The sequence below is a fragment of the Thalia democratica genome, chromosome 1, assembly GCF_965202585.1.
Source record: "Thalia democratica chromosome 1, ktThaDemo2.hap1.1, whole genome shotgun sequence".
In the NCBI taxonomy this organism is placed as follows: domain Eukaryota; kingdom Metazoa; phylum Chordata; class Thaliacea; order Salpida; family Salpidae; genus Thalia; species Thalia democratica.
In genome coordinates, this window is record NC_139165.1 from 21924785 (window position 1) to 21996873 (window position 72089).

Consider the following 72089-nt stretch of genomic DNA (forward strand, 5'->3'; position numbering starts at 1 on the left):
GAACACTAATTATACATGAGAATAAATTTATCACAGAAAACATAACTTTTTTTTGTTAGTTCTTTTTTAAAACAAATGTTATACAAAAAAAAAAGGGTCGTGAACAATGAGGTTGAAACTATTTTAATTTCAGAAGTTTGTTATAAGGTTTCATGATAGGATACAACAAAAACCAATGACTGACTTTATGTTTTTTTAAATCAAACAAAACAACTTTATTAGCTTTGAAAACAAAACACAATACAAACACATCTGATTTTTATTTTTATTCCAACTAAATCCATTGTTCACTGACATTTTTTCCGGTTTATTGCACATGTCCCCACGGCAACAGGTAAGCGTAGCCCTCTCATTCCACATTCGGTGTTTAACCTCCCTGGTCCCAGCCGACTTGCACACTCCAAAATGGTCGCAGCCTCTTTCGTAGCAGGGATGTTTCAGGCAAGTTGTGTGTGAAGCGAACTTGTAAGTGAGACAAAAGTCAACATTTCTCCCGCACGTAGATGTCCTGTATTTCTTCTCGTCGCAGTCTCTAACGTACTTTCCTCCGTTTGTTGTTTCCAGTGTTTCGTCGCACTCCCTACATTCGAGTCCCTCAGTTGGAATCAGAAAACAAGCAAAAGTGAATGCAAGGATCAAAACTTTCATTTTGAATGGAAGAACTTTTAGTTGGGTTTTACTGCCTCTTTGCAATTAAAGTCTTTTATATCTAGCAAGAAAAAACAAAGCTATACAAATGAATTGCTTCCTATGACTTTGTTGATTAAGTTAACTTGCACTAAAGGTCAAAATAGAAATAACATAAGGATTAGTTTTTTTTTAATGAGCTTTGCATTCTGATTAGTTAAATTCTTTTAACTGCCTTTTTAGTTTTTTTACATGTTTACTTGTAGCAGCCTTATTAAAAGACAAAGTTAATTTAATTATAATTAATAGTTTTCTATTACTATGTTGACTACGTGAAGTTTGCTTTTGTCGAAAAACTAATTACTAATACGCAGATAAAACTTACGAGCTATAAACTAACAATCGTAACTAGATCTAAACAAATAATTGTGTTTAACTTTTATTATTTTATTGTTAATGCTATTCGGTTTTATCAAAAAAATGATGAAAAGACGCCCCTTACAGCATCTTACAACATCTGTTTAGATGTTACTAATTTATTTTAATAATAAAAACGGTTTTATCAGAACAAAAAACTTACAAACATTTTTGAGTTGAATAAAACTTAAAATATAGTTCATACTTTATAGCAGGGTTTCCCAAACTCATTTACTAAATCGCCCCCTTTTCAGTAACTTAAAAAAAAATCGCCTCCACGATTTTACAAAGTAGTTTTTCTTTTGAGTACAAACTTTTGAGCTAAAAAAAGTTGTGTTCGAAATGTAATTTAGTCTTGTACTTCTTATGCACGCACTTTTGTGTTCAAAGTAGTTTACTGGGCTTAAGAAAATAATTTACAGTTTTTTTCTTAGAAGCCCAGTAAAGTGTATTAAAATACTTAATTATTAAAAAGCCTTGAGTAATCTGTAATCAATCCTGTTTAAATATGATCTGTTCTGAAACTATTGAAACTTTTAGGTCAGTGGTGGACAACTTTTGTAGTCAGCAATTCATATTTACTAAAAAATATTTTCTATTTTCAACTCGTTAGAAAATGTAATTGCGGGCTGCATGATTTAGAAAAATTACAAATAAGAAAATTAAAAAACTCGAGCAAAATTGTAATAAAATGATTTAGTATTATTGTGATCTAGGAAATACTTTTGTGAACTGAAAACGAAATAAAAGCGTATATCAAAATATTAGATATCAAAAACTAAATTTTATTTATTTTGCAAAAGTAGTTTTCAATTTACTTAGCGGGTCGAAATTCGACTGGATCTGCGACTGGATCTGAGCCGTCACTACCCACCTGAAATCTTAACTTAAACCTGACATTTTAATAATATCTCATATAACAAATTTCGGACAGTTAGAAGTTAATACTAAGTAACTTATTTAAGCCGCACAAAATACTTAAATTACTTTATAAATAGGCTTTTTTAAAGTTCTATACCAGAGATTAAAAAACTATAAAAGAATTAACAGTTTATTTTACACATAATGAAATATATATTAAAATATTTTTTCTGATCTAGTTAAAGGAAGTTTGACCGACTGGTTGATTATCTCACATGAAAAGTGGTTTCATCAACAGCTTCAGTTAATGCAGTAAATTTACTAATTTCAATGCTAAGATATATTGTAAGCAAGTTAGTTGTAAAGTTAAAAATTTAATTTCTAACTTTTTAAACTATTTGTTTTGTAGTAGAATACCATGAAATAGCATTTGACTTGGAATAATCTTTAGGGAACTAAACCTAAATTCTAACGATTTTTTTTCTTTATTTAAATTCGAAAAAAAAAATCAAATGTTTTACAGTGAATTCTGTGAACAGAAAGTAATCAATTAAAAAAAACTTTTAACTAGGTTTAAGTTTTGTTTTGTAACTGTAGCAGTCTTTTTGATGGCTTATTTAATTCTGTTTAAAAAGTTTTTTTTCTAGCTATTAGCCTACAATAATTTAACAGAGGAAAATAGTGAAAAACTAAAAGCTAGTGTTGAAGTATTAAAATAAACTAAGTATATTCTAATTGCTAATAAATATTGAATTCAGATAAAACAAAAAGTTTTATTAATACAAAAAGCTTGTATTAATAGTTTAAAACTCCTTATATTATAATAAACTTTTGAACAATAATAAATCAAGTTAGAAAATAAAATTGTGTTTAAGAAACTTTTAAATGAAAAAGTAGAAGTCATTTCAAATAGAAACCTCAAATTTATACTATTTTAAAACCAAAAAAATCTTTTTAGAAATAAAAACTTTAATGGTTGTCAAAATATTACAATCAGATAATAGTTTTATAGTGATATAAGTTGTACACAGATTAAACTAGTAATAACAAAAACCTGTCAAATAAAGGTCTTTCAAACAAATATTTTAATCACTATGCTATAAAAACTTTTAGTGTAATGTAAAACAACGAACATCAACTACAAAATTAACCAGGTCAAAATAAAATTATTAAAATCTTTAAAACATAAACCATTTAATAAACCGCTTGAGTTCGCACTTTAAAAAAATTATAAGAAATTTATTACCATATTTTATTTTACAAAATGACAAATTTCAATATGTTATACTTAATGATGTTATGAATAAACATGAAATCCACTAAAACATAAAACAAACTTTCATTAAAATGTACAACAAAAAAATCTATATAAGCTATTAAATATTATATATGTTTTGTTTTATTAATATTTCGTTAGTAATAGACTTTACTTTAGTTAAATTTAAGAAAATATAAATTTGCACTTTTTTTTGGGTAAAAAGTGCGAACTCAAGAGGAAGTCTACCGTAAATAATATTTATTAGGCATTATGCAAACCTGTTGTAGAATAAATAGCTTAATAAAGTTGTTATTATAAAAAGACTACTTAAATACAATACAAACCAGGTTAAATAAGAAATAATTCAAAAGATCAAATAAAATTAAAAAACTTTCATAAAATAATGTCTGCTACTGAAGTCTAATATAATGTGAAGGATGAGGAATATGACTGCTTGCAAGTTTTTCTAACCTGATTCTTAATAAGTAAAATAGAGCCTTAAGTCACCTCCTTTATAAATATCTAGAATAGACCTTTTGCTCAAGATGTTGATAACTGAACTGAAAGCTTTCTCAACAACATAGCTAGAAGGAAAAGCTATAAACAACAATCTAAATTCCTCTAAAATGATTGGATACTTTTGCCTTAGTTTTTGTTGAGTCCAAAAGCTTTCATATCGTTTTTTGGAAGAATTTACTTTAAGTTCAAGGTCAGTTTGTAAGTCTGAGAAGGTTTGCTGTAAGTCGTATACTTCAAAAGTATTTACCTCGAAGGGATCCATACTTTTATCTATATGATAGCTTTTATGTGTCAAATCTAAATTTTACTATTTAATATGTTAAAATTGTTAAAGTTTCCAGATTTTTTCCAGGTTTTTTTTGCTTAAATTGTCAAATTCTAGGTTTTTCTAGGTTTCTAGGTAAATTGGCAACCCTGTATAGTTTTATTTCTTAGTCTAACTTAGTGACTTTTCAAAAAGCAACTGGAAATATCATGAGGTGATAGTTAGTAATAAATAACATAGATTTTTACAAACAATTTATAACCCCAAATAACATATATGTCAGGTTATAAAATAGTGAGAGGGATTCCAATCGTCTACGATATATGTAATTGTTAAAAATGGAAATATATAAATGAAAATATAATATTTACTATAAAGTAGGAGTCATAAGCACAAGATTTTTTTTCTTTTTTTTCATAAATAAAATAAACTTTTTTGTTTAAGTTTTACCTCAGGGTCAAATAATTAATAGCAAGCCAAAACCAGTAAAATAGCAAGAAAAAAAGTAAAAATCTTATGACAACCCAAAATTTTAAAATCGCCCCCTTTTCGCCCCCTTACTAGTTATCGCCCACCCTTTCGCCCCCTTACTAATTATCGCCCCCCAAAATACTAAAATCGCCCCCAGGGGGGCGATTTCGCCCACTTTGGGAAACCCTGCTTTATAGTGTCGAGGTGCTTACTTTAAAATTTGCAACTGCTATATTTCGATACAATTATCAGTATCTTAGGCTCAATTTATTAAAAATTATTTTGTAACATACTCAAGAAACTTTTTTTCTTTAATTTTTGTTAAGCTTACAAAACTTTTTAACAACATAGTTAGTTCCTATTTGCAAAATAAAAAAGAAATATGAATAAAATTGTAAGCTTTATACACTAATTAACATAAACAATTAAGATAATATTACGTTTTTAAAGTTAAAAAAAATCTAAGCTTTTTTTCTGCACTTAGTATAATTAAAAATACAGCTAGTTTTAGTATTATAATAAAGGTGAAAGATTGTTCGAAAAAACCCAAACTAGTCCACAGAACCGATAAAAATCGCAATCCCTTTGTTAACAATCAGAATTTGTATCGCATCAAAATAAAAAGCAATTGTCAAAATATGGCGTGTCAGAGCTGTATCCAAAGTATCCTGGGTAGCTAGGAACATCTCAGTTCAAACCCGCACAATTCCCGATTAACTCAATTTCTACCCGAATCAACTCCACTCAATTAATTCAAAGTAAATTGTATGTAAGTGTAAAAAAAAAAGACAAAAAGAGAAAAAGTGATAGAAAAAAAAAAAAAGAAAAAAGTTTTGGTTTGGGTTTAGTCAGGTAGGAATTATGTTTATACTCGATATTCGTACGGATAAGCGTTGTTTGTCATTGAATTCCCTTCGTTTCAGCCCTATTGTTGAGTTTTGCAAATTAATTAACATACAAGTGAATATTAGCACCTTCACTTTAAATGGATTGATGTATTTTTCATTGTTTAAGTGATTTTTCTGTATTTTTCTTTAAATGTCTTTCAGCTAACATTCTATCCTTATGAATTTTAAATTATTCGGAGAACTAAACTAACTGTTCTTGATATAAATCAACTGTTTCCTATTGCTTTGTTTACTTTTTTTATTTGTACTAAAGGTTAAGATTAATGACTTGTTAAAAATTTTAAATGTAACCATCTAACCTCTTGAAAAATTTGAACTATAGTAGATTTACCGCTCAGATAATTAATATAAATTCTAATTTCAAACCTTTAGAGCCAAACACTTTTTTGATTACGTTTTCGATAATTTTTCTTGCTGGCATTTAATAACAAAATTATAAAATAAAAAAAATATTGCACAAAATGCTAAAGGTTGTTTTAAAATTTTTTTTAATCATGGATCGACGAGAAATGATCTGGTTAGAAATGATCTGGTTAGATGTGATCGAGTTAGAAATGATTGGGTTAGAAATGATCCGGTTAGATATGATCGGTTAAGAAATGATCGGCACCAAATTAGAACAAACATACAACCTAACAGTTACATATTAATTTATTCGCTGCCTTAAAAAAATTCTTTTAGAGTTGATAAGACTAATCGGATAACAAACTAGTTTATTCTTAGTATAGACTGATACTCTCTTATTGCTTTTTAATTATTTTAGTTATGATAAAAGTCAAATTTATGACATAACTTAGGCTCACTGTATTAAATGTGATAGCATTCGAAACAAAAAAAAACTGTTTTACTAGTTTTTAACCTTTAGCCTACTTTATTCTATCAAAAATACTAAATCAATAACTTTTTTGCATTTTAACAAATCGATAACAATTGATTTTTCTTATAATGTACGAATTTTAACAGAAATAAGTTCTAAAGCTTAACAAAAAAAAAAGTTGATTTAATTTTTTCCTAAGCTGCTGAGTACATAGAGTGCAATAATAATAACTAACTAAATTGAATTTCGTGTACATAAATTAGTTTCTTTAAATACTTGGTAAGCATACGACTTTTTATCTAGGAGGGTAATTAAAATAATTATTATTAAATTAACTATCATAAAATTTATTATCATAAATAAACAAATTGTAAGGACTTCGCAGCGCACTTAAACGAACGTATATACTTTAAAACGTTTATTTCACAAAACATAACTTTAATTTTTTTTAATTATTCAACACTTAATTTTTCTTTTTGTAAAAAACAAGACATTAGTTTCAATTTTCAACGATACAAGAATTTGAATAACTTCCGATATTTAACTGCTTTTATTATTTTGAACTTTGTGTATAATAAAACAGTTTTGTTGTTAAAATTTATACTCAATTATTGTATCTAAAGTTCTTTTTTGAGAAAAACTATTGGAAACTAATGCTTATGTTTATATATTACTAAACAGTTTTTATTATAAAATACTTACTCTAGACAAGTAAAAAAAAACATTAACTGTAGTAAATAATTATATATTCACGTTTCAGAATAGAGAAATAAAAATCAGCTCTAAATATTTAAAATAACATGACAATTTACTTTTATATTTCATTAGCTTTAGTTTCAGAAAATATAGTACAAAAACAATGCAATAACACAAACTAAGAGTAATAAAGTTAAAATTGTATAACTTTGTAAAGAAAATACAGTTTTAGATTCGAACAACTTGTATGTCTACGTGTGAAAAATTTTTAAACAAAATAGTGAACTTTGTATTTATACACTCAAAAAATTTCTTTCTACTTTATTATACAATTTTTATAACTACTGTTTTAGTGTAAAATTATTTCAAACGCAAAAGATCTTAGTCCTAACTAGAAAAAATATATATTATTTAATTAAATACAAGTATTTATTGATTTTACATGATGTTTGTGAGTTAATAAAACGAAACAGAATTATTTGTTAGTTTAGTTTTAGTTTGAAACTTACTTTTTATATTAATTAAAGCTTTAATTACAAAAACTGTACTAAAAATTGTGTACTTTATCTAATAGATACTCTAACTTAAGTTTTAAAAAGAAAGTTTATTAGTTAAATTTTACTATAAAATCTTACTCAGCTATTCTATTTAGAATTTTATAAATGAAGAAAAAGAATTTTTAAACCATTTCAACAGTTTAAAAAATTTTGAGCTAAATAAGTCTGCACACTTATAATACTTTTTTCTTATAGTTTTTTTTTTAACATTTAATATTCAACTAGAATAAACAGCTCAATACTTAAAATTTATTTCGAACAACTTGATGTTAACATAAAGAAAACTTACATTTTATTTTTAAGTAAAACTCTCAAAAAAATTAATGCTTCTTTAAAAAAATCAAACCAAGATTGTTTTAAAACATTATTTTACTACTTGTTAGTAATTGAAACTTACAAAAATATCCTATGACAGTTTTAATTCTGGTCTTGAAAAATAAAACTAAAAATGTGATATTGCAAAAAAAAAATTGTTATAAGCCCTGTGAGCAAAACATGATACGAACAAATTTGATTTGATAGATTTACTTTGACTTGTTGCCACTTTTCACGGACAATTTTGTCCCGGTCATTGCACATGTCGCCCTGGCAACAGTGGATCATGACCTTCTCATCAGGGTAATTTACTTCATGGGTTCCGTTAGATTTGCACTTGCGGAAAAATCGCAGCCTTTTATGTAGCATTTTGAACCCGTTTGGCATTGACACTCCATTTATTGGGCACTAACCTTCTGCTTCGTACGCGATGCAGTAATCGCCCCAATCTTCATCGCAGCTGGTGAAAAATTTTTGCAGTATTTTGAGACTTTTTTTATTTCGAAAATGTAAACACTGGGTGCGGGGCTGTTCGAATTCGGAAAATTCAAATTCTCGTATTTCAATTTGCAAAAAAAAATTCTAAAGGACAACAACTCATAAAGTAATACATATTTAAAAAATTTGAAAAATCGGTGCGAAGGTATAGTTAATACCTAACGGCACTTATTTTTGAAAAATTTTAAGTTTTTTTGGATATAGGACTAATAATGCTTTTAAAAATACAAACTTTTAAAAAGTTATCTTTCAATAAATGTTAATTAAAAATCACTTTGTTTGTATGTATTAGTTAGACCTAAATACAAATTTGTTATATTTTTATTACAAAAAAATTTTTGATTTGTGGCCATTTAAAAACAACTGATGAACTTGAATTGTCATTTAACCGTAAATACTATTTTTTTTACTCTTAAATTTCCATGTTTTTGGTATTTACGAAATAAGTCCAAATAATACCAAACATGATACCGCTAGATTTTAAACAGCTTCACTTATAGCGCCTCTGTTCTGACTAAAAAAATAATTGGACCCCAAAATTAGGGTCGAAATGGCAACAGTTAATTTTATGGTAGTGTTAATCAAAAACGAACGTGAAAATATTAAAACAGCACCTTATGGTCTTGTTGCTTGTCTGGTCGCAAGCGGACTCTTTCGTCTCGTAATAACCCTCTTTGTAGCTGTAGTTAGGGTCCGATTTTAAGTAAAACATAAATCTCCTAATATTTGCTAAGTCTGCATTTTTTTAATAATTTTTTAAAACCTATTTTTTAGTCCCTCCTTACTCAAATTTTTTTTAAAACTTATACCCTTAACCCCAACCAACCTTACCCAAATTATAAAATACTGCTTAAAAAACAAAATTTTGATGAATTTTTTATGCTCACTCAGCAAATATTTGGGAAAAACGTAGAATTTCTCGTAGTTGTAAGTGCCTATCGTCGCACAACCGGCGTTCGAGCGCGGAGGTGCTGCCAGTCAGAAAAAAAAAACACACAAGCAAGAACGAAGACTGTCATGTCGACTGAATGAAAAGTTTGACGAAATCAATTAATATATACTGTTTTTTTTAAATCTCTTAAAGCTGGAAGCTTTAGTATAAAACAAAGTTAACTGTTCTTTGTAGTTTCTTGTTAAAAAATGGATGGTTTCCTGCAATAATGCACTTTGTTGATTTCATTTAGCTGTGCTAAAAGTCAAAAATTAAACAGCTTTCTTTTTGTAATAGTTTTGTTTACTTACGTCGTAATCAGTTTAAATTTTAACAATTTTAAAAGTTGCTGTAGTTGAACCTATACAGCAAGTTGCACTAGTAGGAATACAAGATTAATTGTTTTTGGTAGTAAACGAATAGTTTCCTGTAATAATGTACTTTATTGATTTATTCGATTGGTTTCTTTCAGCTGTACTAAAAGTTAAACATTAAAAATATTTTTGTTTTTTATCATAAATTTGTAAAATTACCTCATAATCAGTTGAAATTTTAATATTTTGAAAAGCTAATTTTGATGCTAACAAACATAATTAGTATCACTATCTTTAAAAGTATAATAAAATTACAAAACAGTTTAATACAAAATTTACTTTAAAATATATCCATTACCTGGCAGTATAGAGTCTGCAAACCGACTCTGCATGGCAACAATAAATGTTCGTCTGCATGGCAACCGTGAAACAACCAGCACGCGCCTTTATTGCGTCACATTACGCTAATTATGACGTCAGAGAAAAGTTTATCGGCAGTCGCAGCAGCTTTCTTGTCTCCTGGTAAGACAAAACCTCTCTTGTTTTGGAATTTTTGTTTAAAGTTTCTGTTTGTTTTGACGGTGTCAGTTTTGTTTTGTTCAGAAAAAAAAAGTTTCAATTTATAAAAAAACTTTAAAAAAAAGTTTTCAGACAAGCTTAGAATAAATATTTTTAATGTTTTTAAACTGTGTAGCTAAAAAAAATACTGAGTACAGTCAAATCAGCCTTTAGAATTGAGGCTTTGAGAGACAATGTAAGTTTGAATTAATTTTCTGTTTTTAGCAAAGTATCTTAAATTCTTAGGTTTAGCTTTATTACAGGATTTTGTTTAATACATGCTGCTTTATTAGTTTGAGTTTTCGTTATAAATCAAAACTTTAGTTTCGTTTACAGCTTAGCTGGTGTATTGTTGAAATGTTTGAAATAAACATTCAAACTAGGAAAATAGTTATTTAAATAACCAGTTGCTTAGGTACTAGTGCATAACTGTTTAGAAATAATTTTATCAATTAGAAGTAATTTAATCAGTTTTCAGTAATATAAAGTTATTGTTTGACGTTTAAAACAAAAAATTTGCAAAAAGAGTAATACTCGAATTTATTTTGAGTGAAATATTTAACTGTGTAAGTACATATATTTTTTCTACATTTATAAATCAAACAATTTAGTCTATTACAGCTTTATCAAAAAACATTTAATGCAGTTTGTAACAACTAAAAGCAAAGTAGAATTTTTGTAGACACATCAAGATATTTGTTTGGTACTAAACCTGTGTTTAAAAAACAGTAAATAGATATTAAAATTTATTTATTTTTCTAATTACATTTCTTATTTTTCTTACGGTATGGAACGAAGAAGAATAATTAAAATAAGAAAAAAATGCTTATATTTCAACTAAGCAAGAAAGCTTTTCTGTATTTAAAGTTCATTCCGTTGCTTTTTCCAAACTGCATGTGATTTGTGCGACTAGCAAGAAGGCTGCAGCGAACTTATCAATAATTTATCTTAGTGCAAGAGAACTGCTAGCTTCTTTCTACACTGCACTGTAGGTTCAGTTTGTTTTCAGTCGGGCTTTAAAGTCAGCGCTTTTTCGTCTAAAGGTTTTCTATTTTCGTTTCAGCTGAAGTTTTATGGTTTTTTTGTGAAAGTTTTTTTTCATACCTTTTCGCTTGTTTTAAATTTACTGTCAATGTTAGTATTTTCTGAGCTAATCTGCATCAAATGGTTTAAGTTATGTGTTTAGTTGAGCAGTAACGTCTAAATATTTTATTTTAATCTTTTTTTGCTTATATTGTTAGTTAATTTCCACTGCTAACAGTTGATTTTTTTAGTTTGAAAAAATACTTTTAGATGTGCTTTTATGACTTAATATATGTTTAACTGCTTAAACTCATTTTTATTTCGGTCAACACAGTTCAGGTTTGACTTAAAATGTTTGAGTTTGATATTTTTGATTAAAATTAGCTAAATTACTTTTTTACTTAGCTTCAAAATAAAAACAATATTTTCATCTTAAAATTTGAAATATTTTGCTGCTTAAATAAAATGCTTTCTTAAGATATCGTGTAATAAATAAATAGTTCTCAAAAAATTTATTTTGAAATAAAACACATTTTTTGTTGACATTTAAGTATTGAAACAAAACATCCGCTGCAGTCTTTGATCGTCGTTTTTTTCGATGAGAAAGTCACAAAATGCGTACGAAATTGCATTGTGACCTATTTGATTTAAATGTGCATGTTGTTTTAAATTACTGTAACTGTATTTTGTTCAGTATGACCTATTTCTTTAGCTCAGAATGAGTTGTTTGTATGAATGTGTTAGAAAAACAGTTAGACGTTTTGTATTATTTAGTCTTAACACTTTTTTGATGAAAACAGCATCTTTCCAGTTTGTATGTTTTTAGCAGGAAATGTCTGACTTTATGAATAAATATATCTCAATATCAATCTTAGTTGCTTTACATGTCTATATAATTTATTTACTTATTGATGCATTTAAACAATCAATTTATTTAATTTTAAAGATGTAACCTTTAAACAAGACTATGTTATGTTTTTGCTGGTTGTAAAATTGTTGTTGTGTAAAAACGTAATAAAAATTAGAACAAAAACAGTTGAAAAGTTTAATACGCTATGTTATGACTTTGCACTGTAAGTCTAAAACTTTAAACATGAGTGCAAGTTTAATGAGACTAAAAAAAGTTCAACATAAAAGTTTGTAACAACGATGAAACTTTTAAAAAATCAAATATAAAAGTGAGACATAAATAGCTTTTTTGAAACGACAAGTTCTTAAGCCTGATAAAATAAGTTCAAGTGTTAAAGTATATTAAGTAAAGTGATACAAACTCAGCTTGAATTTTGATTTGAATTTTTCTTTGATAATTACATGGTATGGTTAAATTGTTTATAAATTAAAGTTATTCAACTGCAAATATTTGATTAGTTACATTAGTTAAAATAAAAAAAAAGATTATAGTCAAGGAAAAATGCTTTCCTTTTGTTCAAGTGAACTAAAATATATAAAACAGTATTCGAATGAAAAAAGCACTGTGATTTGTTTCAATAACTATTATGATTTGTTAAAGTATTTATAGTGAAACGTTTGTACGAAGCTAATATAAAGCAAACGTATGAAACTTATATAAATAAATTAGTAATATTTTAGTGTTTTAACCTATTAAACGTTAGAAGCTTAAGTTTAATATTAAGTTTAAAGTTATTTTCTTTGTCTTTATATATAGTTCAGAAACAGTTTTTACTTTTTTATATTTCTCAATACTTTCTAAAATGTGATTTATTATAGTTGGAATATATATTCATACTTTACCTATGCACCATATGCTTTTTAGTTGGCTTGATATAATCTATGCTAATGAGATTATTTGAAGCGTATTCCTAAACAAGATTTATAAAAATATTTTAAAACGAAATCAGTTGGTGACAAAAATTGGTTTATAAAAAAAAAATTAAATTAGTAATTTTTTTGTAATAAAATATTTTAAATTAAAAAAGCAGCTTATTTTAAATTTATGATAAACTAACAAGTAAATTAAAAAAATATATATATACTTAAATATTTTAAACTTAACTGAAAAACACTTAAGTGTTTACAAAATTGCTATCAAACTATATTATTTGATAAAAAAGTTTAACTTTTTGTAACAGAAGTAATTGCATTTAAAGTACTGTTAAGTTTATTTTTGTATTGAAAATTTTAAATGTTTTATGTTTTTTATAGTTAATTTATTATATAATTTTGGCAAAGTTTTCTATGTGAAGTATGCAGCTGCAATGTAAGTATTTTTGATAAAATAAATATTTTTACAGACATATTTAATTTTTTACATGTTAAAGTTGTTACGCATATAATTAATTAGTTTTTATTATCAGTTGTAAGAAATAAATGTATGTGCTTGTTCTCTAGGGAATATAATGCACATGATTAAACTTATAAAAGACTTCAATCAAATCGTTAAAATGTGCTGTTTGTTCTTACTGGTTTCTTATTAAAACAACATCTGTTATTTCGTTAAAAATTATTATAATTGTTATATACGTTATTAAAACAACATCTGTTATTTCGTTAAAAATTGTTATAAAGCCTGAAAATTAGGTGCATACTTTTAGTTTTATTTTTAAAATCAGTTTTTTGTGTAAATTTACAAAATCTAACATTAGTTGACTAATAAAAGTAGCGAAGATGATTTATTTACAATTAAACACTTGCTAATAAAATAGTTCTGCATCAAGTACTTAAAAAAATTGCTTAACTGTCCTGGACATGACCTTAAATTGTATCTTGGTGTATGACTCAATAACCAAAAGGTTTTTTCGTACACCAGATCCTTGGACCTAATATTTGATCGTTTTTTTTTCGTTCAATAAACAATAACATAAAACTTTTTTGTTGCCGATAAAACTATTTCGTTAGCTCATTTTGTTGCTTCCCGCCTTATTTTAAGCTCTCTTGATCGCAGCTTAACCTCATACTTGTAAGACTTGCATGTATTACAATACATAAATGTTGTAGTAAAACCACATTTAAATGTCATGAACTTATTTTTTCATTTTGTTTTATAAGTATTAAGCTATATTTAGTCTTATATTTAACTGACCTTTTTTTTTACATATTTGGTAGGTGTGTCATAAATAGTAAGTAAATATAGTTGTAGTTTAAAAAAAGTTATACCTTTTCGTCGTTCTTTTTTTTTGACAAAGTTTTACTAGCTTTGATTTAGTGATAGTCACTTAGTTTGTAGTTTAGGTATTCGATGAAGTTTTTAGTAAATTATTGAGTGATTTATATTGAGTGATGAAGTTTGTTTAAATTTTTGAAAATTTAGTTCAAAAATAATATAAAACTTATATATTGTTAAGCTAATTGTTAAATTAGTTTTTTAGCAAATAACAATTTAAAAGCTTTTTATTGTTTATCAATTGTTTAAAATTATTAAAAAGTATTTGATCAATAGCTTACACAATCATTCTTTAAAAAGACTGCAACTATTATACAACTATAAAGTCTACTTAGAATGTTTTCTGAATGAAACTTATTTAAAGCTGTTTATGTGAGCTCAACTGGTATTTTTGACTTGTAAGTTGGTTTGGCTCATGTACAAATTAGCGGTTTGCAGACTTTAAATAGCTGAAATCAATTTAAACTGCTTAAACGCAGTTAAAATTAGAAGTTTTTAAGACGATTTTCGCTCGTTCATTTTACTGAGCGATCACATAATGTTGCCTTTTAACGATTTTAAACTTGTGGTGCTACTTAAAATATATGTTAAATATAAAACAATTTGTTGGCATTAGAGTTTTCATCATAACTATAATTTCTAACAAAGTTTTGGTTTTTTTACAATTTAATGTGTTTCTAATTTGTTAAAAATTGATATAGTAATTTATTACTTATATATTTTAATAAATTTTATCTTTTCTTTAACTGACGTAGATATATTATATCATCACGCTTTAAGGAACCAAGTTTGATTTTAGTATTTAAACTTATACAATTCAAAGTTCTATGAATTAACATCAACAGCTTTTAAAACTTAACTTTTTAAGAAGTCCATATGCCTGCAAAAAGTAAAAATATGAAGTTGTTAATCAGTTTATTGTTTTATAAATGTATACATTAAACCAATTGGTTTTAAGGACATCCTTTTGTAATTTTACATTCAAATCCTATTAATATCATTTAGCATATAACATACTGCTTAATAGTTTCTTCGTATGTTAAAAATATTTAATATACAAAATCGCTTGTAATCACGCACTGTTCTTATAAGAAACACGTCGCTGACAAATCTCCAACACATTCTATAAAACCGAATAGAAAAAGCGACTGTTTTGAGACTGGTACTTTCAAATGGGCAAAGAATCGATGAAACTCTCGGTGCTCGTTTGAACTCTGCGCCTTCAAGTGGCAAAACTTTACTGGTGACGTTTGTATGACGTCATGAATTATTCATCCGGTTGAGATTTTCGTTTCTGGCAAATTATTTTTCATTGACCTCCCGCGAGACTCGAGCACGATAGAGAAAAAATAGGTCAGCGTTTGATTTTTTTTTTTTTTTGAAATTGATTCCAGGCTAATGCGTTCGCTGGCAGCAAAACTTTGTTTCGAGTTTTCCGTTAAATTTTTGATGCTTGTGCAAGCGAATCGCTGGTGCTGTCTTTTAGTTGAGTTAAGTTTGCGTTTTTCGTTTGCTTATTCAGTTTACGAAGTATATTTTTTGTAAACTTGCAAGCGAGTCGCTGTTGTTCTACTGGTTGAGTTGAGTTCGTGTTTCTTATTTCTTATTCAGTCAAAAAAGTATATAATTTGGAGATCTTGAAGTTTTACTTCAAGTAGAAACCATTTAAAAGTGTTTTTTTTTTCTGATTTCTTTATTGTAAGAATTGTATGTTTCTACAAAATTAGAGTTTAGAGTAAAACTCATCGATGTGGTTTAAACCATTTTTTTTTGATTTAACAGATAAGGGCTAAAGAAAACTGGTGAAACATCAAATAAGTAAAGATGTTATCATTATCAAAAACGTTCAAAACATCTAAAAACTTAATGAAAAATATTTTTTGTTTAATATGTTTCATGTACATTAAAGTAGAAATATCCCGAGATTCAAACTGATTTTAAAATATCGATTTCTTAGTAGTTTTTTATTTTTTAAAGTTTATTGAGCCTGGAAAATATATGTTTAAAAAATTTTTATTTTAAGATTACTTAAACCAATAAAAGTATGATATTGTTACTATTGTAACAACTATCATTTAAGTTTTTATTTTTTAAAAGTTTAAGCTTCACAAATAATTTTTAACATTTATATCAATTGGTATTAGATATACTATTAAATAATAAGTAAAAATTAACACTATTTGTTAAATAACTTATCTATTAAATTATATAAGTTTTTTTCGAACATACTTTATAAAAAACTATTTAGTCTAGCAAACAACTTCAACTTAAAGTAAGATACTTGCTTTTAATTTTCTATTTTAAAACTGAAACTACATTTGAGATGAGTTGTAATTAGTTTTGTTCATTTTGCTTAAAAAATATAAGTATTTTAGTTGGCACTGTATAAAGTTAATTTATAATAGTTAACTTTGTACTATGAGCATTATTTCTCTAGACTACTATAAGTAAATTCCAGCCATGGAGTTGCGAAGAATAGTTATGGTTTTTACTCTGTATCTTGTCGCTGGTGAGTTTTATTTTATTATTAATATTAAACATGATTTTTCGAACTAAAATTTATCTTTATTTAATTGAAATTTTTTTAGTAATTCAGGTTAAGTGTTAAACGAACAATCGGAGACTAGCAAAAGTAAAAAATTAAAACTTGTCTATTATTCAGGCTATTTTAAGGGTACTTTTCACTAAAGGTTTTATAAAAGGAAAACTGTCTTTTTTTAAGTTTACAATAATATTTAGTTTTTCTTATTAAAATTTACTAATTTACAAGATTATTAACACTTAATTGATAAGATTATTTTAAGCATTATACTAGCATTAACTGTTAACAAATTATATAATATTATATAAAAAGAAAAAAAAAGTTCTAAAATAAAAATTAAACCTAAAGTTGATATAAGTTTATTTGTATAACTACTATATAAAAACTAAGCAATTTCAAAGTGTTAAAAAATATTTTGTTTTCGGTCATAATTTCTTGTTTTTATTCATAACATTGTTTACATAGTGACCCAATGAAACTATATGCGTTTTAAATAGAAATTTAATAAAACTTCTACTTAAATACCGTACAAAATTATAAGTGTATAATTTTAAATGAAGCGTTAGAGTATAATCATAAATTTAGATAATTAACTTATAATCATAAGTTGTCCAAACGTTTGTAACTGTTAGACCTTCCTAGTTAAAATATCAATATTATTGTCGGTTCAAACAGGGTTACGAAAAAACCTTCTACAAAACTTTAAACAAGTTCTGATTATTTTTGTAGCTGTTAAACCTACAAGTTAGTATAATTTAAATTTAAAAAGTTTATATTTCTATTTCGAAAGGGACATTCATATGTATTCGCATGTGAACACACTAAAACAAGTATACATATGTATACATTAATAGTTTTAAAAAAGTTCTGGTCGATAGCGCTCGACAAGTTAAGTTGGACCTTAACATTTATTAATTTATATATTTTTTACTTTAGCTTTACTGAGGAGTATACGGGATGTTTTATATCATATAAAAACAGTCGTCTTAATCTGCTTGTTTGCTGTATAGTCTAAAAAATATGTTGAATACATATATGTATACATATATAACTTACTAGGAAAATGCAGTTTTCTAAATATCAGAAAATGAGCTTAATAAAAGCAACAAACAATTAAAATACACAAAACTACAATTAAGTACTATGTAGTACTTTATAATTTAGTGTATTTTAAGAACTATTTTAAGAATATATTTCGTTGTACCGAATAAGTTTTAAATTACCTCATAGTTTTTCAGTTCTAGTTTTGTGAATTTCAATTGTTTAATAAGATGGAAGATAAATTTTTGCATCGAATATTTGTACTGTACAACATTCAGTAATTACGTCATAATGTTTTTTGTTTTTTGTATATATTTAGTATCTTTGTTTACCACAGTGCTATTCATTTTAAATCGAACCAGATGAAGATTAAGGACAATTTATATTTGTTGTCTTTATAAAGTACATATTCTGAAATTTTTCAAATACCATTTTCTGAAGTATTTTAAAAGTCCTTCAAGCGGACTCGGTATAAAGTGATTAAGTTTTAATACTCACTTTATTTTCTATATATGTATATATATATATATATGAAATAAGGTTTACATATATATATATATATATATATAACAAATAAAGTATATACACTTAATAAAATTCAAAATACTTATATAAAATATAACACGGCTTCCCTGGCAACGGACGATCGAAAGTTAATGAACAAACTAAAACACACATAAACAAAATACAAACGATCAAACGTTCTCAACAAAAGCGTCCCTGGCAATGGGTCAGTACAACAAAAATAAATTACATGTGTTGTGATATATTGTACCTTATCAACACAAAGTATTAAAAATAATCAAAACACACAGCCTCCTTGGCAACGGACAACCAGGACTACTTGGAATTGACCGGCCAGAAGGGTCAGGTGACGGTCGGGTCCTCGTTTTACCTGCAGTGCAAGAACGTGCAGCCGGACAAGATGAAAAATTTACGTTGGATCTACCGGGACGAGAATGGGGACGAGATAGAACTCAACAGGAAGTTCAGGGTACTTGTTTTTATTTTTTCGTTATATAAATATTGGTTATTGAATGAAATAAAGCCCTCAAACATTTTGTTGAAGGATCTGGTGTACAAAAAAACTTCTCGGTTATTGAGTCGTACACCAGAATACAGTTTAATGTCTTGTTCAGCGCAGGAGTTTAGGCATTATTTCTTTTTTTTTTTTGAAGATTTTTCTAATGATTTTTCCTCTAGTTGCTCAAAACCAGAGTAAGTAAACTTTGTTGTTTTTTCTCCTCCGAGTCGTCATGAACTAACAATACTCAACTAAAATTTGAGACTTTTATGAGTTTATAGTTTTTCCTTATCAAAATTAGTTTTAAAAATTTCTTAACAATTTTTTTTAACGTGCTCAATTTTGTAATATATTCAGTACATGATTTTATTTTAAATAATTATTTGAAACTTAAACTAAAAACTACAGTCAAGTTAAAAGAAACAAAAAAACATTAGTTTCTAAATTACTCTAACATTTAGAAAGTCTTATCATGTAGATTTGTTTTAATTGCTGTTAAAAGAATCTAAAAGGATTTTAGGGTTTTTATTTTAAAAATTTTTTCTCATACGTTATTTCAAACCAAAACGATTGGTTGTTTTTCTTTCTTCTAATCTGAATTGTTTTCAATTAGTCGGTAATAGAACATGACTTAACGATATTTTCAATTTTTTTAACTAGAAAGTAATTTTAGACTTGACATCTGGGTTGAATTTTTTTTTTTATTTTTTTTTAATGTTTTTACTCATCTAAACAGTTTTTCAAATACTTAAACTGAAAACAAAATTTATTAAATTAATTTATACTTGTTTTTGTTTAAAATGTTGTATAGTATTTGATTTAAAACAGTCAGTTGAAATTAGGTTATTTATTAATGTAAAGCAAAACTTTTTTTTGCTAAGTTAATAGAAAAACAAACTTGATCAAATTCGTATACATTCAACTTTTTCATGGTAAAAGATAAAGAAAAATAAAATACTTTAAATAATGTTTATGCAAAAAACTTTTAATTATTTTGTAAACTCACTGCTTCCAACAAATCTTGTTACTTGAAACTATTAAAAAAAAGTATAAAATCTTTAATAAAATTTTATTATTTTTATTATAAAAAATAACAAACATATAAATTTTATATTACTCTATTAATTGCAAAGTCTAACTCATATAGAGTTGTAATAGTTTATCCTTAAAGACCTAACAGAAATTTCAGGGTTTTTGTATTTTCGTTTTATTTCTTGCGTTTTTTAAAACGAACGTATTGGTCCATTTTCCAAACCAGGGATCCGCGGAGTTCGGCTACACTGTAAATTTAATACTACCAAAACACCTTTCTACTCAAAGCTTTTTGTTATTTTATAAAATGTAAATATTTTCAGGGAATCCGCGTCATCAGCTTCGGTGAGAACGACAGGATTCAGCTGTCTGCCGGAAGTGCTGAGCTCAGGCAGACCGGAAGGTACATCTGCAGGTGAGAACTATTAATATACCATTCTGTTTCTGTAAATTTGTTTCTATGTACACTCATATGATCTTGAAATTTTTATCAGAACTCACTTGCAGCTGATTACAATTTTGTTTCTGTAAATTCGTTTACATATGTGCTAATATAAACTTAAAATTTGTATTAAAATTTGAATTTACAGGTTAGTACCATTTTGTTTCTGTAAATACATGTTTGCATACATGTAGGCTAATATAAACTTGAAACTTGTATTAAAATTTACATTTGCACGTGAGTACAATTAATATTTATTGTTAGGTCTGTATACATGTTTACTAATATAAGCTTGAAATTTGTATTAAAAGGAAGGTATATATGCAGGTGAGAACAATTTTGTTTCTGTAAATTTGTTTAAGTATATACTAATATAAACTTTTATCTTATATTAAAGTTTACATTTGCACCTGAGTACTAATTTAAATAGTCCGAATTTATATTTAACTTCCTGAGGTAAATTAAAAATCTGTGTAAATTTTTGTCTGCAAGTACCTTTTATTATGCTGTAAAATCTTATTAAAAGTTCATTAAACTTGCATTAACATTCATTTTTAGGAGAAAACAGATTTAAGAAACATATAAAAAGTTACTACTTAAGTATAATTTTTTCATGTATATCTTAACTAACACTTTTAAAACAAGATTGATAGAATATTTAAATTATAATTAAAAAACAAAAATATTTCTATTATCAAGGTATACATTTAAACTCGACTTTACATTTTCAGAGAAGATTTGACAAATGTGTCTTTTTCACTTAGTAACTTTTTAAAATAATTTAATTTACGTATACATTTAAACTTTAATTTTTCAGGGGAGATTTGACGAATGTGTCTTCAACAAACACCAAGCCTTTCGACGTGACGACAAAAATCATAGTTAAAGGTTTGTTTTTTTATGAGTTTACTTACTATTTTGATAATAATCCTACCTTTTAACTTTGAGTTTAACTTGGATCATTTTAGATAAACTTGTAGTTTGTTTGAGAAAACAACTTTTTGCTTTTAATTTCGATTAGTTCAGTATTCAACAACATTTTAAGAAACCTTTAAAAACTACACACTACTGTATAAATTTATAAATACATTTATAAATTTAAGTTAAACTTTGATAACTTTATATAAATGTAAGTATTATAAGTTTTGGTTTAAAGAAAACAAATAGAGAGATCTTTACTGCTGGAGGAGAAATAATGAATTTATTCTTCTAGAAGTTTATTTTACAAAATAAGTTTCGGTCAAAGACCTCGTCAATGCGTAAATGAATCTTATTCAAATAATTTATAATATAGAATAATAAATAGAAAACTATACTCAAATAAAAAAAATAAATGTAAGTATAATAACTTATACTTGAGTGTTTTACTTAAGCAGAATGATAATAAATTACATCAACGTATGACGTAACATCAAGTTGCAGGTTTGCTTTGACAAAAAAGTTGCAAATAAAATTCAGCATGACATTATTTTATGTTGAAAAACTATGACTGGTGTTTAAGCAAACGGTTTGTAAAAAAAGCAAGATGTTTATTTAAAGTTCAAGGCGCTAATTTTATTACACAGCTTACTGTTGCGATTGTGTTAAAAAATTAAACTAGTAAAATTTAAATTTTGTTAACAATAATTGTTTAATAAATCAAACTAAATTAAACAAGTTTTATTTTTACTATAGTTAAAGTGTATGTTTCATCGAAAAATAAAGACTACTACTTTGTTTATTTTGATTGTCTTTATATTTGTGCTATTTATATATTTTATTTATAAACGTGCTAAAACATATACAAAAAAAAATAAGTTAAAAGGTATTTTTTTTATCTTCAAAGGATAAAAAAAAAACATTAAATTTGCAATGATTCAAAGCTTATATGTAGCTATGTTTGTTTTTGAAACGTTTTATTTTTAACTTTCAGCAATTAAACAAACTTCAAGGTCACTCGAACTTGCATATAATTTTAAAAAATAATAAAAAAAGATAAAAATATAAAATAAAACAATTTTGGATAAAACAGTAAGCATTTAATTTTCAAAAATCTTAGATAGTGTATATGAACGTATCAGATACAAATCAACGATATAACTATGTAACATGATATAATGTAAACATTGTTTTTATTAAAATTATTAATCATAAACCAATTACAGCTTTCAAAAAGCTAGGTTTAAAGAAAAGACTCAAAAATTCATCAGCTTTAGTAAATTTTATAACTTATCGAAAAAATTTGTCACTATTACAAGCTTGTAAACATTTACATACTACAGTAATATATTATGTTGTCAGTATTGTAATTACAATCAATAAACGCGACATCTATTATTTATTAAGCATTAGTAAATATTCAAATATAATTTAGATTAAAAGTATAAAATATTCCTAAACACATTAAAAAAAACTTCAAGGAATTAAGTCAATTTTTATTTAAATATTTTAATTTTATTTTAACTAAACTTAAAACTATTTAGTAAGTAGTAATTATCATTGGTATAATTAATCTAAAATATTTTTTAGTAATTTATCTGAAGTATACAGCACATAAAATGTTTCAAGTTAGCAAACATTATAGATTTATCTGCTTGAGTAATTCGAAACTCTTAAACATTCTTGAAAGACCTTAATTAAACATGCACAAACGTAACTATTACAAGTTGTAAATTCAGTAAATCCAGCAGGGTATAACTTTACACAAAACTGATAACTCTCATTGATTGATTTAATAATCAACATACTATTTCATTCTCCAAGGCTTATGAATAATTTAAGCCACAAACAGCATAAGGCTCATTTGTTGCTGAGCAACTTCGAAAAATAAAAACAAAAACTTTCTTTTTTTCATTTTACTATTGAACTTGGTAGAGTTTTTGAAAGGGCTTGACTTTTCACTTCTAACTTGAAAATAGATTTGGAACTTGTGAAAGTGTTCGCTGGGCAAAACTACTCGATTGAAAAATATGCTGCAAATTGGCTTCGAAGTGAATAAGTAGAATAAGTCATTGGGAAATTTAAAAATATGTCTGCAAACATACTTATTTGTTTAAACAACAAAATTTTACTATTTAGTTTAAAGTAAAGCTGTTAAACAGAAATCACGAGAATTACTAAAAAAGTAATCTTATTTAAAGTCAAAATAAAATCGATTTTTATAACTTACGTAAATCAGTATATGATATATTCAAAACAGATTATTTTACTTTAGGTTATTCAGTTGAATGAAGTTCGGAAAAACTGTCAAAGCTTTACCTGCTTTCGAAACAACTTACACCACTCGAAATTGTAAAGCTAAAATAAATAACTAGAAACACATTTTTCCAGCGAACTTTAGTCTTACATATTTTCCTCAAACACAACAACATCGTCTTTGTAGAATTAAAGAGCTAAAATCCTTCAATTCGAGCAAAAATGAGAGCTGAAACCGTATATATGTCAAGATAATTTATTTTTACAAAAATACAAAAAGTAGCTTGTTTCCCGTGAACCTTGCTCATACTTGTACTACAGCATACATCTACAAAAAATCTATAGATTCAAGCAATAGAAATATAGCATAGAAAAAGCTATCGATTCTTGATGTTAAAAACAATCGCTTCTTATAATACAAAAATTATCAAAAAACGTTTTTTCAAACTTTGCTCACACAAACATTTCACAGAGATTTTACTTTTACAAAGTGAAGTACTGCAGTTAGCTTTGAAAGATTTATAAGCTCCGAAAAAGAGAGCTTATAACACCTCAAGAGTCTTTTCCATAGCACACACACACATTCGCATGAATTATTCAAAAGGGTCAAGAAAAACCATTAGCATTTGCCCTGACGGGTATAAGCATAAACAAACCTGACTTAAAAGCTTGCATAAGAGTAAAATAAAACATCAGCATTTTATATTCAAAATATTATGCGAATAATGTTTTTGCAGTGAAGTTTAAAGACTTATGAGTAACTGTTGTCAAATTACTTTGGGCCTAAACGCTATTTTGTACTTACGATTAATTATTTAAGCGGTAAACTTGCTTTTCTAAAAATGAGCTTGACGTTTCAAAATGTAATAACTTTTTACTGCTTACTTTTAGCTAATTATACGGAGCTGTTTAGCTTTTGAACTGTTTAAAAAATAAACCTTCTGAACTATTCTGTCAAGCATATCAAATCCATTATACTTTGTGAGGTTTTTATATAACTTTCAACTAAAAAATCCAGATGTATGCTTGAATATATGCCAAGTGATAAATCTAAAACATATTTTTTCTTTGAAGTTTTTAATCATTTACAAAAAGACCAAGACCAAACTATTCATATAACTTTCAATATAAAAAAAATTAAAATCAGACTAGTTTTATTCTTTAACAGTTTCGCATTGAAGTTCTAGAAAAATAAAACTTTATGGTATAATAGTTATTTCATATAAGTCATATGAATTAGTTAAAAGGCCCGCTATTAGCCGGGATCGGCTATGCGTGATTGTGCATAGAGAATAAAATAAATGACAATAAAAATTTTCAAAAGCAATCAATAAAAAAAACAGATAATAAATAAAAATAAAATATTCTTATATAAACAAAATTCAGTCAGCTTCTTATTTCTCCATATTCTTTTTGAACTAATTAGTGCTTTTCATGAATTAGTTGCAACAAAATTCATACACATTATGAATTAGTGAATCTATTGTAAATTAGTAATTCATACGTAATGGTAGCCAAATTTTCCTACAGTGGCACCGTCCATAACGTCACCATCGGAGCAGTCGTTCATCGAAGGAGAAAACGCCGAAGTCATGTGTGATTACGAGCACGACGCAAAACAGGACTGGATTGGTGTGGAAGAAGGTTTAAATAAAATTTAATCTTTATAATTAAATAGTAGTTGTAAAAAATAGTTAATTAAATGTGTAAAAAAATATTTATATGTATATATTATAAACATGATACACAACTAGATTTAATTTATGTAAAAGAATGTGAAAGTTTAGTTTTTTAATGCTTAATTAAACTTGCATAAATATTAAATTGATCGCAAGTAGTTACTTAAATTTTGTTTGAAAAGTTGTAATTTATTATTTAGTAATATAAACTATTTTCTATGTTTTTTAAGAAATGGCTTTGTTCAAGCTAAGGATTTATGATTATATACACACAACATTATTTTATATACGATTAGATTTTTACTAGTACTAAATGTATAAAAAAAAAGATAATATAGAAAAAAGGTTGGTCAATTTTTGTTGTTCAAGGATCGGCAGTCTTTTACAACAAGCGAGCAGATTTCATTATAAAAAAATATTCTTTTAATTAAATATAACTATTTTAATCTTTTTTAAAATCAAACAGTAAGTATTGTTACAATTCTTAATAAGCACCATAAGTTACCAAAAATAATTTGTTATAATAATTAAACAAAATTGATCTCAATACGTCGGAGAACTCTTTTTACGGTTTAAATTTAGCCGTGAGGCTGTATATTTTTGACCCCTGGCGTCTTTTTAGTTTTTAGAAATACTTTAATTACTTTAAAGTGAGTGCAGTAATCCTACCACTAAAAAAACTTTTAAGAATATTCACAGACGCTAGGTTTGTGAAGGAGGACAGAAAGCTGATAATTTCCAACATTTCCGAATCTGACGAAGGAGTGTACGAGTGCCAGATAACGAGCGAGGATACTAAAATATACCGGTTTCTCAGCATCAACGTCACTGTTAATTGTTAGTTGAATATATATATTTATATATATATATATATATAAAATACTTGCTAACCCATATGAGTTTATACTAAATGACGTTGTGAATTTTTAGTGTTTTATATTATGATTAATTAAAATTTTTTATTTTACCAAAATTTACCGGTTTCTCAGCATCAACGTCACTGTTAATTGTTAGTTGAATAGATATCTATCTATCTCTATATATATATATATATATATATATATATATAAAATAAGGTTAATGTTTAAACTTAAACACTTTCAACTGAGCCCACTTGAAGGGCTTTTAAATAATTTATTGAAATGGCGATTTTAATTTAGTTGTAAAATAATTTTAGTTGTTTGATTAGTTAGAAGGTAGATCGATTTTTGTACTGAATATTTGTAATGTACAATATTACGTCATACTGTTTTTGTTTTTTTGCATAACTTTTGTATCTTTGTTTAGTACAGTGCTTTTTATTTTGAATTTAACTGGCTGATGATTAAAGCTTTATGAAAAATTAAAGCTTTATGAAACATATGTTCCAGAATTTTTAAAATCGCCATTTCAATAAATAATATATATATATATTTGCTAACCCATATGAGTTTATATTAAATGACGTTGTGAACTTTTAGTGTTTTATGTTATGTTTAACTAAAATAGTTTATTTTACAAAAATTTACCAGTTTCTCAGCATCAACGTCACTGTTAACTGTTAGTTGAATATATATGTATATATTCATTTTTTACAAGTACTTTCTACTTCATGCAATCAATGCTACTGTTAATTCTAATATTATGTGTAACGAAGGTAAAAATATCAATTTTCTTCTTGTTTTACCAAACTTACCGACTTCTTAGTTTCAATGTCACTTTTAATTGGTAGTTGAATATGCTTTTGGTATCAACGTAAAATATTTTATTTTACTAAGACTTATGAGTTTTATACTATCGGTGCCATTGTATGTAAGTGTAAGTTATGTATTTTATTTTTATTCTACTAATACTTCACTATTAATTCTTAGAAAATGTATTATAGAAATATTTATCTAAAAAAAACTATTTTATCAAAACTTATAAGTTTTATATAGTAAATATCACTGTTTATTGTTAGGACTAAATATTATGATTATTTAAAATCATTTATTTAAAATCATTTATTTTACAAACACTTATCTTTTTTATCCGATCAATTTTACTGTGAATTATTGTTATTTAATATTATGATAACTTAAAAGATTTGAATTTACCAACACTTATCAATTTCATAGAATCAGTGTCACCGTCAATTGTTAATTTAAAAAATAGAACAAGTACAAAAGTAAAATCATATTTTTGTAATATCTAAAACTATACTAGCCTAAAAGTTTCTTTCTACAGTATAATTGCTAGTTTTAAGGTTTTTGTTTCATATATAAGTTAAAAAGTTGAATAATAACGTCGTTTCGGGTTGGAAAGCACTTGTAATTTTGAAATCAATAAGGTTTCACTAAGTTTAAACTTGATTCACAAAGCTTTTATGTTTAATTTATTGCATTTAACTTATTTTAACTACTTCATGCTACTAGCACAGATGAGTTTAGAATTGTTATTGATACTTCTATTAAAACTAAAAATAACATTACAAAAGTTTTTTATGTTTACAAAAGCTAAACTTAAGCATTATACAAGCTACAAGTTAGTTATTTAGTTTAGTTAGTTATTAAGATATAAAGCTGAAGTGTTAGAATTCAAATGACTTTTTAAAGTTATTCAGCAGAATATTTTTAGTTTCTCTAAAACAGTTTTACTTTGCTGGGTTCGTTTAAAGTCTTAATACGTACGCTGTTACAAATAAGTTTTTAGCCATTCTAACTAGAGAAGCAAAGTCCATAGAAAAGTAACGCAGTACAAAAAAAAGTGAAACCTTTTAAATTATTCATACGATTTCCTTGGTAGCTACTTTTTTACTAAGCTTCTTATACTAAGAACTGTTTTGTTGTGACATCTGTTTGTAAACCTTAAATTGCTTTAAACTTGACTTTCAATGTTGCTGGAACAAGCGATGTGTTTGTTTATTGAAACTGTATCTTTGAATAAAGTAAATTGTGAAATACTTACTCGGTTTTACTTTGGGCTTGGTGTTTTATTTCAAAGTTTTTCTTTAAAGAATACAACAACTGACAAAAAATAATATTTTGGTTTTATCTTGTATATGTATGTAATTTTATGGTTAGATTATTGATTAATATTTGTTGTTTAGTAGCTAATTAACTAAACAGCTTTAGGACTTTTAAGTAAAACTTGGTTTTAAACATAAACTAAAAGTTTTGTTATGATAATCAAATCAAATGTTAATAGGTAAATTTTAAATTTACACGTTTTTAAAATAAATCTTAAACATATCGTATTCAATTTATAATTGTAAATAAATTTAAACTATTAGAATATATGATGATGAAAATAATTTAAAGTTTTTTCTACTGATCAAAATATTTAACTGTATTTGATTCTGTAGGTCAAAGTTTTTTTTTTGCTTAAATAACAATAATTTTGTTTTGTATAATATTATTAAAAAGGCGTTTTTATGTAAACAAAAAATTATGCTGCTTGTAGGCCAAAATTTTGTTTTCTTATAATATATATGGCACATTAAAAAAATTGTTAAAAGTATTTCAAAGTCGGTCTCAAAATTTACACAGGCCTTTTGTTAACATTTTAAATGTTTTTAACGTACATTTGTTAAAAAATATGCGCGATTATGTAAAACTGTAAAAATAATAAGACTTTATTGTGAACAACTTTTTGTTATTCGATTTAAACTGACATTTTTTTAGTATGGCCCAATATGTAACATATGCATAAAATAATTCCTTTTTTGTATAATACCTTTTTTAGTTTTAATCCAGTGGCTTTTTAATTTTGTTACCAAAAAATCACTTCACGCTGTATTTTAAAGCATTTGCTAGTTTAATAAACTTAACGCAACTTAAATTAGCTATTGATGCAAACTTAAAGCTTACCACTATATTTTCTAGGCAAAAAAAAAATTAGGTATATAAAACACAACTTATTTTCTAATTTAATTTATATGGTGTCAGTTGACTAGGACAAACTTAAGAAACATTGCTTTTGTAAACTAAACATTGTTTTCTGACTTGTAATTCAGCTCAATACTTTAAATGATAATGATTATTAGATATGGTTTTAAGTAATTCGTAAAAAAAGCTTGTTACTTTTAAAACTTCTACAAGTTTTTCATAACAAAGTTGTAAAAGTTTTGAGTCCAATCATTGATAAAAAATTAAGAAAACAATTGAAAAGACACTAGTCATATGAAAACTATCATTAATTCGCTCATTATACTTCTATAGCTTGTTTTTGAATTACCTTTGAACAAAATCGAAAACAAGGGTTTCCGTTTTAATTTTACATTTTTCCTTTCATACAAGGCCTGTGAGGTCAAGGCACATAGCGACTAGGGAAAATAAGTTTATTGGTTTTTGCTACAAATTAGTTTTCAAAGTTAGAAAATTTCTTCGGTTTAAATGCACACAAATTCGTATTTTAAAATTTATACTTTGAGAATATTTTAGGTTTGTGGTAAAGTTTCGAAGAAATATAACACTACTACAATGTTTATTTTTTGTTTAACAACTTTATATTAAAATCTTAGGTTTCCTTTTTTGTTGCATTTGTTTTTTATCTTTATTAAAAGCATCAAGTGTTTAATAAAAATTATATTTTTATATAATAGAAAATAGTCTGTTTTAATAATATTATTAACCTTAAAATAAACATTTCAATTTTTAGTAGTAACATAGTTCTATAAACAAAGTTAGTTTAAAGAGTTTAATGAAGAAAAAAAGTACATACATATTTAAAGGTATTTTACTCTTTTTTTTTTACAATGTACTTAAAATGATTTTGCATATAAATCAAATAAGTGAATCTCAGTTTTCAAGTTAATATTAGTATAAATACAAATGTGTATTAGTTTTGGATAAAAACAAAATGTTTTACAAAATAAAACTAGACATTTGTATGCAATGTCGTTAAAAACAAGATAAAATTGATATTATCATACAAGGATATATGCGAATTTATTCTTTTAAATTCTCTAATCAATAGTGTAATTTATCGATTCAAATGTATATATGCAATAAGCCTCTTCTTAGTTTCTTTCTTAGTTTTAACAAGTATTCTCAAAGGTTGTACGCCTTATTAAATTTTAGATGTAGCATATTAAACTTAATGAACTATTGTGTAAAATAGCAGCACAACAAAACATTAATGATGTTTTGAAAAATGTGCAGGCATTTTGAAAGTTACATTATATTCGGCAAAAATTATTATAAAAGAATATCTAACAAAAGTAAATTTTACCTAGATTAGTTTTCTTCTTATTACTGATTTTTAATATATAACATGTTTGAATAAAAACATTAGTTTATACTACAAATAAGTTAAACATTATTAAACTATTTATATTTTGAGCCTTAAAAGTTGTTTTACTTGTTCTTTCAATTGGTAAACCTTCTTTCATGGTGTCTACCTTCATCTTTTACAAAGGAAGAAAGTAACTCAAATTTATGAATTGACAGATGCGCCAAGAAATGTAGAGATCGATGGTCCTAATGATCTTGTGCAAGATGAAGAAGAAAATGCAGTGCTCGCGTGTAACGCAGTAGGAAAACCATCTCCGACTATTGTGTTTGTTTAATTTTATTCAACATTTTTGAAAAATAGTGATTTTTGACGTTGAACATACAAATTGTAAGCAATATTTTTTAAGATTTCCAAGAAAATTTAAAGCAAAGTTGTTAGAATTTTACACAAAGCAATAGATTTTAGACACTTCTAAATATTTGAAAGATAGAGAAAAACTACGTATAAAAGTTTATCAGGCTATCATGTGAACGATAAACAAATGTTTTTGTATAGTTCTTAAGTTCAAAGCAACTTAATGTGAACTCGTTTTTAAACCCTTTTTAAAATATAAACTAATTTTAACCGGTTTTAGAAATTAAGTCATTTTGCAATTCGTCAAGGAGATAAAAATCAGCTTATTAAATATTAAAAGTAAGCAATTTAAAACAAATTATCTGCAGTTGGATGAAAGATGAAGAAGTTTTGGAGAACAAAAACTCAAGTTCACTAGTTATATGTGAGTTTGTAGAACATTTATTGATAAATACTAAAAAAAACTTTAATTTGAGTACAGTTTTTTCAAAAACTCTTAAATGGTACGTGCATCAGTAGCAACAAACATATTATGAAGTAAAATCGTTATTGTCCATCAAAGAAAACTAACTTTGTATTCAAAAACTTAAAACTATGTACAAGTTTAGTTATCTTTTTGCTCAAGTAACTTCAGATCAATTAATTTACATGATATTTTTTGTTTTAATTTTATAATGTATGATATATTAAATTATATTAAGTTTTTTGTTTAAAAGTACTGCTGACATAAGTTGCTTTTAGCTCATTTATACATTATCAAACTGATATAGAAATAACAAGTAAATATGTATTAATCAACTTTAAAGATGTTGTTTAAAGTTAATACACGAGTAAGTTGATATTGTTTAATCCGAATAGGATTAAAAAGTAATCTAACATGTTGATTGATTAAATTTATTAAAGTTTCACTTTGGTCTTAACATTTGGTGTTTTGTAATGTAAAAATAATTCAACAGCAGCGTATATAAACTATATACCACTTAAAATACTAAAAGTTTTTTCAAGGTGTTTCAGGTTTAGCTTTTCACTAAGTTTTAGTAAAAAATTTTAAGTTAAAAAGTCTAAATCAAACTAGATATATACATAAAACTAGTCTAAGAATAAAACTTAAAACCAACATTTATATTTTATTTTGTTTAAATTTAAATTAAGTGTTTTCGTAGCTTTTCTAGATTATTCTTGTCAAATTAATACAAAACTTTCTACTTTTATATCCTAATAGCCTGTTTTCCAAACTTAATCTGTTTTTGTTCTTATATCTTAATACTTTTAAACTGGTCTAACTACAATTAGTATTCAGTATTAAGTTTTTGAAACAAACGTAAACGGTATTAAATGCTGTTTAAAAACGCAAGTAAATGTTTAAAAGGAAATAATTTTCATGAATTATTTAATAAAAAAAAAATTTAAAAACGTTATTCACTTACTAAACACTATAGTTTTAAATAAAACAATGTGTGCATAAGGCTTGTAAGCACAAATATGGTTTTCTAAGTTTTACGTACAATGTTATGGTACGGTATTCAACTTAAGACTACCGGTAAAAAAAAATTCTGTTTTGTATAGTAAAAACAATATTTCAATATTTTGCACATATAAAATTGTTTTTAGTAAAAATTTTACTTATATCTGTTCCACAACTTCTTCAAAGTTAATTAATTGTAGGTGTGCAATATAAAAAGTTAGTCATTATTAGAACATATATTTAAATGAAATTCAAAAATAATCACAGCAAATATAATTTGGAGTGATACCGGTGTTTATAAATGCATTGCTGAAAATAAAGTGGATAAAGTGGAATCTGAAGGACACAAACTCAATGTTAAAAGTTAGTGAGAAAGTTTCAGTTGTCTGAACATAACCACAACTTCTTTTTAAACTAGCTAAATAACGTATTCAGACAAAGTAAAAAATAGTTTAACAAAATAAAGTATTTTAATAAGTAACTAAAATAGTTTTAAAAAGTGAGAAAATATATTTACTTTTTAAACTCTCAATTAACTTTTATATTAAAATTTAAGGTAATAAAAAGGTAGATAAACGTATAACATTGGAAATTTTTAAAACTTATGCGCACTTTTTAAATTATGTTTTGTTTAACTTAAGTTGCAATGAAGCTCATTAATTTAATTCATGTTGCAACAAAAGAATTAAAGTTCTCTAAAATTTACAGCTTATTTGAATAACACCAAATTTTATTTTTTCGAATTTTAACAACTCGAAATAAAAGTAATTATTAAAATTTGTAGAGTAAAGTTTGCTAAAAAGCAACAAAACTTAAAAAACCTTTATGTGTAAAAGAGGTTAAAAGAGAACACAGTTTAAGTAATTGAATTTAGATAAGTTTAATTCAGTTCTTGCTTGTAAATTAAGTAAAAATTAGCATGCTGATTTAGTAAGTATTCTCCTAAACTATCAGTCCTAATAGCTATATCGATATAAACATTTTTTGTAACAAAAACTTACTAAATGAAGGTTTTATTGTAAATAAGGTTTTTTATGTATGTCGTATAAAGTTTTAATAGTTAAGTAATATATACTTATATTGAAGAAAAAGCTACAATTGAAGACATTTCAGATTTTTTCAAAACAGAAAGTAGCAAGAAAACTAAGTATAAGCATAAAATATTGTCTCTGCCAACATAATAAAACTTGACTAGCTATTATCTTTAGTATATGTTTTGCATGTAAAAAAATTCATACAAAAAAGCGTAACAGGAAGCTAGTTTTTTTATGAAGCTTAATCAAATTTATTGGGAAACCGATGCGTAGTATTTTTCAACATGCGTAAATAAAATTTGCACAAGCCAAGTTTTTGTCGCTTTATTATATATTATTCCGATCAATATTATTCAAAACAGCATACCAAACCGTATAGTTCGTTTTGAAGTAAAATAGAAAGTTTCTGTTTTTTAAATATATAACACATAATATTAATAAACAAAATTAATAAATGTTTAACGCACTGACTTTTGTAATATCTTAAGTATCTTTTTTTAAATCATAAACTTACAGTAGTAAAAACAAAAAATGTTTTAAAAACTTAAGTTCAGAAACAGAAACGTTTTCTTAATATAGCTATAAGTATAATCGAAAGTTATTTTTAATCACAAAGAGTAACAAAAGTGAAGACTTTTGAATGCACAAGCGTAAAAATCTTTTTTTTTATTGCCAAACGATGTGATGTGAACTCAGATTTTTTTTATATAAAAACTTTAGTCATAGCGCACCCTTATGCAAATTTATATAAATTTTTCAATCAATATTGAACCCTGCTATTTCAGTTCTTCCGAGCATTTACAACTCTTCGGCTCCCTCTTGTGTTGAAGGTGGATCCACTTCCGTGTCGGCAAAAGTTGAAGCTTTCCCGGGACCAGATAACTTAACAATTTCGTTTGACGTTAGTTTTATTTATAGTTGTTACGTTAAAATAAAATTTTTAAGTTAGTAAAGCATATTTTAATCGTTTTGTATGAACTTTTTGTGAAGTATTAACCCGATTGCCACGGAAAAGTATCAGTTAGTAGTCAAGTAGATGATATACTTATAATTGTTGTTTTCATATAAATTGATCAAATGCTATAAAACTATATAAAACTTTTTTTTTCTATACTTTTATTCAGTAAATGTGTTGAGTTGATTTTATAAAAGTAGTTAAAACTTGTAAAACATTATAACAATATTCTATTTTGTGTTTATTATCTATAAAGTAGGTAAACATACCATATGAAAATAGTAAAAATATCGAAGTTTTTTATAATGAAAAAATGATTTGTTTCAAGTTAAATAAGAGAAAATCATAGCTGTCCTGTTTAAGCTTTTTCTTTGAAATGTTCAATAACTTTATTACACTGCTTACAAAAGTAAAGATAACTGAATCTGAAAAAAAATCAATACATAACTTGGTCACCTTTAAACTTCGAAACTTTTGCTAAAACCAATAGTTTTAGATAGAAAGTAGAAAATAACAAGTTGCGTAACACGGAGAAAAATTTCATAACATTTCAAAGTTTTAATCAGAGATTAAAAATCGATAAACATTTCTTTTAACTTGACCCGCGAGTGATAAGCCGAGTTAGATTAGCGACTTAATTAGTTTTGAACTTTACTTACATAATTCTGTACTTAAGTTTTCCCTGGAAATTAAAATTATTTGAAAGAAAAAAGAAATTGACTTATTTAAGAACTACTTGCTTTTTAACTTTTACTTATATTTGAAGTCGACCGTTGAATTTTTAATTCCGCTTTAGTTTTAAATTTAAAACTTATTGATAAAAAAATGAACTTTCCCCTAGAAGTCGAAAGAAAATGACGAAAGTTAAACGAAAATTTGTGCTACGTAAAACATTAAGCTACTTACTATTTAATTATTTTTGAACTGTACCATTAAACTAAAGTTTAAAAAAAAATCAAGTGTTAGACAACTAATTACAAAATATGTTAATGTTTAGCCTAAGTGCTTTGTTTTTGCTATATAAATTTTAGACCTAAACTACTGTTTGTTGTTTAATAGTTTAACAGTAAAAATTTGTATGACAGTATAACTTATATATAACTAGTATAAAGTCAATTTGTAATCTAGATAGTAAAATTTTAAACAAATCACAAACATATAAACTTTAAAGATTTTGCATGATTTAATCAAGAAATCTTAATCACAGTAGACAAATTTTTTTCTAGGCTTTATGAAATAATGTTTTTAAAACTCATGCATTAGTAAAAATTAAATTGTACTTATACTTCTTTAAAATTAATGTTCATTGTGTCAAATATCATGAACAACAACAAATACTGCAATAAACCTTTTAACAACTAACTTAGTTCAAATGATACTCAGCCAAGTAATTTTGAAGTATTTAAAAGAATTAAATAACGTTAAAACGTATTTAAAAACAAGTATTTATTTAACTAAACACCTTTTCAGTAAATGCTAACAGCCGATGCTGTAAATGAATAATTTAATATGCATTTTTTTAAAACAACTAAAAAACGCTTATTACAATAAATTCTTTTAAGTTTACTGTAAACATATTTTCTGTAAGAGGTTTCATTAAAACCGGCTTAGTTAAATACGTTTAATTCTCGTAAAAATAGTATAAGCCATTTATTAGAAACATAACTTGAAATTATTTTTTTTTTTCAAAAGGGTCAAAAATAGCTATATTACGTTTAACCCGTTAAAAGTTTGTGAGAAAACATTTTCTGTTAAAATTTTTATTAAAAGTAGCTAATTTAATTTTTACTTTTACTTAACTTGAAATTTTTTTTTTTCAAACAGCTTAATAAATAGATTTATTACGTTAAACCGTTTTTTTTTTTGTTAAGTATTTTATTTCAAACGGCACATTGACTATTTACTCTCCAAAACTAGTAAATAAACACTTTTGCGAGAACACGCGCATTATTTACACTTTTTAAAGTAAACAAAACCCGAATTAACTGAAATAAACGGTAAATTTAATTTTTAATTCGCCCACCCGAACACCTTATGTCGTGAGTCGCTAACTGCCGATTAAATATTCATTCATTCCACTTTTGACGCGACAAATTGCAAACAAAATGCTTTTAAAACTTGACGGTTGGAAAAATTATGACTCATAAATGATGTCATTGATTATTCGCTCTGACAAAATTTCGAGACTTAAGTGTTTTATATGAAGTAGGTTTATTATTTAATTATTGATAGGTGTGTTAAAAAATGTCTTAAACCAGTATTAGTTTGTAGAGACTACTGTTTGTTGTCTTTACTGGCAAAAATGCTTGAAATATTTCTGTGAAAAAACATTTTGTTCTTCAACTGACAAAACTTAAGACTAAATTTTTTTTTAAATTTTCTGTAAAAACGCAGGTTTAACATTTGATAATTTATACTTTTGCTCTAAATACGAATAATATTTAAACAAAAAATGTTTTAAGTTTAAAAAAAAATGACGCATTTGTTAACATTTTTCTAAATTTTGTTCTAAAAAACGTGAATAGTTTTAAAATGAATAATTTTAATCTTAAAATAAACCATGACGCACTTTTTAGTGACACAAATGTTTTTATATCTTCCTGAAAAGTGTTGTTTACCGAAACTCTATTTATAAACGCATCTTCAGAAACTGCTTTTTAATAAATAAAAAGCTTTCAGAATTAAAAGATGTACTGTTATAATGGATTGATAAATATCAGATAAAATACGCACTTTTCTGAAATAGCTTGAAATTTATTTATTTTTTTCTTCAAACAGGTGCAATAAATTTTGCTTTCGTCGATCGGTAGCTGATGTCTTGAATAATTAATTTTTATTCAGAGTTCTGTTTTTAATGGAAAAGTAAAATTAATATTTTAAAGCTTAAGCTCATATAATCTTATATGTACTACTTTAGTTTATCGGAAAGATAATACATAACTTTAACTTGTTTTTTACACTATTGACAAAAACAGTCTCTACAACAAATATTAGTTGAAGTACTAACAAAGGCGAATTTCAATGCTAATTTAAGAACATTTATTTATTTTAATCTTATGATAAAAACTTGTATTTTTGCAGGGCATTATAATAGAGAAATCTTTCACCAAACTAACTGAAACAACATACGAAATAAAATACGAGATCGGAGGATGCGACAGGAGCCAAGCAGGTGTGTATGCTGTTGACGTCAACAGCAACGGAACTTCAGTAGATCTCACACTCAGTGTAACATGTTAGTTTGTAAGGACAAGTTTGAATAAATTGTAAAATTTATAGTATTAAGTTGTTTACTCTGGTAACAAAAATAGTCATAAGAAAAACTATTACTCTTAACATAAAACTATTATGTTTTGGTAAAGAAAACTTGTTAAATAGATATGTTTAGTTGAACAACTTTGGTCAAGTGAAAGAAAAAAATAGCTGTTTTAAAACAAGCAATACAAAACAAAAATATCATGTTTCCTAAAATCACAGTACAAAAATATGCACTAAAAAGGCTTGTAAACGTATTTCTAGATTGATAACAGTTTTTTTTTATTAACTAACAGGTCCACCGAACTTAAAGTACTTTGTTAAACACTATAGTACAAAAATAATCACCGAAAAGGCTTATAAACATAATAATTAAAATCGGTATTTTTTGAAATTGACAGATCCACCGAACAACAAAAATGTCACCAAGGAGGCGTGTGTCGGTGACAAAATAACTCTGAGCTGTGACGTAGACGCCGATCCCGTTCCGCATACTTACAACTGGACTAAAAATGGTTATTATATAAAACAATGTTATAAAAGAATTTATTTAAGTTTTATATTAATTAAAGTTGATTGACTTTAAATTATGTTCCATTTCTAATTTCCTTACTTGGTTAAGAAAATATTCTTTAACTGGTTCATAAAATATTATTAAACTTTTTTTTTTTAATTTAATTTTTTTTAATGTACTTTACAGTCTTAGTCTTATTTTGTTATTTAGTAAATGTTTTTGTAGAACTATTACGTTTTCATGCTTGTGTTAAAAACTTCTAAGTGTTAAAATGTTAAAAAATTTTAAAAGTAGAGTAATAAAATTAAAGAACGTGAATTGTGCACTGTTTTGTAATAAGTACGACTTTATTGTGATTAAACGTAAACAATTTTTAACAAATGTTTTTTCACTTTCAGGAACTACTTTTGATTTCGGACAAGAAATACAAGTAAGTAATTAATTTATTTTACTTTCTTATACTTAAACACACTTGTTAAATTTTTGTTTTCAATAAAAAGTTGTCAGTTTACTATTTATCTTACTAAATTATTTGCATATACAATGAGAGCTGCAACTGTTCAAAGCTTTTTGTTTTATCTGTGTTTATTTTAACTATAAGATAACTACTTTTGCCAAAAATTAATGGTTTTCAATAAAAAATATTTAAAACTAGTTCATTAAATAACTCTATTCTATCATAAAGTTATAGTTTTAATAGTTGCATTTGCAGTTGATTACATAATTTGTAATGCACATTGGTATAGACAGTTTTTTATAGCTCTGAAAGTCTGTTGTGTTCTTTTTATATCACAATTTTACTACGACAGTGCTGAAGTTTAATTAGTGCGGTTTTTGCGTACTAGAATAGTTAATTTTGCAACGTAATTAGTTACATATAAATCACTTAAAACCTACTTTGAATGGTACTTAGTTAAATAGTAATCCCATAAGATTACAAGCTTAATGGGATTTAGTTGTAGATAAATTAAAGTGTAAATTTCTAAACATTTTTTAAACGTTCAACACATTTAGATATAAATCAATTATATATGTTGTTATATAAAGTTTTTAGTTTAAATTGTTAAGTAATACTAATTAATAAATCCTACAAACTGTTTAAAATTACTTTCCATATTGTTTAACTTTTTTGTTTTACAAATCAGATTAAAGACCTTTACGTGACATTATTTCATTCAAAGCACTAAAGTATTTCCTTTATACGATCAAACAGTACTTCTGTGTTAACTTATTAAGTAGATTATCTAATAATTGACGTTAATAGAAGTTTTTATTTACAGTTAGTTTCATTCATAACTAACTCCTTGCATAAAGGGCTTTAGTTATAACTGAACTAAAGTCTTTCCAGAAAATAAAACTACGGACTTAGTACCTATTTTTTCAGTTAAAATTAAATAAACAACGTTACAGGTATCAATAAGCACAGATGATGATTACACCACTTACACTTGTAAAGCGGAAAACAGTCACGGGCTCGGTATAGTTAATTATGACGTCATAAGACCCAAACAACCCTCGCCTGTCAATAGTTTACAAGTTAGTTATATAAACTTACGTATATAACCTATAAACCTTTATAAAAGCTATTTGTGTTCTATAAAGGTATTATATTAACATTTACCTAAGGTTATACCTGTAAAACATCAGGTTTGCATTTTACACACAAAAAAAGTATGTCAGTTACTCAGGTCAAAAAAACTCTGTTAAAACTTTTGTAACGATATTATCTTATAAAAACTAAATAAAACAACAAAGTATTTATGAAAATCCAGCAATTAGACTTAACAAGCTTTCAATGCAAACAGGTTACCAAGACAACGTCGCGACGATGTTATGTTTCATACAACTACAGTGGAAACAAAGATGGCGGGTTCAAGTATCGTGTTACTCATTACCAGGTAGTTTTTTTGGTTGATTAACTAACTTATTTTGCATATTCAAAATATGTTTGAAATCTTTGAATACTAAGCATAGTTTTTATGTCTTTATAACAGGCATTATCATAAAACAATAATATTTTAAATATTTTCATAAAACTTCAAAACCTATATGACAGACAAAAACTATTGGTAACTGTTTATAACAGTTTTAATTAAAACAAACCAAAATCAAAAGATTTACGAAAATAATAGTTTTCAAATAAAATATAAAACTGTAAAACAATGACAAATTAGTACTTGAAGTTATTTTTTTCTTGTAAGTTTCAAACTCGATTTGATAGTATAATATATGTCATCTTGAAACGAGTTTCATTACAGGTAGAAGACGGCGTGCAGAGTGGGGAAAACGCAACTTTGTGGGTGGAGAAGAATGACGTCATGCTGGAAAACCTGAAGTACAACTCAACCTACCAAATAGAAGTTGCCACCAGCAAGTGCAAGACTACTTTCAGCGAAATATTGAATATCACATGCACTACAAAAGAATTAAGTGAGTTATATTAGGGTAGACTGTACTATTGTATTGTTTTTTTTTCTAATATTAATTGTTTTCAACAAATTTTTCTGAGTAATTCATGATACAAGTTTAACATTTTTTTCTAAACTAAAAGGGTAAAAGTATTACAAAACTTGATATCAAGAGTATAAAGTTTATTTTTGTATAAGATTTTAAATATTTTATACTTTTAACATTTATAAGACGCAGTTAACATAAATTTTTAAATTGGAAACAATTTTAAAAAACTATCAAAAATTCTTTTTTCATTAATAAATGTCTATAATTGGTTTAAAAACATGAGATACAACAAATTAACTTCCTTTTTCAGTTATTAACTTAACACAACATTTTTTTCTTAACAACCAATTACTACTTTTTAGAGCACCCATCAAGTATCAACATAACTGTAGACAGCAAGCAAGACGACTGTGACGAGAAACTCTGCGTAAAGTGGGTATTTCCTGATGTCGAGAGTAAAGACGAGATCAAAACTATCACCATCGTTTACAAAGAAGTTTATCATAATTTTTATTTTAACAATGCTTTGTTTCGTTTTAAACTCAAAAAAACTACTTAACACCAATATTACTAAAACATAACAACAATAAATTATAACAAACTTTAGTTTTAGTTTTTTTATGTGTTTTTCTACTTACGCAGTAGAGGTAAAAGGGCTTAAAGCTTTATTTTTAGGTAATAATTTTATTTCTTTTAGAAGGTACAAGTTGATGTAGAAATTTTGTTTTATAAGTATTTATTAAGTTATATGTGTAGTGTTCGCGTCAGCTTACTTTAAGTAATGTAAACCATCTTATTTGTCAAAGTTTTATACCGAAATAACTCTTAAATCCGGGAATAAATTTAAATAGTTTGAAAATTTTCAGAAATTTCGGTGTTCTAATCTTTAAGCATATACATTAATCTATTCTTTCTTTAGTTTGTTAATAATAATACTATTCAAAATTTTTAATTCTAATAAAAGTTTTTAAGTATAGTTAAAATAAAATAAGTTTAAGATAACAAAAGATTTGTTAGTTTAGTGTTTTATAGCTTATTTTGTTATAGAAAAAATAAAGCCATTACACTTCACATAATTAGATCTACATATAAAAACACTAGTTTTACGAATTTAAGGATCTGTGTAATTTAATAAACTTTTAAATCAGAAAACTCCTTCAAGATTTTTCAATATAAGTAAACCTGCTAATTAGGTATAAAAAAATTAGGTAAACATGTAAGAGTTGGGGTAAAAATAAATTTCTAAATAAGCATAATCACTTGTTATCCTAAATATACGTAAAAACTATAACAGAAAGTTGCAAAAGATGTTGAAAGTCCCAAAAAAGTTGCAAAGAAACAACTAAAAATGACAAGATACACTCATCAAAAAGAGTTTGATGATGGATTTGTAGCAATAAAAGGTACGCTAATTTAAAAAATGTTTTTTTTTATATTTAAAACAAAATCACCATTATTTTACTACTAGTAATCAACACTTTGCAGAAGGTATTGCCGCTAACACCAAGTACAGCTGGCACGCAATATTCGAAAACGAAATCGGTGAGAAGAGAACAGATAAGTTCGAATATCTTGTCATCAGTAAGTTCAGTAAATATTTGTTTAGGAGTGTTAAAAAATACATAGTATTGCTTTATTTTTTCTACAGTTGTTTTGAATTATGTTTAAATTTCTTAACTCTAGTTTCATAAATTAATTTACAAGCTCGACAAGCACTATAAAATAAGCATTTAGTTTTTACAAATGTGATTTTATTTAAAAATTTATTAAATCTAATTATTCTTCAAACAGAGCAAGACTCCCCGAGCAGTTCTGCCCCCACCACTAAACCCATTATGACGTCAAAGAGCCCAACATTTGTACCGTTTATCGTTGCAGCAATAGCGGTAGTCGCCTTGCTGGCCGGTTAGTTGAATTATGACGTCACGACACTGTTTGTGTTACGTCATAAACAGTCTGTGACGTCATGACGTTTGTGACGTCTGTTGGGTTGAGCGCTGCTTTTTGTTTTCCGTCTTTTTTACTAACAAACTTGTGCTAACAAAGATTTTGCCTGTTTTGTGATTGAAAGAGTTTTTTACTTATTTTGCTTTTGATGCAAGCTTAAATTTGATTGTTTTTATATTTGGCTTTGTCAGAGTTAATAACGTACATTAGCAACATTTTTTTTCAATAAAAATTTATTCCATTTATTTTACGATTAAATTTAAACTTTTTATCGTCTAAGAAGTAAAACCAAAAGTACTCTATGAGTAATATAGTAAAGAAATAAAACAAATTTTGCTAAACTTCGTGCAGTAAATACTTTTGTGATTAAATTTTGTTTTCAAATATTTTTTTGTTTTCAATGTATAATATTCCATACTGTTCAAAGCTGCTAGCTTTTGAAAGCTTTGTATAAGCTTTAAAGTGTTTTTGATTTTCTGCATTTTTATTATTAAACTCTTTTTACTAAAAATAGACTATTCAGTGTGCATTAGAGTACAACTTAACTTTGTTTTAATAAAAACTGTAAATACTCTTACTTGATACTCTAGTTTAACTTTTTATAAATATTAAATAAGTCAACAAAGTGTAAAAGACGTATGTTAAACAGATTTTATTGCAAGGTTTGTCTTAGTAATGGCTTTAACTAAGCTTTGTTTTTCCTTTAATGATTTTATTTGACAATGTGCGAACAATTTTGAAGTTAAAAACATTTTCTTTTAAAATTCTTTGAAATTGATTAACTTTTTTTTTCACAGAATTAGTTCCGATAAAACTGTTTTTTAAGTCAGTTGACAAAAACTTAACTTTTAACTAACCTTTACAACTGTTGAGTAACTTCAAAACTGAGATTTTTAAATTAAAAACGTTTTTATTAACAAAAGCATGGGTTTTCTAACAAGATCGTTTGAATCAATAAAACAAAATTTGATTTGAAGTGTCGTCATTATTTACTAACAAACAAAAAAACTAAATAAAATATTAGAAATTAAACTGTTGCTTTTCTTAATAATATTCGAATTTAAAAAATGCGTCATTAAGTAAAATTAAGTTTATATAAAAGCTTACACTAGTAAGTGATATAAGCATGCTAGTTTTTAAAGTTAGAGTGATTTTTAGTTTAAACTGCTTCTCGTATATATTTAGTTTGTAAGTTTTTGGAAATAACATAAGAAATGTTATGTTTATTAAAATTTTAAATACCCTTTACGTTAATGTTTTTAATTTATTTGAAATAAATTGCCTTAAGGTATACTAAAACTTAAGATAAAAAAGTGCATGAAGCTTACGAAAACGTTTGTAAAACTTTGCTAAAAATTATTAAAGAATATACGTATATAATATTTACTTAAAGTATGTATACACTTGAAACCAGTTAAACATTTTATTACAGTTGTGCGCTTAAATTCCAGCTATATTGCTTTAACTTCAACTCTATGTCATTTGTTTAGCATAAAATTTTTTTTAACATACTCTTACTTAACATCATTTTAGCAAAAGAATACGACCAAATGTTAATTTTTTTTTTTTATGGCTATTTAATTATCATAATTAAAACGAGGTTTTTTATCCAAAATAAGTTCATAGAATTTTAACAGCAAACATACAAAGTTAACTTAATGATACATTTATTTGTCTAGAATTAACATTAAACATGTTTTTTGATATTTTAAATACATACTTTTTAAACTAAGCCTATACTATAAAATTGTATTTAATTTTATATATTTAAAAAAGCTTACTAAAAAGTTTTAAAAACTTTAGGTTTTCTAAAAGATAAAATACTATCAATTATTTTAACAAAAAAGTCTAAGAGTATAATAACGTTTTGTGTAGAAACACTAACCTGTAAAAAATTTACCATTTTATATAAAGAAGCAAAGTTTACAAGATTACTTATGTAAATGTATTTCGTAAAACGACAACATGTTTTACTATGTGTTACTAGCATTTACCTATCTTAAGAGTTTTTTTATAACTACAGTTACAAAAGATATAATTATTGGTAAGGTGTTAAGTATAAATAGTAAACAACTTTAAGTATTTGCTAACTCTTAAAAGTTACGATTAAATAAGAGCTAAAACTCTTTTGTTTTTGCAGATAAAATTTTAAAACAAGTGAGCAAAAATGTTTAACTTTTAATGTTTTACCGTTTAGAACAAAAGTGATCTATTATTAATAAGAAAGTTAAAATTTAAACACAATAGTAGCAATTTAGTTTGATTGAAATTTACACGTCTACTTTTGCACAAAATAAACACTTATAAGCCACAAACTCAATACTTTAAGTGGTCTAAGTGGCAGATAACACTTGCAATTTTTTAATACAAAAACCTTACACAAAAGCCTTAAACAGCTACACACTGTTGACTTTATAAATTTCAATTACTAAAATTAAAAACCATTTATCGTAGTAGGTTAGTTATTTTGCATAACAGTAGATCAAATCAGCATAAGTATCTTTGTTATCTTAAAACTCTTTTTTTTGCAATATACTTTTCTTTTCATACCTTATAACTAGTAAATAGACTGATGTTTTTGGTTTTAAACAACAATCATAGTTGAAAGTTTAACTAACATTTTTATAGTATTCCTTATTTCGTTACTTAAATTTTCAAAGTTATGTTTTTTAAATTAAGTTATTTTACCTCTTATATTTAAAAAATTTTTTTATTTTATAGTTCTAAAACTCAAACATATAGTTTATAAGTAAGACAACATAATTATATAGTTGACATAATAATACAAGTCTCATACTACTCTTTTTAGGTATTTTATAATTTTAAAGAATATTTCTACCGTTGTGACGCAAACATATTGACAGTTTAAACTGCTGAGTTTTATTAAACAAAGAGTTTGTTCAAGGCTTTAAATATTTTATCAATACATTCTACGAAGCTTGCTACGCGAGAATAGCTACATATGTTTCACAACAAGCTAAACAGCAAACATTAGTAATATTTTAAAAGACATACTGCGCTGTACTTCAATACATATTTTGTTACACTTTTTGTACATTTTTATAAAACCTGGTACTAATAAAACACTTAAATTGCAGTAATATCAATATTTAGCACATTTTTACTAAACGAAGCATTATATCAAACCACTAGATAGATTAATTGTTTTATTAAGGCCTACAATGATCTGTAAAGAAAAGCAAGGTCTAAAAAACTCTAAGTTATAGAACAAACATTAACATTGTTTAAACAGACATATTGTGCTGTACTGCAAGACGTATTTTGTATATATTAAGTTTTCACTAAACAAAACATTATATTAAACCACTAAAAGTATAAACAATTTTATAATGCTTAATCTATTTATATTATAAGGCTAAAAAAATTAAATTTATAAAACAAACATCAACATTGTTTAAACAGACATATTGTGCTGTACTGCAAGACGTATTTTGTATATATTAAGTTTTCACTAAACAAAACATTATATTAAACCACTAAATCCACCAACAATTTTTAAAATGCTTACAATGATCTATTTATATTATAAAGCTAAAAAAAATAAATTTATAAAACAAACATCACCATTGTTTCAACAGACATACTGTGCTGTACCGCCAGGCAGCAGGGACTCATTTACTTCATTTCAACGAAGTTTTGCAACCAGGACAACGAAAGTGAAAACCTCACTAAAATCGACGAGGAAAAAGTGGACCTTGAAAAAGCAGAATCGTTAGTATTTCTGTAAAACAAATATTAGCTACTCAAAAGATTTGTTTGAGTATTTATAGTAAAATTTGTTAATTAGAATTCAGCACAGCAATATGATAAAAAAAAGACAATTATGTTTTTATGCACTGACCACAAAAAAAAGCCTTTAGTACAAACGGTAATAGATGAATTCATTTTTTACTAACGCAGCAACAGTGAAGAAGTCGAAGCGGACGAACCTGACAAGTGCGAACCGCTCATCGAAGAACCCGATCAGGAAGAACCTCTCATGGAAGATGAAGATGAGAAGATGGATCTGAACGAACGGTTGATCGAGGGATCGGAGGACAAAAAGGAACAGCTGGTGGAAATCGGTGAGGAGAAGGAACCGGTTAAGCAGACTGAAGTGTTAGTATTTTTTTGTTATAATATTTCACTAGTTTTGATTATTTGAATTATGCAAAAGTTTACGACAATAGCTTTTTAATATCTTAAGTCAAATTCTTTAAAAACTAAATGGACTTAATTAAATATCGAAAAAAAAATTAAATGTAAACTATCATAAAGACTTATTAAAACTTTTGTTCACTTTTCAAGTGTATAAGGTTTCTAAAGAAAGTTTATCCAAGTTTCCAAAAATTTTTAATCAAAAGTGTTTGATTTGCAATCTTTATTCTTACGAAATATTTTAATGATTATTAGCTTTACATAGTTACTTTTATTACTTTTGACTTTATTTTAAAGTTTTTATTTGTTCAAGTAAATATTTAAAAATGCTTTTTTTTGCTACAGATAAAAGTATGCTATTTATGTTGCTAGTATTTCTAGAATAAGTTCAATTAATATTTGTAGGTTAGTTAAAACCAAACAACATAAATATAAAACATAGTGTGATGATCTATAAAATTCTTGTCTTCATTTATACTTTCTCTTCTTTTTATTATATGTGTAGAACATTTTTAGTCTTTACTAGTTTTCTAAAATCTATACACAGTATAGAATTATTCTTTCTTGACTAAATGTTTTGAGTTTTGTAAAGCTAATTAAATCATTAGCGGAAGAAGTAACTCTAAGAAAAGCACAAAAACGTTTATCACTTCCGGCTCATCTTCTCTATCTTCGATTAGTGAAATAAGTGACACATTAACGCCTGGAAAACAATTATCAAGCTCAGATGAAGCAAACACGCTAAAGACAACTGCGAAAACTTGTTGACATTTTTAAGTAAGAAGTGTGAAACTACTTAGATTTTGTCATGCTTCTAGTATGGATCTTGGTTTATCAGTTTTATTTGAACAACACATTATAATCTAAGATTAGTAGCATAAAGATTACAAGCACTCTTAAATTCGTATTAAATGTGTTAATGACTAATAAACTGTGTTAACTTGACCTACACTAAAAAAAAAAAAGATAACTTTCAAACTAGAGATTTTTTAAAGCAAATGTTTGTTTTTTACTTTTTATTTTAATTAATTCAAGCTTGCTTAAATTTTATTGTTTGTTTAAAAGACCAAAAGTTAAAACTACTTATTAACGGAAACACTTATTTTATTTATTGAGGAGTTTATAACTAAAAGCAATTAAACTTTAAAGTGTTTCTAGTGATCAGGGTTGCTTTTAAGAACTAAAGAAACAATTAAAATTTTTAAAGAATAAACTTTTGCTGTGAAAATTTTGTGTATACGATTATATTTTTGATTTTATAATAAAAACGATCGATTTTATCTCAGTTCACGTTTTTTGAGTGTTTTATAAGTTTTAGAACACTTTAATTAGAAAAAAAACAGTTTTATTAATTCTTACATACTCAATATTGATTAAATTTAAGCTTTGCTTAGTTTCATGTTTAGGTTCTATTGGAGTTTTATTTGTCAACATATTATTACGAAAGGTTACAAAAGCCTTTGTTCTTTAAACCGGTCGTCAATTACAAAAGGCTGCCGACCTCTGACATGGTATGACGTATTTTCACAGATGTACGTAAAACATAGTTTTTAAACAGTTTCATGTTTTCCTTCATTCCATAACTGCATTTAACATTTTGTCATTAGTTGAGTTTGAACTTGCTAAACAGTTTTAAAAAAGATACAATAACCAAGCTGGACTAGAAATTATCATTTTTATTACTTATTATTAGAAGTTTTAATCTTAAACTAAATGTTTTTACTTTTCAGAAAAATGTTTTAGTTTGTAAAAAAACTTTTTTGTTTTATATAAACATCAATCTCTGTTTTACTTTTTATGTATCAAAAACGCTTTCTTTTTGTTTTTGTTTAAAGGATACTTTGTTGCACAATATTTCTTAAGGTAATTAACATTTATTTTCTTTTGGTTATAAAATTTTATCAAGTGTGCTTATGAACTTAGTGTTTTTTTACATACCTTCAGCAAACTTTAGGTAACCTTCAAATTTTGGTTTGCATCAAATAAAATACTTGATCATTTTTTTAAATTCTTTTAGCTCAAGTGCTTAAAGCCACACAACGGTAGGGCAATAATTTTTTTATACAAAAAACGCATTACTGTTGTTACGTTTTGTTAAAAAATAACATTTTTTTCTGTACGGAAATAATATATTAGACTGACTTCTGCCAAAAAATAAAAACAGCTCTACAGAATGTTATAAAATTTCTCAAGTACTCCAAATATTTAACATTTTTCTTGTGATTACAGCAAGGAAATCCACGAGGAGAACGGAGATGTGGAGGAGAAGAAAAAACTGGTTGATGATCAGCAACCAGGAGATCAGAATTGACTAAAACCTGATTTCTACGTGGTTTGGATGGATTAAAATATATATATATATAAATATATAAAACTTTGCTTTATAAAAATAGAATTAATGCAAAAAATTATTAAGCTTTCACGTTCTGTTACTTTTTGTTAAAACTAAATTGACTAAAACCTGATTTCTACGTGGTTTATAAAAAATATTTTAATTGTAGAATTAGAGCCCCAACGATCAATTTTGAAACAAATATTTTATTTTGATATCACTTTTTTAAAAAGAGAATTTTTAAAAAGTTGTTTTAGTTGTTTAAACTCTTAATAAGTTAGTTGAGTATTTCAAAAGATTTTTAAATAGTACTCTTTTAAGTTTGCACCTCTTAACTTTGTAAATTTTTAGTATTTGGCAGTATTCTTTTTTAAACATAAAGAAAAATACACATATAAACTATTTTATAAAATATAAATTAAAGAACTTTTTTCAAACTATAGTTTGTTACTAAATATTTACTAATATTTATATAAAACTAACTAATAAAAAAACTTTTTTTTATTGTAAATTATGAAAAAAGAGCTACGTTGCGAAGTGTTTTTTTTTTTACATTTTTATATTAGCAAGCTGCTAAATGAAGAGCTGTAAACAAAGAAGTCTAGAAAAAATTGTAAATTTGTTTAATAGTTTGTAATTGTGTTTTTCAAAGAATTAGTTTGCATCTACTGATCAACGTGTTCAAAAGTTTATTAGAGTTAAAAATAAAAATATTGAACTCAATTTTTACTTTTTATATCCACTTTGAAACACTCTTTTTTTCTAATTAAGAAAAAATAAGTAGATTTCTTTTTGTACATACTATTAATAATAAAGGATTAATTAACTTTTATTTATGTTATTGAACAAAATGCTTTAATCGTTTTACGATACTTATTGTTTTATTTTCTATGTATTCCTAACTGTTGCTGCAATAAGTAATGTACATTTTATCTTGAAAATTTTGCAATATTTTAGTGTACAAAACTGTCTTTGAACTTATTTTTGTTGCTGATGGTACTCTGAATCACAATTCGCTACTATAGATTTGTATATTTTGTAAGTAACGAACTTATTTTTATTTTATTGTTTTTTTCTAATAAATACACGTCTGTAACATCTAGAAATGATTTTTAATTTATAGCTAAATATATTTGCGGCTTGAAAACTGTTTATACAATATTATAAAAATCTGTATTTAAACAAATCGGTACAATTTAATTAAAGTGTCATTAAGGTTCAGCATTAACTTTGCTTTCACGGAAGCTATGTATTCTGTATACCATAAATTGAAATCTACTTTATCATTAATTGAAGTTATGAGATTAATAACCTCGGTTAAAAGTGAACAGAATTAAATTTATACTTTAAAAATCCATTTTTTTAGATCAGAGTTTGCCAAAGTGGGTAATATTGGTATTAGGAGGCCATGAGGCAATCATCATACAAAATACTTTTGAGTTGATCATAAAAAGCAAAAAAAAAGGTCTTAAGCGTTTTTAATGGGAGTTTTACGAGAATTCTTGTTAGAGGGTGCCATAGATTTTTTTATTTCTTTAAAGGTTGCCTTATGAAAAAAAACTTGGCAATCCCTGGTTTAGGTAAAATAAAAGGTTAAAACGTGCCTAAAATTTTATATAACATATTTATACTGGCAGCAAGATGCTTAATAATTATTAAATTTTGATCTAGTTATAACTTATTTACACCTCTGTTATACACAAACGTCTTAATGTGTTTTAACTGATATGTTGTGTAACAAGTAAGATATAAATGGAAAACGTACGACCGGCGACTTATTTTATTTAAAAAACAACTTTTGCAAAGTTAGGAACTTTCATTAAAAAATGTTTTAAAATGTGTTTTAAAATTGATGTGCAGTACTTTCAATTACTTGTTAAAAAACAGTTTTTTTAAAGCGTTGTTTTAAGAAGTTAATTAGAAAGTATATAGTACATACATAGTTTGTAGTACTTTTTTGAGTTATGCGGCTCGCAAATACATTTCCTGATAAATTCGGTTCGGCTACTAAAACTGACTGTTAAAATGAGCGAAACTGACTTTTTAATTTTAAAGTTGTTTTGTTGCTAAGAAGATAATGTTGCTATGCATCATAATAAATATAAAATAATGTGATTATGCATATTTTAAATTTTTATATGGTTTAGTCTACTAGCTCTTTTAAATTTCAAATATTGAATACACTTTTTTTATAAGATTTATAAACTAAAGCTTTATTATTACAATTTAAGACAACTCAACAAAAAGCCAAAGTAAAGATTGATGAAACGATAAAGAATGACCACATTGAAATTAAATTTAGCAAAACTGTTTTTATTTTTACTAACTACAAATTATGTTTAAAAACTTCTAAAACAGGCTTACAAAGGCTTATCCCTATAACAATATGCTTTGTAGCACATAGTAAGGTTTACTTATTAATCTGGTTCAAGACTATATTGAACAAACAATTAGTTTTAGACTCTAGTTCTTTACATAGAAAATACATAAGTTACAGCTAAAATATTACACTTAAGTTTTACAACTTCTGCTTACTTAGAACTGTCCAGCATAATAAACAGAGATGAATACTTTTAGCTAAAAGTCTAGAAAAAAAATACTTTGATTTAAATCACTTATGTCTCACTTTAAATACTAGGAAAGTTACAATTAAAAAAAAAATTGTAGCTTTTTGTTCAACTTGAAAAACTAAAGTCAAAAGCAACTTATACAAAATTTTACAGTAGTAAAAAATACAAACATAAGGTTTTATTTAAAAAAATAAAAATTAAAAGCAACTTATACAAAGTTTTACACAGGTTTACTGCTGTCTTAATTTTAAAACAAACTGTACAGATCTATCTTTTGTGTTGTTTCAGTTTTTTAAATTTTGTCGTTGTTTCTGATTAGTTCCGGTGGCGCCTTTCCGGTTCACTGCTCTTGCAGCACTTTCTCAAACAGGACACGACGGCGCACAAGATGGAAATGCATATCATCACCGCCCCGCCAATGGTCAGCAACGAATAATCCTGTATGTACTTTAATATCCTGTCGGCTATGTTCTTCACCACATCGGTCGATTGGCAGCAAGTACCTGGTTATTAAAAAATATATATAACATATATGTGATTATAAAAATATCATCCTGTACTGGAAATGTCACTAAACTGTTCTGGTGTACGAGTCGATAACAAAAATGTTTTTTCGTACACCAGGTCCTTGAACCAAACTTTTTGAGCGTATTTTTAGTCGTTCATTAAACAATTCTATAGCTTAAAAAAATAAACAAAAAGAAACGGTTAAATCATAACTCTTTGTCTGTGCGATCGACACAACAACTTTAAAATTTTGTAAACAAAATTTGAACAAACAGCTTTTTAACTTTGATTAATGCTTTCCTTTTTTTTTAAATGTTAAAAAATTCTACCTTCCGGGCAGCAATATACATTGTCGCTGCATTTTTCCCCGCAACTTCCGGTCGATTCGGAGCAAAAATACTCTTCGGTGGTCGCGTTGGTTTGGCAGTTGTAAGCTACCGCCTTCGTTTTTGTTTCCGAGCCCGGAATTTTTATCTTGATCTCGTCGACATTATCGTTTGTCTCGTTTTGGCATCTGATGTTGGATGCTTTGAAAAGCAGCAAAAGTACAACAATTTTAACGATCATGTTTCAAACAGTATCTTGCGCGAATTTACAATGAATGGTAATTTTCGTTGATTTTAAATAAGATAGTTGCTAGGTAGTAAAAATTTAAATATGCAAAGCAAAGCATACTAATAAGTAAACGGAAGATTTCTAAAACATAATTAAGAAAAGTCGGAATAATATTTACCCGCCTTATTTTTGCCGTAAAAGCGAAAATTTAATGAACGAAACGTTAAAATCCATGTAGACCATACAGAGTAGGGTGGCCGTAAAAGATTAATGGTCAAAAAAGATATTTTCGAAAACTTAGAGGAATTTAAATATGGAACGTTTTCCATAAACGTTGTGTTGTAGATGCGTTTAAACTTTTCTAAAACTGACTAAACCGTAGTAAAAAGTTTTAATTAATTAGTTCTAAAAAAATACTAAAAAAAAAAATTAAAGGTATTAAGTAAGAGCTAATTTTACAAAAGTCTTTGATATTAGTTTTTAATCATTAAAATACCTAAAATTTAGGGTCTTTAAAATATAAAATTGTAACTTGTATTAAATTAAACGATTTAAAGTTCTCGACTTAAATGTATAATTTATGCAAATATAGGAAAAAAGTTCTTACTTTCTCCTATATGCAAATACAGGAGTGAAACATTGTTTTGTTAGTAATAAACTGTTAAAATAAATATTGGATATAAAATATGTTAAAATGTTTTTTAATAAATTGAAATATAAATACTTCAACCGTTCAACACAGTTTTAACTTAATTAAAAACATGTTTGATGTAAATGTTTATGTTTTGTTTCAAAAGTTTTTTTAGACTACCTCTTAAACTAGTAATTTTTTACACACGAAGAGTATTGTATAAAATTTTAGACAAAGATTTTTTAAGTTAAAACCAATGGCTGTTGACAGCCTAACTATCAAAGCTTCGCTTTGGTCATGTCGACCTTTTGCCATTTTGCTAATGCTTACTTTTTTCTTAATTGCTTACTTAGCAAGTTAACATTTTGAGTCTACAGTGGAAACATCTTTACTCTTATAACTGCAGCTCATGAACCAACTTAAAACAAAAGAATTGTATTCTTTTTGTTAAGTAGAAGAACAGAGGAAAAACAAAACAAAACTTTTGTTTACAAAATTTAGATTAAATGATGATCAAGCTTTAAAAACAATCAATAAAACACCGACTATTTTTAAAGTTTGTACTAAAACTTTAAAAAAATAATCTTAGGGTATTTTAAACATCAACATTTGTATTGTAAACTTTTAAAACTTGCTAACATTAACCCAAAAATTGCATTTTTAACCAAAAAAAATCCATAGAACAGGACTAGCAACAAATGTTGTGAGAGTTTCAAAGCGATTTATGACAACTTCATAACTGTTTAAAGAATGAAAAAAAAATCAAGGTAAAGTTTTATTACAAGTTAACAAAAATTAAAAATACTTTAAAAGTAAAGATAAAATTGGTTTGCTTTGTCTCTAATAAATACTTTTATACAGTCTAATTATTTGACAACAAGGTATTAAACATTTTAAAGCACACTTTAGTTTTTTTTTAGTAGTTATGATTTTATTAAAACAAAAAAGTGTTTGAAATGTATCCAATTACAAAATACTTTTCTAATAAAAAAATATTTTAGTTCATGAACATATATTTTTTTTATCATCATTACTATTAGGTGTTTAAGTGTTTGTGTAAACTCATTTTGCTTTTTTGACCTTTAGCACAGCGAAGCATAGTCAACAGACTAATAGGAAACTGTTGATTGATACTAAAAACAATTAACTTTGTTACCCTATCCAAATGCTATTAGTTCTCAGTTAAAAAACAACTAAAAAAGGTAGCAAAAAAAATTAACTGGTTGGAACTAATGAATTGATTTGAAATGAAAATATTATAGCTAACGTGCTTTGTTGCATTATTTATTTTTGTCAATTTTTGACCTTTAGTATGACTTAAAAAATCAAAAAAGTAAATAGGAAGTTACTTATTTTATAATATTATTTTTCAAACAGTGCTATAAAACTTGTTTAAAAGACAATAAAGGCAGTAAACTGAATATTTCACTTTCTTCAAAATGAAAGTGCTAATCATCGCATGCATCCTCGCATCCTCGCTAATCCGAACCGACGGACTGTTGAAGTGCAGCAAGTGCTACGACACGCATTACTACTACTACGACTCCACCGTACGCGACGAATAAGACCGAATCGACGATTGTGAGGACGCGAAAGTCACTGGGTGCAGGAAAGGTTACTGCATCACTTACGAGCTTGACTCGTGCGAAGGTCCTCGCTGCCACGAAAGAGACTGCGACTATCACGAGTTGTGCAAATCTGTTGGGATTGGGAGTCGAGAAATTAGACACCCGTTGTGGGAGGAAAGGGTCACCGTACATTGTTGTAAGGGCGACATGTGTAACGATCAGGAAAAATTTTCCATGAACGCTGGAGTATCAGTGAGAAGGAACAAAAACTTATATCAGAAGTGTTTGTTTTGTGTTTTTGTTTTAAAGGTTATAACAAAACTTTTTGTTTAGTTTTAAAAAAAATTTTTATTGTGAACTTTCGTTTTAACATAATTAATTTTCAAGATTAACAACATTTTTTAATATATTTTGGCATAGTTTTACTACATAATTTTACTAGAGCTAGCTTTTTGTAAGATCTATAACTAAAAGTACAAAAATTGATAAATTATGGTAAAAAAAAAAACATTCATAAAAGTTTCAAAGTTTAAATAACACGATAAACCTAGCATACAAACTAAGAAAAATTTGCAAAAAAGTTTTTTTTACTGTAGGAAATTAATGTATAACATTTTGCTATTATTATTTTATATATTGAACAAACAATTTTTTTCAAAGCTTTAAATTTTATTATTTGAAGAAATTTATTCTTAGTTCTAGCTATTTTTTATGTCAGTTTATTGAAACTAATATATAATTTTAATAATAAGCTGTCAAGTTATAATCATTCATTTAATCTTTTTATTTTCTATAATTATAATGAATTTAAAAACCATGAAGAACTAAAACAAACTAAACTATGTTGAAACTAAATAAAATGTTGAACTAGGTTTTACATGACTTAGATATTGCACTTTAATTTAAACTATATTTTTTAATTTTATTGGATCGAGCTTTTGTTTTGCTTATTTTATGTAGTTTATATTTTCATTAGAAAATTTAAGACTGCGTTTATGACACAAAACTATTTTGGTATGTACTATGTGTTATGTAAATAGTTGAACATTGAAAAAAAAAAAGATAATAACTAGTTTTATCTTAAATAGAATCATACTGAAAACACAAACTTCATCTTATTAAAAAAGCAAAAATATTAGTTAAAAACAACACTGAAAACTTCTAAGTTATTTTTTTTTATATGTTTATTTAGCTGAATATGTTTACATGTGCAAAGAGATGACTGTTCCAAGTATTTTTCTTTATTTTATCATGAATTTGCATTTAATATACTGTCAAAAACGTTTCGAACTTACCATCAAAGTAAAAATAAAATCTTTATGAATAAAGTTTAAAAAGACAGCAGTAAAATAAAAATTTAAAAAAATAAAAGCAAACATATATAGGTTACTGATCAGCTTAAAGAAGCATGTAGTTAAAAAGTTCATACAATTAAAAACAACGATTTTAATATCATTAGATTTTGCGAGACAATTTTATGCTTGTTTTTTTAATGCTTTAATACTAGTTAAAAATAAAAATAAAAATAAAGAACATTTTGAAAATTTACTTCTTAACTTCAATCTATAAACTTGTAGTTATCTTATTATCTTATAAGTAAATAGTTATCTTACTTGGTCTAATCTGTAATAGTATAAACAAAACTTATTAATGAAATTAATAAATTATTTTTGATTGCATGTTTTATTTTTCTTAGAATTTATTAAGATAAATTTGGAAAAATTTATTCTTTATAGAAAACTTTGGCATTAAAAACCGAAATTTGTTTTAATTTACGTAAATAACCTAAACTAGTGTAGTTTTTAGATTTTCACCAATTTGTTATAATTTGTTTTCTGTTTTACTAAAATAATCTCAGAACAATTTTTTCAATGCTTTTAAAGTAGACTTTAGTATTTAATAAGTATAAAAAAGTTTTAACTTAAGATAAATATTCTAAATTAGGTCTATTACTCAAATGTTCTAAAAGAACAAAAAATAATTAAGTTTGTTAGGAAAAGATAAAAATCTTAAATAACCTTTCATAATTTTAAACCACTATTTTTTTACATTTCGACTAATTTACTTTACGCTTAAGGCTGACCGAATGGTATCAAAACCTTTATAAAAAGTTAAATAAATAGTAAACTGTTTGAACTAATATTGAAAATTTTTGTTTATTTTGGTGTAAATATACACGGTTTTAAAAAATGCAAGCTCTTTGATTTTAGACCCTTAGTACAACTGAGATTGAAGAAGCACATTATTACAGGAAATTGTTAAATTTAGTTACTAAACAATTTATCCTTTATTTTCGAATAGTGCTATAAGCTGTAAGTAATTAAAAATTAAGATAATTTTTGACGGGGTCCTTACTCTTACAACAACGGAAATAAAAGAAATAGAGTAGTTAAGTTATTTTTTATTAAGTAAATTAATTTAGGAAAAAATCAACAAAGTTTTGCTTTAAAACTGCCTCAAAATTTGAGTTGTATGAGTGTTAAACTTTTAAAATTCTTGTTGATAAATTAATTCTTAATAAAACAAGTAAGAAAATGTGGTAACAAAAAAAAAACAAAAATAGAAAAGGTTTTAAAATTAACTATTTGCCATAACAAACACAAAAACTGTAGTTTTTAATGTAAAATTTGTTCTTTATAGCAAGAACAAAACTAACATCAAACATTACGAGAAGTTAAAACCTGTTTTATTTTAACATATATAGCTATTATCTTTAATTAAACATTTTATTACTATTTAAAAAATAAATAAAAAATTATTAACAGTTTAGAATTTATCTTCATATGTAATTGTTGAGAAATTAAAAAAAAAGAGTTTTTTTCGCTAAGCTTATGATAAATATTAGTTTACAATTTTTTATCATTCTTTGTTTGAAAACAAGGTTATGAGCATTTCTAAAGCACGTTAGATAAGTAGGTTTAAGTTTTTATAGCACTAAAAAGTGTATAAGATGCATCTATTTACTAAAATAATATTTGTTAAGTATATAGCTACTTTATTCTATGAATTGTGTTTTTTTGCAATCATGTTTACTAGAAGGCCTTCAAAATTTAGTAAAATTTAGTTAGTTTTTTAACCTTTTGCACAGGAAAACATAGTCAACAGACTTATAGAAAACTGTTGATTGATGCTAAAAACAGCACCTTCAATGATTCTTTTATATTGAATTTATTGATTTATAGATAAAAAGTGTATATAAAGCATTTGTTTACTAAAATATTTTTTGATTAAAAAAAAAACTATTAAGGTTCATGAATAGGTTGCAATCACGTTTACTACCAGATGCTTAAGTTTTGTTATGCAAATTTACTTAGTTTTGTGATTTTTAGCATAGCTAAACGTAGTCAACAGACTAATAGGAAACTGTTGATTGATACTAAAAACAATTAACTTTGTTATTCTCTTAAAATGCTATTAGTTTTCAGAAAAAAAAAGGCAGCAAAATAAACTAAGTAATTGATTATACTGACTTTATTCAAAATAAAAACATTACAGCTAATGTGCTTTGTTTCATTATATATTTCTGTTAGTTATTGCTATTTAGTATGACTTAAAAATTGATAAAAGTAAATAGTGAGTAGTTTATTAAAACAGTGCTTTAAGACTTAGGAGGTTTCAAAAACAATAAAAGGCAGCAAATATAAATAATAAACTAAAACATTTCACTTAGTTCAAAATGAAAATGCTAATCTTTATATGTATCCTTGTTTGTTAACTAATCTGAACAGATTGATTAAGATGCAGGGAAATGCGACAGCAAACACAATTTGTGCTACAAAACAACTCAGAAAGCTCGAACGATGCTTCTGAAGACTCGAGCATCGTTCACAACGGTGACTTTTGCATCACGTTGCAGTTTGGTTCGAGTAAAGACTACGACTATCACGAACTGTGCAAATCTGTTGAAACTGGCCAAACTAGACACCCGTCGTGGGAGGGAAAGGTTATTAAACATTGTTGTAAGGCCGATATGTGTAATGACCGAGACAATTTCTCAGTTAATACTAGTATAGCAGTTAGTTAGAATAAATAATTAAATCAGAAGTGTTCGTTTTACGTTTTTTAAAGGTTATACCAATACCGTTTGTCTGATTTTAAAAATATGTGTATTGTAAATGTTGTTACAACCACTTCTAAACTTTCATTAAACAAAATTATAATATCTAGGATTTATATTTTTTTTTATCACATTTTATCACAATTTATACATTTTTTTTTCGTTAGGGTAGGTTTTTATAACATCAATAGCTAAAACTTACACATAAAAACTGTACTAAAATATGTCTTTTTAAAATTTTAAAAAGCAATTTTACGTCTATAGTGTTTTTACTACTATAACATTTTATGAACTAACTAAAAATTTGTTTTTTTAAGAATTAGTTGTTTTAGAATTGTAGTCAAAACTAGATGTCCACAGTCTTAAAAATTAAAGGCAAACTTTAATAAAAAGATAATTGTAGGCCTCATTTACTTACAAGAAAAAAATTTAGTAAATAAATGATTCTCATTTTAATACAAAACAAAACGAACTGTTTAAGTAATTTTAGTTTTAAAATTTTAATAAATATAGATAAAAAAATTAACATTTCTTAATACTTTAGAAGATAAATTAGTTCTGTTTAATAAGATTTTTTAAGTTTTACCCAAAGCAAAAATAAAACAATTTAACAAAGCAATAGGAAACTAATCGTTTGTGACTATAACAACTAGCTTGTTCTCCGAATAGTGCTATTAGCAATAAGAGAATAGAAGTAAAAAGGAGCGAAGACTAATAGAAAACCGTTTAGAACAACCTAAATTTTATTTCCATTCAAAATGAAGGTGCTACTATCTGTATTCACATTAGTTTTTTTGATAAACGCAAAAGAAGGGCTAAGATGCCGAAAATGCAACGACGCTAATCATTTCTATGATATAGAAACTTGTGACGAAACTAACAATAAGACCGCTCGGTGGTGCGGCAGCAGTTATAAATTCTGTGTAACTTACATGTTTGAATGCGAAACAGATTCTGGCTGTTATGAAAAAGACTGCGATTACTTCCACTTGTGTAAGTCTGTTGGAACTTTTAAAACTTCGCACCCATTTTTGTCTAAGAACATCACAGTTAGCTGTTGTCGTGGTGATATGTGCAATGACCTGAAGGAAGAAATTTTGCTCGTAAGCGCTGGTAAATCAGTAGGTTTTAAAAACATATCAAATCACATTCGTGCATATTATGTTGTGTTTCCAGTGGTTGTAGCATTACTGTTTGCTTAAGTTTACTTTGTTATGTTTTCATTATGTGTTAAGACCAGTTACAAACAATTAATTTTATACTTAATAAAGATTTAATAACAATTAAAAGCAGCCTTGTTTTACTATATGTTTTTTACGCTTTTACGATAGATTTTTTGATAGCCTTCCTTAGGACTAAAACGAATAGTTTTTCGCTTAGGCTGCCCATTTTAGCTGTTTACTTAAAGTTTAGTTAGATTTTTTAGAATATAATTGATAATAAATGTATCAGTGTGTTTAGCGTATAATTACATAAAGTAGCTATGGTCGTTTAAATATAATAAACTATAAGTTTATTATCGCTAACGTTTATTATCATGAAACTAAAACTAAATAAACTGTCATAATCAATATCAAAATATAACCAAGTTTTTTAGTATAGCTTTAATATTATTTTTTCTCCATATTTAACAAAGTTTTCTACATTTATTTTTGCCATCATAATAATTGTCAATTGCTTCCGTTCGCACTTAAATGTTTTATTAGATAGTTTCAAAATCGTCTTGCAATCGAAATTTAATGAATTTTTTATATTTTAAAAAGCTTTTCTAATTGTGGGCTGAGTAAAAAAATTAAACGTTTTAATAAACCAGTAGGTCAGAAAAAAACAATATTTTAGAATTAAAACTATTTCACACACTAACATGCAAATTTGTTTAAAGTTTTGATAATTTCTAGTAAAGAAATTTATCTTACTATTCCTATTTTCTATTTCGCTTCATTTTTTTAACTTAAATAGAAATATAAGAATAAATTTTCAAGTTATCTTTATTCGTATAGTTGCATTCTATATTTAAAGTAATATAACTTTTAAGGTGAACTAAGAATAATTATATGCTAATTTAGTTTTACATGTCTTTGAGATGGTTTTTAATAATCACTAGTATTATGAAACTTATGGACATTAACATTTGTTTTAGCTTATTTAATTGAATTTTAATTATAAAAAGTTTGAGTTTATGTTTATAATAGAAAACTATTTGTATATTTGAAGAAAAAATAACAGAACACTTTTTGTTTTAAAATAATAACAATAAAAACAGCTATACTTTCTTTTTTTCAAACTAGCAACAATACTAATTAAAAATATTTGTACAATGGAACAGTTGTTATACAATACTGTTATTTTTGAATGTTTTATGTAAGTTTATTTTAGTTGCATACTTTATGTTTTAATGAAAGTTAAACTTTTTTAAATTTTATTGAATATTTAAACTAGTATTTATTTTTAAATTTGTTGAATTACGACCATATAGTGTAGAGGTCCTAATGACTGCTTTAAAAACTGTTTAAGTAAAACGTTGAAAGAACTTAACACCTTACCAATGCATTTAAAATAAAACTTCCATTCTGTTTTTTTAGTTGTTTAGTTTATTTGACTCAATATGTTAAGTATTGTAAGAGTATTAGCACTTTAAGTATGTTCCCTTTTTTTGTTTAACAACTTGTGTTCAATTATGTTGTCAAAAAACAGTTTAAGCTCACTAAATATTTTTAATAAACCAAAATTCCATTTGTATATAGTTAAAATAAAAAATACAAAATAACAAACTTACATAGTACATTTTTTATTAAACTAACATATGTTTTTGTTTGTTAGTACTCTCGTATCTTTACGCAATTTTTCTGTGGACACAATGTGCGTAATTACGCGAGAGGTTACTGTATATTACAAAATTCTGAAAATTGAGTTGTTAAAAATGTTCTAAAAAGCAAATTTGTTCATTTTAACATACATATCGATATATGCCTTTCTATAAACAGTTATAGTCCTTCAGTTTCAGATTACTAAAAAAAAAAATTTAAGGAACATCGAGTATTGGTTCACGATAATTCAAACACTGCTTTTTTATTGATACTGCAATAGTATCTTTTAATATTTCAAACAAAATTTCTGTACGACCGTAATATTTATTAAATTGACATTCTTGTACAATTTTACTATTTTTGTTGTTTAATTATGTTCACAACGAGCGCACTCAAAACATTTAAAGTTTAAAATTTCTAGCAATTTAGTAAACGTTTCGTCAAAAATTCATTTCAATAATACATAATTGAATTTTTTCATAAATAATAATATTAGACAACCTTAACTTTACAAACTCTTACTATAAATAAAGAACTATTTTCGATAAAAATAATAACTAATAAAAAAAAATAATTGTCTATAAATACTTACTACTTTTAATAATTTTTTGTTAAACTCGACTTTTAAAAAAATAAATATTTAGTTGTAAGTATTAGAATGCTTCATTTAATACTTTTTTTTTTACAATTTTTTTAGTTCTGTATAAATCAAAAGTTTTGAATAAGGCTTAGTAGAAGAAAACATTTTATTTATATTTTTAAACTTAAACTTTAGAAGCTTAATCTTCGTTAAATCATGTAAAAAATAAAAAATCTAAATTTAACTAAAAAGTTATTATAAAAAAAGTTGATTTTATTTATACAAAAAAAAAATAGCCGAAATATTTGTTATTTTAATCATCTAATATTTTCCTAGTATTAATTAAGTAAGTATGTGACCAATAACTTTCGAAGAAACAACTAACTACAAATACGTAGAAGGAAAATTTTAAGTTTAAAATCTAGTTGTTGTAAACATAGAACATAATTTATTGACTATTCTTACGTTTTTTATATAACTTTGTAATCTAAAACAACAAAAAAATGCAACTTGAATATTTACTGCGCATCAAGGCTAAAAACTAATTCTGGCATTTTGTTTTACGAAACTTTTATAAACAATTTAGATTAAAAAGTTAAATATATTAGATACTAAAAAATATTATCAAAATTCACTGTTTAAAATTAAGTTCGTATAATAAGAAAAGAATATTAGGTTTTCAATTTTAGGTTTATAGTCAGTTTATGATAAAAAGAACAGTGTTTTGTTGCTGTAAAGTATTATTTATAAAAATACATAATCTGATTATTTATTAATGTCTAAATCTATTCGCTCAAACCATAACAAAAAAGTAATGTTCAAAACTCATAAAATAAACATTAGTTGACAACGAATGATTTAATTAGTTAAAAGTCATGAAAATAGGTTTATTTTCAAACTATTAACAGGTAAATAAATGAGCTAAACATTTCAGGTGTAACTTTTTAATTCAAGTGTTTATAAAATATTTATTATTAACAATACACTTTAAGATATGATGTTTTGTTCTAACTTTAACGTTCTGCATTAATGGTACTATTAAAAATGTATTACAAGATTCATTAAAAATACAATTTATATTCTTTATTTTGCAGCTAAAAATACTTCAGTATTAAATATAAAATTTAAGTATAATGAAAAACGTAGGTGTTAAATACTACTTCTATTACTATAACAAAATTAAACTACAATAATATTTTTTAATTAAGTTTAGCTCAACAAAAAATGTTAAAATGAAAATGAACGTCTTGACGAAAACGTAAGTAAACTGTGTTAAGGTTGTACTTATAAAATATTGAAAGAAAACTTCTATAATACGGTTGAATTTATTGTTTTTTAATGAATCAAATTAGAACAACAATACTAACATGTAGAAATTTGATAGAGAAATAAAGTCTAAGTGTCGTGTTGCTTAAAATCATGCTTTATTTTGAAAACCTAAAAAAATTTAAACATCAAAACTAATAACATACTCGCAGATATTTTAAAAATTATGATAAACGTTTTAAAGATGTTTAGACCAATATATGGTAAGAATTGTAAGGATTGAATATTAAATTTTTTCCATGGTTAAGCCCGTTGTCAAATACAATAAACTAGTAATTGTAATAAATATTAATCAATACCATAGTCATATTTTTATTTTATAAACATTTTCCGTAACTAAAAAATAATATCTAATTTACAATAAAATATGAAAGTTAGAAGCACGAAACTCTGACCCGACACATTGTTTCCACCTGAAGACGGAAGGTTCTCATCGTTGCACAGGTCGCCCCGGCAGCAATCCACCAAGTAGTCGTCGCCTTGAAAATCCCACTTGCTCTTTCCTTCCCGCTCGCAAAAATCGAACCAGTCGCATCCTTTCTGATACAAATCAAGCGGACGTTCTTCGCCGTCAACAAACTGCTGGTACGTGATGCAGATGTTTGCGTCGCATGTGGCAATGCTGCTTTCGTCCCCGTAGTAATCGTAACCGTAATCTACCTGAGTATATAATTTACATTTATGTTATAAAATGTAGAACTTAAAAAAGTTCTTCGAAAAAAGTTTGAATCGTTTAAGCCGTTTTCATCTTGTAAAACTTTCAATACAAAATTCCTATTCAAGTATGTATAAAAAATCATTTTACTTTTAAACTTTTTAAAAATAACTGTATAACTCAAAGCATAATATCAAAATATATTCAACAGTGAGCACACCTGTAAGCTTATAATAAACCTGAATGCTTTTATATAATTCAATTTTTATGAAAACCTTAAAGCAGAAACTAAAAAATAGTGATCAGTAAAATAATGAAAACTTAAACTAATAGAAAAAAAAATGAAATAAAAACTAAAATACAGATCACCTGTTTGTGCAGCTGATCAAAGTATGAGTGGCATTGCAAGCCAGCAGCCAGGTTTAACAGGCAAGTTAAAGCAAAGGGAAACGTAAAAGCCTTCATCGTCAGTATAAATTACCAGCATCAACGAATACACTTGAGTTTATTTGCCTTATTATCTTTATAATATCTACCACACATTTATTTCTTCAGAAATGAGAAAAGCGGTTGTTCTTGCAGTTTATTTAAACTGCGTGTAAATTAGGTCAGTTCTGGCAAATTTTAAATTTGATATATTTATACTGTGAAAATAAAGTAGTAAAGAAATTTTTTAGGTACACTATATTAAAAAAAATCAACTACTGCAAAATAAACGTTTGAAAGTTTGTTAAAAAATATCATAAAATAATTTTCGTAGTTTAAATAAAATTCTATGCTTTTCGTGTTGTATTACAAATATTTTTTAATGTTTATGCAGTTTTTCAATGGTCTATCTAAATAAAAATTTAAACATGTTTAGGTATTCAACATGGTATAAAAAAATATTTATTATTCTGCAAGAAGAATAATAAATATCTAAGTAAATAATAAATATCACTAAACAATAAAATTTATTAAAATTTAAATGTTGAAGTTTGAGTTGTCAGAATTTTATTTTCATCCGCCTAGTCAAATTTCAGTAAAAAGTAAAATCTGAGGAGTTTTGTTTCAACGCTCGACGAAGTCTATTATCAGTTGTTGATGCAATTTAAGTTAATTGTTTTGAGTTTATTTGTAAACTTAGATAAACATAAACATTTAAATTTATAATCTTAAAAAAAGATTAAATAAAGTTTAGTAGTTAAAATTGTTAAAATAAATTTTGATAAAAATAAATCCCATAAAAAAAAACTTTTAACAAAAACTCTTTTTAGAACTTCACAACTTAAACAAATTCTATTTACTATAAATAATTAGGTTGAGTAAGCAGACAAACGTTTCCGATTAATTGTAAAATAAGGCTTTTATAAACACTTACGTGTATAAACATCTATTATTTGAAACTAAAATAAACTAAAAGTATCCTACTTACAATCTTCAAAAAAACTTTAATTGTGCAGTAAATTAAACTTTAATTAAATTAATTTTAATAAAATCAATTTAATTATTAATAAAATTTTAAAAAAGTAAAAAAAAAAATAATAAAATTATTTAATAAACTTTTTAATTAAAAAATAAATAAAAATGATTAATTTCGAGCACAATTTATTTTCAATATTTTACTGCTTAGAGTTTTTTTTTTTGTTTAAGCACTTTACAACTAAAAGAGATAATTTCGACGAGTTTATATGACGAATGTTTCCGAAAACGTTTGTGTATGACTTGCTTATTGTACTTATTTTAAACTAACTATAAAACTTTCGGTAAATAAATGTGAACACTTAATTGATATTATTTAAATACGTAACTAAAAGTAAAGAAATTTTTTTTTAAAAAGAAAACAAACAAACAGTTAAAAATAAAATTTTGTATTTTTGTAATGTTGTTGATATTATTTTTTTTTACAAAGTCTTTAAGTGAATTAAAAACATACATATTTGTCACTGTAATTTGTATAAGATTAGACAACTGTACATCAAATTGATAAAAGGATGTATAAAAAATGATAAATTTCAATTTGATTTAAAATTAACTAAATATAAGGCCGTGGAGAATATGTTAAAATTTACACATAGTTACATCACATTATATTTGACAAATAAAGCAATATTATTAATTGTATTCATGTTCTATTGACTATTAGAACTAATCTTTTTTCGGAACTGATTAGACTATATATTATTTTTTTGCATTATCTTTAAAAAAAAAATAATTTATTTTTTAATGTTGGTCCAAGGTGAAGTTTGAAATACAATTAGTAACTCATTTAATTTTTTTTCTAACCATAATCTAAAAGTTGTAGACATAATTTAATATTTGCTTTAAATTAACGTTTGATTATAACTATAAAATGTTAAACAAAGTTTATTTAGTAAATAAAAACTACCATGTAAACCTTCTTTTTTACAACTTTCTCGAATAGTGATGTAACAAAACGTATCGCACAACAACTAGCTTCATTCGTACTAAATGGTATCACCGCTTATTCATTATTAACTAAGTGTTTCCACACATCCGTTTTCTTACGGCAAATTTTGAACGCTACGCAAAGCAGCTAAACATCAGCATCAATAAAAACGTTACCTTATGTTTTGTATCATTAAATCTTAAAGCAATGAATGTAGCAAGTTTTAAGTTGTTGAAATTTTTTTAAGGAAATGTTTTAAAATCATGTGCTCGTAAAAATTAATTGTATAAGGTAAAAGTACTGGTGTTTTGAGTTTAATTTCTTAAAAAAAAACTAAATTTACAAAAACTTTAAATCTTTTTAGGTTCATTGCTTCAAGCTTTAGTATTGCAAAACATAAAGTTAACGTTCAAGTTGATGTTGATGTTTAGCTGCTTTGCGCCACTTTTAAAATTTGCCGTAAGAAACGGACACGTAGGATTACTTACTAAAGATAGTTCAGTGGTAGATACAATTAGTATGGATGAAACTAGTTGTTGTGGTGTACTAATCAACACGTCATAATATGAGATAGTAATTAAAAAACAAGAAATACAAAATATTGTATTAAACACCTGTGAATTTGAAAAATAAAAATAACATTAAATAGTTCCCACATTTTTTAAATTGAAATTAAAGATAAAATGTTTTATTTTAAGCTTATCAAAACATCATTTTTATCATAATGAAAAATACAGGCAATACAAGTTAAATAACTCAATCAACTTTTGCAGAAGTAAAAATTTTAACTTTATAATACCTAACATTTTGTACTAATACCTAAAACGTACTATAAAGTTCAATAATAATTTAAAAAACAGCATACTTTTAGTTTTATATCTAACAAAAAGTATGTACGAAGGTTTTCTTTTATCCAAAGACTATTGGTACAACATATTTAGTTTGTTCAACCACCTTTAAAACGAAAAGAAAAAAAACCTTTAATATTTAAACTATTGATATAATTTAAAACAACGTTTAAAATAAACGTTTTAAACAAATTTTGATACTTACTTATGAACCTAGAAAAATAAGAGTAGGTATTAAATAAAATTATATGTTTTTAAACGATGAAGTTAATTTCAATAAAATAATTGCTAACTCGTTAGCTCTTGTAATTTATCAAGATTGATTAAAATATTTTAAGGATTATTTTGTGCCTGTCTTCACTTTTTAAAATATACAACTGGTCTGAAAATATTATGAAATGATTTTAATTTGATAACAAATATATTATAAAAAATTATCGTTTTGATGAAATAGACATAGTAAATATCTTTAAATATTTTATCTGTTCATTCAGCTTAAAAGCTAATACTTTAATTTCTTTTGTGTTATGATTTTAATAACTTTACTAAAAATGCAGTTAAATGTTTTCTTTTTATTAAGGACTTTAAAAATATTTTTGTGTGACGCTTTACTTGTAGTGGTCATTTTGTGCCCTTACTCTTATTAAGTTTAACTATTAATATGGTAAAAGTTTAATTTTATTCATCTAAATTAAATTTTTGTTCTAGGAATTTTGTTAACTTTGTTATAAAACTCTGTTTCGGAAAGCAATATGCTTAAGTTTTATGAAATAGTTATCGATTGATATACTTTCATTGCTTTTTAATTGTTTTTGATTCCTGAATACCTCTATCAACAAAACCATTATATACTATACATTTTACTGTAAGTTTATTCCATAAAATTAAACCGTTAGTTTGATTTTCATGTGGTTTTTTAGTAGCTTTAGAAAAATATTTCTTAAAAATTAACTATTATTTTACAAACTTAAGGTAATTTAGGTTCGACTAATGTATTGTCCTTATTTAATTTATTGCTTTTCGTATATGGTCATTTTTGTATAACTTTAATAAAAAAAAATTAAGAAAAAATTAAAATGAATACTCAGAAAAACTTTCATATTAAATTTTAGGATTTACTTTTTACGATACATACGTATTGTACTTATTTACAGAGAGTTGTTTGATCATTTTAGAATAAAACAAAAATATACTTTCTAATATTCTTCTATAAAAGTTGTCACTTAACCATAATAATCATTTAAATTATATATACCATTATTATTTTATTATATAATTGTAGTTGTTAAGTGCTTATATGACGAGATTTCGAAATACAAACTGCTTTTTTTTAACTTAAAACATACTAATTTAGTTTTTGTTACACTTAATGTTATGTAGAATTTATTTTCTTTGAAACCTTAAGTCCGTAACTTTTAACTAAATTTAAAATAAACATATAGAATTCCATAATCAATTAACTTGATATAAAAAGTGACTACAAACGTAATAGTAAATTTAAAAGCCATAATTGAAATGTAATCAGAAATATTTGTTTACTAACTTAATCTAAATAGTTCTAGTTATTGTTAACGGTATACATTTCAAAGTTTGAAGAAAATAACAAAAAATATTTTCTATATAATAAATACTTTATTTAAGAACAAAAACAAAAGGTAGAGTTTTATAATAATGTATCACGCTAGTAAAATAACTTTAACCTAATTTTTTAAGACTAAATAAAGAAAAAACAACAATCTATTTTATATCAACTGAAATATAAAAATTTATCAAAAGTTTTATATATAACTAATAGTTGACCAGTCAAATTTTCTTAGTTTTTTTTTAGTTTTTACTTTAGATTAACTATAGAATATAGAATAATAATATTTTTTTTTATATCACGTTTACTACTAGGTGCTTAAGTTTTTGTGAAAAATATTTTGTTTTTTGACCTTTAGCAAAGCATAACATAATCGACAAAATATTTGGAAACTATTGATTGATACTTTAAACAATTAAATTAGTTTTTCTGTTTAAAAGTCATTAATTCTCAGTGAAAAACAACTAAAAAAGGCAGAAAAAGAAATTAACTAGTTAGAACTACTGACTTGTTTTAAAATGTTAACATTATATCTAACGTATTTTTTATTTATTATTTGAAAGTTTTTGACCCTAAGTATAACTTAAAAATCAAAAAAGTAAATAAAAAGTCATTTATCTTATAACATGATTTAAAGAGTGCTTTATGACTTAGAGGTTTCAAAGAGAATAAAGGCAGCAAATATAATTTATAAAATAAAATATTTTACTTTATTCAAAATGAAAGTGATAATCTTTAAATGCATATTTGCTTGTTCGCTAATCCGAACAGAGGGCATAAGATGTACGGAATGCGACGACAAACATAATTTCTGCTACAAAAACTACACAAAAAGCTCGCACGATGCTTGTGAAGAGTAAAGCGTGTACACACAATGTAGGCAAGACTTCTGCATCACGTTGCAGTTTGGTTCATGCGAAAGTTCCGACTGCTGTGAAAAAAGCTGCGATAATCATGAAGTGTACAAATTTGTTGGGACTGACCAAATTAAACACCCGTTGTGGGAGGAAAGGGGACTATACATTGTTGTAAGAGCGATATGTGTAATGACCGGGAAAAATTCTCAGTAAGTATTGGTATATCAGTGAGTTGGAAAAAATAATTAAATTAAAAGTGTTTGTTTTACGTTTTTTAAAGGTTATAACAATACTGTTTGTTTGATTATACAAAAATGTGTATTGTAAGTGCTGTTAAAACCACTTGTACACTTTCATTAAACAAAATTATAGTTTCTAAAGTAAACAATATTTTTATTATATTTTAGCACACTCTATACATTTTTTTCTTAAGGGTATGTTTTTTAAAGATCAGTAGCTAAAACTTACACATAAAAACTGTACTAATTTTTGTCTTTTTAGAATTGAAAAAGAAATTTTATGTCTATAGTGTTTTTACTATTATAAAATTTTAAGAATTAACTATAAATTTGTTTTTTTTCAAGAATTAGTTGTTTTAGAATTGTAGTCAAAACTAGATGTCCGCGGTCTTATAAAATTAAAGGCAAACTTTAATAAAAAGATAATTGTAGGCTTCATTTACTTACAAGAAAAAATTGTAGTCAATAAACGATTCCCATTTTAATACACAAATACAAAACAAAACGAATTGTTTGAGTAATTGTAGCTTAACAATTTTCATAAATATAGATTAAAAAAAAATAAAACTTCTTAACATTTTAAAAATTAAATTAGTTTTTGTTTAATAAGATTTTTTTAAAGTTTTACCAAAATCAAAAATAAAGTAAATCAACAAAGAAATAGAAAATTACTTATATGTGACTAAACAATTAGCTTGTTCTCCGAATAGTGCTATTAGAAACAAGAGACTTGAAGTAAAAGGCACTGAAAACAAGTAGAAAACCGTTTAGAAAAACCTAAATTTCATTTCCATTCAAAATGAAGGTGATACTGTTTGTATATACATTAGTTTTATTCATAAACACAACAGAGGGGCTAAGATGCCGAGAATGCTGCGACGATTATCATTTCTATGATATAGAACCTTGTGACGAGACTAACAATAAGACCACACGGTGCAATAGCAGCAATAGATTTTGCGTCACTTACAAGCTTGAATCATGCGGAACAGGTTCTGACTGTTACGAAAAAGGCTGCGATTTCTTTCACTTGTGCAAGTCTGTTGGAACTTTTAAAACTTTGCACCCGTATTTGTCGGAGAAGGTCACAGTTAACTGTTGTCGTGGTGATATGTGTAACGACCTGAATGAGGAAATGTTGCTAGTAAGCGCTGGTAAGTCAGTGGGTTTTAATAAGATATCATGTCGTGTGTATCATGTTATGTTTCCAATGGTTATAGCACTATTATTTGTTTAGTTTTACAAAAATATGTTTTTTGTATTTGTTTAGACAAGTTAATAAGTTTTATATAATAAAGTTATAATAATAATGTAATACATCCCTATTTAAAGTGTTCTTACATTTAGCATTTGTTTCTTTTAGAGCTATTTTTAAAACTTAATAAAACAGTAATCTACTTGGCAATTTTGTGAGCGTTTATTTAAGTTGTGTACTTCCTGTTTAAAAAAAGCTATAACAGATAAGTTATAATAAATGTACTTGTTTATTTAGTGTAAACATATAAAATTGTTAAAGCGACTTACCTATATATTTTCATCATTTAATACAATGCCAAATGCAACAGCTTATAAGGTTATTTACGTTTTTCGAAGCTAAGACTAAACAAACAGTTTTATAAAGAACTATAAATAATTAACATATTTAGTAAGCATTTGTAGCCTGCTTTTTAGCCATACTTAATAAACTTGTTTCTACATTTATTTTGAGTAATGTTTTAATCATCAATTGCTTCCGTTTTAACCAACTTGTTTCATTTAATTAGTATTCAAGTCGTTTTGGAATTGGAATTATGTAAACTTTGTATTTACTTAAATTTTTTTAAAGGTTAGTTAAGTAAAAATAAAATGAATAGTTTCAACATTTCAATGAGGCGGTAGGTCTGACATAGAAACGAACATGTTTTGGCGAAAGTTTAAGCTATTTCGAACTCTAACTTGCAAATTTTTTAAAATTCATATCAAAGAAATATTTTAAATTATTCCTAGTTCATGTACCAATTTATAGCTAATAACAAAATTTTTTGTTTAAGCGACGCTTTTAAAATTTAACTAATTTTCTTTTCAAAACAATTAAATACTCACTAAAATTATTTAATCAAACAAAATACAAGTAAACTAAAGAAAAAATCAACATAAAACTAATCAAGTTAATCATAAAAACTAA

The 72089-nt window shown here is 25.6% G+C and overlaps 1 protein-coding gene across 2 annotated transcripts; it reads left to right on the forward strand.

Annotated features, from left to right (window-relative positions):
- Window positions 1–16597: 16597 nt before the first annotated feature.
- LOC145833849 (neural cell adhesion molecule 2-like) lies at window positions 16598–48930 on the forward strand. Of its 2 annotated transcripts, XM_082941067.1 has the most exons (24): window positions 16598–16665; window positions 18555–18733; window positions 20119–20210; window positions 21055–21125; window positions 24942–25055; window positions 25790–25927; window positions 30499–30607; window positions 31006–31061; window positions 32370–32465; window positions 33922–34037; window positions 37173–37326; window positions 37748–37861; window positions 38259–38290; window positions 39271–39396; window positions 39666–39758; window positions 40119–40290; window positions 40680–40813; window positions 41612–41720; window positions 41803–41898; window positions 42109–42222; window positions 45864–45996; window positions 46186–46383; window positions 47031–47199; window positions 48652–48930. In XM_082941067.1, exons 1-23 carry the CDS (start codon window positions 16617–16619, stop codon window positions 47188–47190), a joined length of 2655 nt encoding a protein of 884 aa, XP_082797193.1. In that variant the 5' UTR covers window positions 16598–16616; the 3' UTR covers window positions 47191–47199; window positions 48652–48930. The 2 variants fall into 2 exon arrangements, with proteins under 2 accessions (XP_082797193.1, XP_082797203.1); XM_082941077.1 differs by lacking the exon at window positions 47031–47199.
- Window positions 48931–72089: the final 23159 nt, after the last annotated feature.

Coding starts and splice junctions, on each gene's coding strand:
- LOC145833849 (XM_082941067.1), top strand. CDS start 16,617: ATGGAGTTGCGAAGAATAGTTATGGTTTTTACTCTGTATCTTGTCGCT. Junction 41,721..41,802: donor TGGATTTGTAGCAATAAAAG/GTACGCTAATTT, acceptor AACACTTTGCAG/AAGGTATTGCCGCTAACACC. Junction 45,997..46,185: donor GACCTTGAAAAAGCAGAATC/GTTAGTATTTCT, acceptor TTACTAACGCAG/CAACAGTGAAGAAGTCGAAG.